The 72,089-nt window shown below is 32.4% G+C and overlaps 4 protein-coding genes, 1 long non-coding RNA gene and 3 pseudogenes across 9 annotated transcripts; 6 read left to right on the forward strand and 2 right to left on the reverse strand.

The window, feature by feature from the left end:
* Nucleotides 1–3,697: 3,697 nt before the first annotated feature.
* On the forward strand, nucleotides 3,698–4,783 carry LOC146952537 (putative lipid-binding protein AIR1 pseudogene; annotated as a pseudogene). The gene has a single exon (XR_015006741.1). The product of XR_015006741.1 is annotated as a putative lipid-binding protein AIR1 pseudogene (transcript).
* Nucleotides 4,784–10,855: 6,072 nt separating this feature from the next.
* On the forward strand, nucleotides 10,856–11,759 carry LOC146952538 (putative lipid-binding protein AIR1 pseudogene; annotated as a pseudogene). The gene has a single exon (XR_015006744.1). The product of XR_015006744.1 is annotated as a putative lipid-binding protein AIR1 pseudogene (transcript).
* Nucleotides 11,760–17,128: 5,369 nt separating this feature from the next.
* LOC146952539 (uncharacterized) lies at nucleotides 17,129–18,083 on the forward strand. The gene has a single exon (XM_085702965.1). It carries the CDS (start codon nucleotides 17,194–17,196, stop codon nucleotides 17,740–17,742), a length of 549 nt encoding a protein of 182 aa, XP_085559091.1. The 5' UTR covers nucleotides 17,129–17,193; the 3' UTR covers nucleotides 17,743–18,083.
* An 8,573-nt stretch (nucleotides 18,084–26,656) lies between these two features.
* LOC146952540 (uncharacterized) lies at nucleotides 26,657–33,224 on the forward strand (annotated as a pseudogene).
* A 4,390-nt stretch (nucleotides 33,225–37,614) lies between these two features.
* On the forward strand, nucleotides 37,615–39,439 carry LOC146952541 (uncharacterized). Its single transcript, XR_015024988.1, has 2 exons — nucleotides 37,615–38,444; nucleotides 39,089–39,439. It is a non-coding gene; the product is annotated as an uncharacterized LOC146952541 (long non-coding RNA).
* Nucleotides 39,440–56,192: 16,753 nt separating this feature from the next.
* On the forward strand, nucleotides 56,193–59,962 carry LOC146952542 (Myosin heavy chain-related protein). The gene is made up of 2 exons (XM_085702987.1): nucleotides 56,193–56,494; nucleotides 57,383–59,962. Exons 1-2 carry the CDS (start codon nucleotides 56,441–56,443, stop codon nucleotides 59,642–59,644), a joined length of 2,316 nt encoding a protein of 771 aa, XP_085559113.1. The 5' UTR covers nucleotides 56,193–56,440; the 3' UTR covers nucleotides 59,645–59,962.
* A 563-nt stretch (nucleotides 59,963–60,525) lies between these two features.
* Nucleotides 60,526–64,674, reverse strand: LOC146952543 (Protein kinase superfamily protein). 3 transcript variants are annotated; one of them, XM_085703008.1, is made up of 5 exons: nucleotides 64,628–64,674; nucleotides 63,017–63,384; nucleotides 62,830–62,921; nucleotides 62,260–62,733; nucleotides 60,526–61,761 (listed from the first exon to the last, which is right to left on the reverse strand). In XM_085703008.1, exons 2-5 carry the CDS (start codon nucleotides 63,380–63,382, stop codon nucleotides 60,804–60,806), a joined length of 1,890 nt encoding a protein of 629 aa, XP_085559134.1. In that variant the 5' UTR covers nucleotides 63,383–63,384; nucleotides 64,628–64,674; the 3' UTR covers nucleotides 60,526–60,803. The 3 variants fall into 3 exon arrangements, with proteins under 3 accessions (XP_085559134.1, XP_085559127.1, XP_085559139.1); XM_085703001.1 differs by having other exon boundaries at nucleotides 63,017–63,390; XM_085703013.1 differs by lacking the exon at nucleotides 64,628–64,674 and having other exon boundaries at nucleotides 63,017–64,169.
* Nucleotides 64,675–67,523: 2,849 nt separating this feature from the next.
* LOC146952544 (uncharacterized) lies at nucleotides 67,524–71,870 on the reverse strand. The gene is made up of 5 exons (XM_085703025.1): nucleotides 71,363–71,870; nucleotides 71,160–71,259; nucleotides 70,432–70,531; nucleotides 69,530–69,618; nucleotides 67,524–68,285 (listed from the first exon to the last, which is right to left on the reverse strand). The coding sequence occupies exons 1-5, from the start codon at nucleotides 71,535–71,537 to the stop codon at nucleotides 67,952–67,954; spliced, it is 798 nt and encodes a 265-aa protein (XP_085559151.1). The 5' UTR covers nucleotides 71,538–71,870; the 3' UTR covers nucleotides 67,524–67,951.
* Between the last annotated feature and the right edge of the window lie 219 nt (nucleotides 71,871–72,089).

Here is a 72,089-nt window from a genome sequence, read left to right on the forward strand (position 1 = left end):
TTGTCAAGTGTCAATGTGTAGTTTTGATTACTATTTGTGAAACTAAAAATTAAAATAAACATTGAGCAGACAATAAATTGTGGTTTGTAAATAACTCCTGACCTTATTCTCCTTCTAAACCTTAGTTGTTATCATTTTTCTTCTTCTTGATCTATTAAAAATGTGTGATTTAAGGTTAGTTTTGATCTGAAATTACCCCTCGTGATTTTTTTCTTTTTCTCTAAGTTAAATAAGTGATCATCACATATTTTCTGTCTTCGTTCGTTTATTTTATAATGTTTGTTTTATTTTTCCGTCTTTGTGTGGTGTGTTTTTTATTTTCCGTCTTAGTAGGGTGTTTATTTGATTAAAGTTGAAAGTTTATCTTTGATCAAGTGCAGATCCGATCAATGACTTTGGCGTCATCAATGTTGCAGATCTGGAGATATAAGTATTCTGGAGACGTGTTGAATATATGCATATATAATCTGTTAGTTATGCTATTAACATGAATGTTGTAAGTTTGTTCACAGATTCATCCTTTTTGTTTTTACTGACTTTGAATTTGTATTGCATCGATGTACTCTATCAATTTAAATAAATGAATGAATATAGTTTGTTTTTGGCAAAAAAATAAAAAAGAATAAATTGTGGTTTGTGAATGTGTAAGGTGTTGGCAATATATAGTCCTTAAATATATTGAAATTGTAAATTATATAGTTCCTCTTTTGTTCGTAATTTTATGAACTACGTTGACTAAAGAAAAATATATTTGATGACTACCTAAAAATATTTTAATGATCAAAATAACGAATAAAGAAGACACTTGTTAATATATTTACTATTTAAAAATATTCATAAACTATAGTGACAACTTTCACACATTATCAAAATGGTTATTTACTCTAAAGATTTTGGATAATGTTTCGAAGCACTCCAAATAAATAAAAATAAAAATATATATAGATATCTATTACTCCTTTCGGATTGAACTATAAGCAAAAATGGTAATTTAAAAGTTAATGTATTTAACTAAAAAAATTAATATATAAGAGAGACTTTCCTTTTTTTTTTTACAAAGTACGAGAGACTTTCCTAAATGCTCTTACTCGTTATTACAAGTTAAAGAAATATATTCAATATAAACAGTTACCATCTCCATCCTAAATTATAAGTTATGTTTGGTTATTTCATTGAAATTAAAAATTGTAGTTAATTATATATGAAAAAGAGATATTATTAATTAGTTTACAAAATTATTCTTCGTTAATGATATAAGAATGATAAATTGAATTTTTTTGAAGAAGAGAGGATAATAACTAAGACACAATATGATAGAAAAAGATGCATATGTGTTTGATTGATATCGAAAAATAGCTTATAATTTGATACAAATTGATTTTTGCAAATTGACTTGTATTGATATTGACTCTTAGATCTTCATCTGTCACCCTCTAAAGGATGCTGACCTTGCCATATAGTCGCTGCAATCGGAACCTTGCCGACGTAAAAATTGTAGGCATGTGTGCTTTTGCAATAATTCATGTTAAAAACCTAGTAATGGTCTCAAAAAACCTAGTAATGGTCTGAAATTGGAAACAACTTGCAAAATGTTCCAATCATAACTTATCAATATGTATTTTGTCAAAATAAACAACTTGTCGATATGTATGTAATTCCTTGTACTTTGTCTAGCTCTGTTTGTATCTCTACTATTATTCTTCATCTTCTTCCAGAAACCTTAACTTTTAACTAGTTAGTATCTTAATTTGACTTTAAGATGGAAAGTATTGAAATTGATTTTGTCTCTCATTAATTAAACATGATTTTGGGCGAATTACGCGTCATCAAAGTTTATAGTCTTTTTTTTTTGTACGTCGAAGGCACTCAACAAGATATAAGCTTAATGTACTACTCAGCCAAATTATCGTGTAGTACATTAAGCTTATATCTGACTTAGTTTAAATATTTACTCTGTGAGATTGTGGTTGTACTGAAGCATTGGGATGAGAGTGATAGAAGTCTATGTGTTGTAAAAAATTTCACATAGTAATAATTCTCTGGTTGTCGGTTTAAACAACGGTCGTGGTTTTTTCTCTGGTTTTGGAGTCTCCACGTATAGTCTTGTATTGTGATTGTGCTGATTTTTCTTCTTCAACCTTGTTATTTTCTAACAAGAAGACTATTTGTTTGTCACTTGTGAGTTTGCAAGTAGAGTTTAATTGGTACAAAATCTTCCACCGGATTGGGGTTTCAATGGTGCAACCGGGAAATGTTTTTTACTCTCTTGAAAAATTGTTGTTTTTTTGTCCATTACAAAAAAATCTCAAAGGGATTGTTATTGATTTGGCACACAATTTTGTGGTCAATTTGGAAGGCACAAATGATCTCATTTTTTTTCTTTCTAAAAGATAAATCAAACACTTATTTAAAGAAGTTAATATGAAATAGGTCTTTAAATAGACTTATAAGTCATCAGACTTTAAAAAAGATCACACTCGAGCATAAAACTTAAGTTCATAACATGTAACAAGTTAGGATTAAGACTTTGAATATTTTTACTAGGCTAGATATGGACCTTGCAAAATTGAACTCAATCCACCCTATTTTAACCTCAACTTACAAGTGCTTTATATATATAGTTAGCTCAAATTTACTTTGGAAAAGATCCTTCAAATGAAGAATATTTTAAAGGCTTAAATGTACTTTGAGTTGTCCTATTTTTTTATTAAAAAATACTTGAAATTTTAATCCTCTATTTCCTCCATTTGAAATGAATCATATAAATGCTAGAGTAAGCAAGTTAATCAACACATCTATTTGCTTCGTGTCAAGTATGGTTGATTTGCACATGCCAATTCATTTTTAGCGACTTTCTGATACGGTCAACTAAATAAGGATATTCCTATTAAACTTGAACTTGTTAGAAATCATGTTGATCAATATCTTAGAGTCATTTTCCATTATAAGATGGTCAAAATGCTCCCTCCAAGCCATGTATATACCCCAAATACAATTCTCACATCTCACCATATAAGGCATACAAGCTTCAATCTTAGTGTAGCCTTTAATCAATCTACCATCTTAATCACAAAAAACACCATCACAACCAAAAATATGACCCCTATCTTTGCACGCACCATCACTATTGACCTTGATCTAACTTTCTTGTGATCACTCTTTGCTTATTACACACGGATATAAATAATATTTAGAAATAAAAAACTAGAATAATAAATAATTTTATCAAATTAGTTTTATCAAGTATCGATAAATTTATCATTATCACAAATAGAAAGTAAAAGATATTAATTTTAGAGTGATGCAAACAAAATTAATTAAAGAATATAAGTCAAAAAATTAATCAATATTGCATTGAAAATTGAAAGTAATATATTTTATATAATTGTTTGTCTTTTTGTAAATATAACATTTATTATGAAACGGTGGAAGTAATATTTTAGTCAGGAGACATTCTAGATCACAACAGAAGTCTAGTAATGATTTAGTAGGAAAAAAAAACAGAGGAGTAGTAATAAAACAAATTAACCTTGACAAAAGAAACAGATTAACACCACTGACAAACAAGGTTAACAAAAAAAATAATTTAGTCAACAAAAAAAGCTACTAAGACAGGAAACCATTTTTACACAAGCTTACAAATATCCAAATGAAAGTGAAACGTTATCAATACCAAACTCTCTTCCACTTCAAACCTCCACAGGGTTGAACCTCACAAAACTTTGCCTATAAAATGGGTCAAGTTCTCATTCTTTCATTCAACATCAAAACATACAAAACATACAAAAACAATATTAGTGTACACATTTCTTAACAATGGCTTCCAACAAGCATAGTGCACTAATTATATTATTTTCTCTCCTTGCTTATTCAACATTTTCAAATGCTTGTGGTTCATGCAAACCAACTCCACCAAGTCCACCCCCACCTTCAAAAACACCAAAGGCTTGTCCTCCACCACCTTCTACAACACCTAAGGCTAGCCCTCCACCTAAGGCTAGTACTCCACCTCCAACTCCAACAACACCCAAGCCTAGTCCTCCTACTCCTTCAACATCACAAAAATGTCCTACTGACACATTAAAGCTAGGTGTTTGTGCTGATGTTTTAGGACTTGTTAATGTTATTGTTGGAAGTCCTGCTTCAAGCAAGTGTTGTACATTGATTCAAGGTTTGGCTGATTTGGATGCAGCAGTTTGTCTTTGTACCGCTATTAAGGCTAATATTCTTGGTATCAACTTGAATGTTCCTATCACACTTAGTCTCCTACTTAGTGCTTGTGAAAAATCTATTCCTAATGGCTTCCAATGTTCATAGAGTTTCATGTGAAGGGTTCAAGCCATACTAGTACTTATGTTACAACTACTTTCATTATCGTTTTGATTTTACTTAAATGTGTATATGCACGATTGACTTTCACGAAATTATAGTATATAATTTTGTTGGATTTTGAACGCGTGGCTTTTGTCAAAATCACGGTGTATCGCTGTGATTCAACTAAATTCACCATCAATTCATATATTTTGGTGTGGGATGTGTGTCATTTTAATAAATGGGGTAAGCATGTTTGCCTCATCTAGCAAGTGTGTTCTTTCAATTTCAATGAATAAATTTGGCGAACTTTCATTTGATGATTGTACTTGTCATTCTTAAATTTGTGTAATGCATGAATTATTTGTTCAAAAAATTGGGTTTATATGAGCTGTGATAATTAGAGCAGGTCAATTTTTTGACAGAATAATTGGAGCAGATAAATTTTCTTGTTGCCATAATATTGGTACTAAGTCTTCTCTGCAGTTTAGTATTAAATAATCTTTGTCAAGAAACATGTGGGATACAAAAAGTGGGTTCTCCCCTTCCAACATAATTTTTTCTATACGCATGAACAAGATTCGAACCCTTGACGGTTTGACCACATGCTTAAGGGAACCAACTCTCTTATCACTTGGATCAATCCATAATTGGTAGAATAGATCAATGTTAATTGCAATATTAGTAGAATTTTTCCCGCCAATAAAAATATATATTAAATGTATTGTTTTTATGGGCGTTATAGCACATCAAAACAAAAAAAAAAAAAAAAAAGGTTATAGTTACTTCACTCCCATTGAATGGTCAATATATAAGAGTCAGGATATAACAATTGTATCTCATTTGAGTGTTTGATGATATTTTATGACATGACTAGTTAATCTTAAATCTTATCCTATATTGCTTCATCAGTTAAAATTCTTATCGTAAGTACGAATTGGGTTAGAAACCAGGATGAAAGGATAATAAAATAATTTACCGATTTACCCCTATACTACATAATTAAAAATAAAAATATAAGATAAAATATAATTTAAAACTAATTTCATATCAAATTTGAAATATTAATAATTAATTTTTAAAATATATATTATTTTGTCACAGTGGTAATTATGTAATTTACATAACCTAAATCTAAAATCTATTAAAATTGCATAAAATCTGAAAATTAATTTTAAATTTTTAACAAATTAAATAAAAAAAAATCAATGGCTTCTATGTAATTTACATATAATATATTGCGTACTGTTGTTTTAGCTTATCTATCATATATCGTTTAATATTTTAATTACTCATGATTTTTTATTAAAAAAATAATAATTATTTAATCGTTACAACAATTTTTTTTATAAATTTTAAATTATTTAATTACTAATTTAATTTTTTTATTAATTTATGAAATTTTAAAATATTACAAAATATTTTTGTAAAAAAATGAAACTATTTTATATAATCTTAAACCTTCATGTTATAATCTTAAACCTTTATTAAGAAGAAAAAAAACACGAGACAATACTTATAATCTTAAACCTTGGTGATGGTTTCACTAATTTGGTCCCCATAATTATACTTGGTGATGGCCTCCAAGTATAGCTTAAATTATGTCCTATATATCAGCTTCTAAGAAACCTCGTTTAAGGAAATATTTGGCTTTAAGAATGTGTGTATGTAAGGAGCTAAGATCTTTGAGGAGTTTTCATCCTTGTTTACCAAATATAGAGAGCTAGGATCTTTGAGAAGTTAGGACATTTTGCCCCGACATATAGACTAACATGAGTATAATTTGTTAATAATAATGGGAACATAAAAAGAAGACAAAATTACAATGGGAAGAAAAAAACTTGGATTACACTATCATCAGCCCTTACCTTAAATGAATCAATCACCACACACACACACTCCATCACTATTTTTTTTTTTACTTTTTTTTTATAAAAGCACAAGGATATAGAAAAGTAATTTTTGCAATAAAATTGTTAATAATATATATTATCTTATCAATATTATCCTTCAATTATTAGGAGATATATAATTTATCTTTTAATTCCGTATTTAATTAGGGGTAGTTTTGTGAAAAGCTAATTAATTCACCTTAAACTTTGAAAAGAGTTTTATAAAATTAGCAACAAAATTTTGTAAATTAGCCTTAATTATATATAACAACGGGTAATAATTTGATATAATAAAGTTTCTTATACACTTTTCCTCTATTTTTGGTTCTCCTTATTGTCAAGTGTCAACGTGTAGTTTTGATTACTATTTCTGAAACTAAAAATTAAAATAAACATTGAGCAGACAATAAATTGTAGTTTGTAAATAACTCCCGACCTTATTCTCCTTCCAAAACCTTAACCGTTATCCTTTTTTTCTCTTCTTGATCTACTAAAGATGGGTGATTTAAGGTCAATTTTGATCTGAAATTGGTCTTCTGGTTGTTTTTCTTTCTCCTTAAATTAAATAAGTGATTATCACATATTTTCCGTCTTCGTTCGTTTATTTTATTTTGTTTGTTTTATTTTTCCGTCTTTGTGCGATGTGTTTTTTATTTCCCGTCTTTGTGGGGTATTTATTTGATTCAAGTTGAAAGTTTATCTTTGATCAAGTGCACATCCAATCAATGACTTTGGCGTCATCAACATTGCAGATCTAAAGATATAAGTATTCCGGAGACTTGTTGAATACATGCATATATAATCTGCTTAGGGATGGCAATGGGTACCCTATGGGTAGGGTACTATAGTGCCCATCCCCATACCCGCATTTGTAAAAAATACCCGTACCCGTGCCCGTACCCTCGTGGGCAACAACTTTAGTGCCCTTCCCCATACCCTATGGGTACCTAAGGGCCCATATCCGCACCCATTACCCGCACTTTAACTATGAACAGACAATAAAAACATCATAATTGAAATAAAACTACGGTCTAAAATTTTTAAAATTTACTCAAAAAATAGTTCGAATCGTAGTATTTAGTGAAATTAAAAATATCCAAAATATCCCTAAAAAATTGTACACCTGCTGCATGATGGAGTTGTTATTATATTAAGTAGTTTTTTTTGTTTAAGTTTAGGTATAGGCTTAAATAGCTAAATAAATTAATTAATTATACACAAAAAATAAATAAATTATTTATGGTATTATATAAATATGTATATGCGGGGTTGCGGGCCTGGGCAGTATAGTACCCTTACCCGTGCCCATACCCATTAAAATTTGTGGGTATTACCCGGACCCGTGCCCATATCCATGAAAGCGGAGGTTTACCCTACCCATCGTGGATATTTTTTGCGGGTATCCATTGGGTCTGGGTCCAATTGCCATCCCTAAATCTGCTGGTTATGCTATTAACATGAATGTTGTGAGTTTATTCACAAATTCATCCTTTTTGTTTTTAGTGACTTTAAATTTATATTGAGTCGATGTACTATATCAATTTAAATGAATGAATGAATATCGTTTGTTTTTATAAAAAACAAAAAAGAATGAATTATGGTTTGTGAATATGTAAGGTGTTGGCAAAATATAGTCCTTAAATATATTGAATTTGTAAAACATATAGTTCCTCTTTTGTTTGTAATTTTATGAACTACACTGACTAAAGAAAAATATATTTGATGACTACCTAAAAATATTTTAATGATCAAAATAACGAATAAAAAAGATATTTGTTAATATATTACTATTTAAAAATATTCATAAATTATAGTGACAACTCTCACACGTTAGCAAAATGGTTATTTACCCTGTCCTCGTGAGCTTAGCTCAGTTGGTTGGGACAATGCATAAAATATACAAGGTTTGGGGTTCAAACCCTGACCAATACCAAAAAAATGGTTATCTGCCCTAAAGATTTTGGATAATGTTTCGAAGCTCTCCAAATATATAGACTACTCCCTTCGGATTGAACTATAAGCAAAAATGGTAATTTAAGAGTTGATGTATTTAGTTAAAAAAAAATTAATATATAAGAGAGACTTTCCTAAATGCTCTTACTTGTTATTACAAGTTAGAGAAATATATTCAATATAAACAATTAACATCTCCATCCTAAATTATAAGTTATATATGTTTGACTATTTCATTGAAATTAAAAAATGTAGTTAATTATGTATGAAAAAGAGATATTATAAATTAGTTTACAAAATTATTCTTATAAAAATGATAATTTGATTTTTTTTTTTTAAGAAGAAAGAATAATAACTAAATAAACAATATGATAGAAAAAGATGCATCTGTGTTTGATTGATAGCGTAAAATAGCTTATAATTTGATACAAATTAATTTTTGCAAATTGACTTCTAATTGGAACCGAGGGAGTATTGTGTTTAATAATAATAATAATGAAATCATATTTACATTATATTGACTCTTAGATCTTCATCTGTCACCTTCTAAAGGATGCTGACCTTGCCATATATAGTCGCTGCAATCGGAACCTTGCCGACACAAAAATTGTAAGCATGTGTGCTTTTGCATGGCTCACTCACAAAATTGCTTACATTGATTTCAATAATTCATGTTATTGAAATTGGAAACAACTTGCAAAATGTTCCAATCATAACTTATCAATATGTATTTTGTCAAAATAAACAACTTGTCGATATGTATGTAATTCCTTGTACTTTGTCTAGTTCTGTTTGTATCTCTACTATTATTCTTCATCTTCTTCCAGAAACCTTAACTTTTAAACTAGTTAGTATCTTAATTTGACTTTAAGATAGAAAGTATTGAAATTGATTTTGTCTCTTATTAATTAAACGTGATTTTGGGAGAATTACGCGTCATCAAGGTTATAGTCTTTTTTTTTAGTACGTCGAAGGCACCCAACAAGAGCAAACTTAGCCAAACGAGTTATGCTCATTGGTGGTGGCAAGTTTGGTTGCCAACGGTGCATAGAAGTGGTGGAGTTGGAAGTGTTGGATTTGATTGTCAAGTTTCTTATATAAAGGAGATTAAAAAGTATTAGCTAATAGCTACTGGAGAAGGCCTACATCACCTAGTGTGGTGAAGCAAGGGGAAGACCAAGACTATATATTGTACCTAGGTTCTTTATTTTTAGAAACACCAGTCAATAGTACTTTAAGCTTATATCTGATTTCGTTTAAATATTAATATTTGCTTTGTGAGAGTGTGGTTGTACTGGAGCATTGGGATGAGAGTGATAGAAGTCTATGTGTTCTAAAAAATTTGACATAGTAACAATTCTCTGGTTGTCGGCTTAAACAACAGTCGTGGTTTTTTCTCTGGTTTTGAAGTTTCCACGTTATAGTCTTGTATTGTGATTGTGCTTATTTTTCTTCTCCAGCCTTGTTATTTTCTAACAAGAAGACTATTTGTTTGTCACTTGTGAGTTTGCAAGTAGAGTTTAATTGGTAAAAAATCTTCCACCGGATAGGTGTTTCAATGGTGCAGCCGGGAAATGTTTTTTAAAAATTGTTGTTTTTTTTCCATTACAAAAAAATCTCAAAGGGATTGTTGTTGATTTAGCACACAATTTTGTGGTCAATTTGGAAGGCAAAAATGATCTCGTTTTTTTCTCTTTCTAAAAGATAAATCAAACACTTATTTAAAGCAGTTAATATGAAATAAGTCATAAGACTTTAAAAAAGATCACGCTCGATCATAAAATTAAGTTCATGACAGGTAACAAGTTAGTCCTAAAACTTTGAATATTTTGACTAGGTTAGACATGAACCTTACAAAATTGAACTCAATCCACCCTATTTTAAACTCAACTTACAAGTGCTTTATATATAGTTAGCTCAAATTTACTTTGAAAGATCCTTCAAATGAAGAATACTTTAAAGACTTAAATGTACTTCTAGTTGTCATATTGTTTTTATTAAAAAAAATATTTGAAATTTTAATCCTCTGTTTCCTCCATTTGAAATGAATCATATAAATGCTAGAGTTAGCAAGTTAATCAACACTTCTATTTGCTCTGTGTCAAGCATGGTTGATTTGCACATGACAATTCATTTTCTGCAACTTTTTGATACGGTCAACTAAAATAAGGATATTCCTATTAAGCTTGAACTTACTTGTTGGAAATCATGTTGATCAATATCTTAAGAGTCATTTTCCACTATAAGATGGTCAAAATGCTCCCTCCAAGCCATGTATATACCCCACGTACAATTCTCACATCTCACCATATAAGGCATCACAAGCTTCAATCTTAGTGTAGCCTTTAATCAATTTACCATCTTAATCATGGAAAAGACCATCACAGCCGAAAATATGACCCCTATCATTGCACGCACCATCACTGTTGACCTTGATCTAACATTCTTGTGGTCACTCTTTGCTTATGACACACGGATATAAATAATATTTAGAAATAAAAAACTAGAATATAATAAATAATTTTATCAAATTAGTTTTATTAAGTATCGATAAATTACTAACACAAGCTTACAAATATCCCAAGTGAAAGTGAAACGTTATCAATACCAAACTCTCTTCCACTTCAGACCTTCACAGGATTGAACCTCAAAACTTTGCCTATAAAATGGGTCAAGTTCTCATTCTTTCATTCAACATCAAAACATACAAAGCATACAAAAACAATATTAGTGTACACATTTCTTAACAATGGCTTCCAACAAGCTTAGTGCAATCATGATATTATTTTCTCTCCTTGCTTATTCAACATTTTCAAATGCTTGTGGTTCATGCAAACCAACTCCACCAAGTCCACCTCCACCTTCAAAAACACCAAAGGCTTGTCCTCCACCACCTTCTACAACACCTAAGGCTAGCCCTCCACCTAAGGCTAGTACTCCACCTCCAACTCCATCAACACCCAAGTCTAGTCCTCCTACTCCTTCAACATCACAAAAATGTCCTACTGACACATTAAAGTTAGGTGTTTGTGCTGATGTTCTAGGACTTGTTAATGTTATTGTTGGAAGTCCTGCTTCAAGCAAATGTTGTACATTGATTCAAGGTTTGGCTGATTTGGACGCAGCAATTTGTCTTTGTACCGCTATTAAGGCTAATGTTCTTGGTATCAACTTGAACGTTCCTGTCACACTTAGTCTCCTACTTAGTGCTTGTGAAAAATCTATTCCTAATGGCTTCCAATGTTCATAGAGTTTCATGTGAAAGGTTCAAGCCATACCAGTACTTATGTTACTACTACTTTCATTGTTGTTTTTATTTTACTTATTGTTTCAGTGCACGATTGAAATTACAGTGACTTGCATGAAAAATATAGTATAGTACTATAATTTTGTTTAAGTTTGGGTGTGTGGCTTTTGTCAAAATCACGGTGGTGTGTCACCGTGTTTCTGCTAAATTCATCAATATGGATTCAAATATGCACTATATCTATTTTGGTGTGGGATATGTGTCATTTCAATAAATGAGGTAAGCATGTTTGCCTCATCTAGCAACTTTGTACTTCTTTTAATTTTAATAAATAAATTTTGCAAACTTTCGTTTGATGATTGTACTTGTCATCATACTTAATTTTATTGCAATGCATGTAGTAGTGGAATTTGGCCCGCCAATCAAAACAAATCTCTTTTTTTTAGATAAGCAAAAATTGATTTCAGAGTACAAGAGGTACTCTAACGCATGTACATATCAAGTCTTTACAAAGACATTGAAATACAACATGGATTACATAACCAATCAAAAAAACAATAGCTATTTATTACCTTCCCTCCAAGCATACCAGCCCTAAGATGTTAGTTTGGTATGTTTGACAATTTTGGGCACCAACACGTCTACTCCTTTGAAGATAATTCCATTTCTATGAAGTCAAATTGACCGAACCACACAGTGCCATATAACATGTAGAAATTTTCTACTCCTTTTGCCAAGAAAAATACGCAGTTAGCAAGAGATTGAGAAATTATACCTCTACGCATCCATAGTTGGTAACCTCAGGGCCGGTCCTTTGAATTTAGATGCTTTGGGCGAATCATGAGATGGTCCCTTTATAAAAAAAAATTAACAAAAAACGCACAAGGATAAAAGAAATGAACCAGAAAATTATTGTACATTTTCATTTGATGGTGCAAAAAGAATACGAGTATAGATCTTTGAAATGTGAAATAATTGTGCAAAAAGAATACGAGTATATATATGATGTAGAACATTTTCATTCTCCTTTAATATGCTACTATAAGTATTAAAGGAATCAAACCAAGTTATTATGTTCGGCGAAGCATTCACCATGCTACTTGGTTGGGTGCTTAAAAAAGGAGGATTGTGGACGATTGGCAAGATAATTGATTGTCGCATAAACATGGTTTTGAGGTTTGGACTAGGAAATCTAATGATTTGGATTTTGACAAAGTATCTAACTTAATGGATCATCACTCTAACTTTGAAAGGTTTCCAACCGTATTTACCAAGCATACGGAGCTAGGGGATCTTTGAGAAGCTAGGACAGAACATATACACTAACATCATGAAGTTAGATACGGATACGGGTGCGGGTACGATACGACACGGATACGCTAAATTTTTTAAATTTAGAATACAATACGGCTAAGCTACGTCAACAAATTTTTTATACTAAAACTTATATATGTGTAAAATAATTGAAAAGAAACATTGATTACCCTTCATCATTATATGTATGTAAATTTTTCTTATAACCATATTATATTTTCATTTGTTGGAATATTAAGCATTCAACACAAATTTTATCCAATGTTGATTAATTGAATCACTTCTCTCTCATTACCTTCATCCATAAGACGTATAATTTTAGACACTGATGCATATCTAAAATTGAATCATATACATCTCTAATGAATTTCTACAACATTGTCTCACTTTTTTCCCTTCATCTTTTCTAGGATACGTATATGTGAAGTATCTTATAAGTATCCTTGTGTATCTATGGAGTATCCAATAAGTATCAGATAAAATATATTTTTTTAAAGGGAAATGTTAACGAGTGCCCCCCGGGCATTCTTTAAGACCCATAAGTAGTAAGTATTTTTAAAAATGCATGTAATCATTGCCTTGCATTTTAATGGACGGTTAAGATTGAAACGTGCTCCCTCTTTTTTCGTATACGACTCCGTCTTCTTCTTGTTCTAACCTTTTCGCTGACTATCATTCTTCCCCTATTCATTTGGCAATAGATTTTCGTGTAATTTTATGGAGAAGAACTCAAAGTAATTGTGAAATAAGTAAAAATAATTGTGAAATTGGAGAAGAATCGCTCCATGCCTCGTTAAAAAAATACTCTCTTCGTCTCTAATTCTAAGCACCCATTGAGAGAAAAAATTTGTCCCTAAATATAATCTCTCTTTCAATTTTCTACATGCATTTATTAGTTTTTTCCGAACATAACCCTAATTAATACTACCAATTTACCTTGGAATAAGAAAAAGTCAAATTTAAATGCACTACAAACAAGGACAATTTAGTAATATCCTCACACAAAATGATCATACTAATTACACTTTCACCTTTTCTTAATCTTTGTGAAATTTGCAATGAGGGCTTAGATTAAGGGACGAAGAGTAAGATATAAGCAGATGTAGCTGCTCATGGGAGAGGTTGGATCCTCTCTTTGGAATAATTAACGAATAAAATATTTCACTTATCAAAATATTTTAATGATCAAAATAATGAATAAAAACGACACTTTTTAATTTATTTACTATTTAAAAATATTCATAAACTGTAGTGACTACTCTCACACATTATCAAAATGGTTATTTACCCCAAAGATTTTGGATAATATTTCAAAGTGCTCCAAATATATAAATATCTATTACTTTCTTCGGATTGACCTATAAGCAAAAATGGTAATTTAAGAGTTACTGAATTTAGTTTAAATTAATCATTAATATATAAGAGAGACTTTATATTTCAAAGTGCTCCAAATATATAAATATCTATTACTTTCTTCGGATTGACCTATAAGCAAAAATGGTAATTTAAGAGTTACTGAATTTAGTTTAAATTAATCATTAATATATAAGAGAGACTTTATATTTCAAAGTGCTCCAAATATATAAATATCTATTACTTTCTTCGGATTGACCTCTAAGCAAAAATGGTAATTTAAGAGTTACTGAATTTAGTTTAAATTAATCATTAATATATAAGAGAGACTTTTCTAGATGCTCTTACTCATTATTACAAGTTAAAGAATGATAAATTGAAAGAATTTGAAGAAGAGTGGATAATAACTAAGAAACAATATGATAGAAAAAGAAGCATATGTGTTTGATTGGTATCGTAAAATAACTTATAATTTGATACAAATTAATTTTTGTACAGTGACTTATAGTTGGAAGTAATTTATGTTAGTTTACGAAGTTCGAGCCCTAAACCTCTTTGGGTGTTGCTCAAGTCACAAACTGAGTTATCTGCCAAAGGAGTATTTATGGTCAATTTGGTTTTAATAATAATGAAATCATATTTACATTATATTGACTATTAGATCTTCATCTGTCACCTTCTAAAGGATGCTGACCTTGCCATATAGTCGCTGCAATCGGAAGCTTGCCGACACAAAAATTGTAAGCATGTGTGCTTTTGCATGGGTCACTCACAAAATTGCTTACTTTGATTTCAATAATTCATGTTAAAAACCTAGTAATGGTATGAAATTGGAAACAACTTGCAAATTATTCCAATTATAACTTGGCAATCTGTATTTTGTCAAAAATAACAACTTGTCAATATGTATGTAATTCCTTATACTTTGTCTAACTCTGTTTGTATCTACTATTTTCTTCATCTTCTTCCAGAAACCTTAACTTTTAACTAGTTAGTATCTTAATTTGACTTTAATATGGAAAGTATTGAAATTGATTTTGTCTCCTATTAATTAAACATGATTTTGGTAGAGCTACGCGTTGTCAAAGGTCATAGTCGTATTTTGGCAATTGCTATGTCGAAGGCTCCCAACGAGAGCAAACGTAGCCAAACGAGGTATGCTCATTGGTGGTGGCAAGTCTGGTTGCCAACGGTGCCTCTAGAAGCGGTGGAGTCAGATTATTTGTTTGTCGGTTGGTAATTAAGGAGTTGACTCACCTCTAAGGTTGTGGGTTAAATTCTCCGTGCTAATATGAGGACCTCCTTGATGAGTGATCTATAAATATCTGTTTAAGCGCTTTTTAAGCCTTGAGGCATACTTTGACATGATGAGCCCACATAACCCAACTCACCGGAACTTTATTGTTATCAAATAATAATATTGAAGTGTTTACCATTATCATAAGTATAAAGTAGTTTTTGTCAAAAAAAAAAGTATAAAGTAGAAGATATTGATTTGTAGTGATGCAAATAAAATTAATTAAAGAATATAAGTGAAAAAATTAATCAAATGTAACATTGAAATTTTTTGCAAAGATAACATGCTAACTAATATCTTTAGAGCACTGGTTAAAGAAGCAAAGAAAAAATATATTGAAAAGAACATTTTTATTTTAATTTTGACCACATAAGTTCCAAGCTATTTTTATATATTTGTTTCCAAAATTTGCTCATGGACACTTGTTAACATTTTCAATAGGACTAATATTTGAGCGACATTCTAGATTATATTGCAGTAGGGTTTAGTAATATAAACAAATTAACATTGAAAAAAAAAAAATTAACACCACCGACAAGCAGGGGTGATTGCTAGTATAGCCAAGGAGTAGCAATGGCTACCCCAAAACAAAAAATATTGAATGGGTAGAATGTATGTTATTATATATTTGGCTACCCTTAATAATATATATTTAGCTACCCCAAGTTTGATTTTAGTTGAAATAATATTGAATGACTTTGATTACTTTTTTTTTTTTTTTACAAAAGCTAAAAGACTTTGATTACTTTTCAGAACTCTAATAATACTATTTTTATTAAACAAATAAAATATTACAAGTGCTACAAATTTTAATCTGTTACTATTAGTCCAAAACATATATCATATAGTCCCAACATCCATTCCATTAGTATTGTTATATTAAAATTATAATATTATTAACTTATTATTAAATATATTTGGACGAATGAAAGGAAACAATGTTTTATTTACATAGAAAAGGACATTGCAAACCACTTAAACTCGTAGGCAGTCATGGATGAATTTAAGTCTTTAAAGGATCTTCAAGTTCGACTTTCATAAATGGCTACTAACAGTTTTAATTTCTTTCATTGTTGCTTTTTATGTACAATCATTTATTTGTTCTGTTGTTGCTTCTTTTTTTTGGTAAAATCCGTTGCTTTTGCATTTTTGGTATACTCCTTTTTTATTGTTATAAGTGTATTTTATGAAGTACATTTTATGTAAGTAATATTTATTGTGAATATTATGTTGTTTATTGGTTAAATTCACCGTTAATGTTTTTTTTTTTTAAATTATATGTGGCCACCTCATAAATATATTGCTAGCTTCGCCGCTGCCGACAAGAGTAGTGCTATCAACACACTTTTTTTAAGAGTTTCGAATATGCCCATTAATATCACAAATATAAGGACTAAATATATACATGGTAGAAATTCCTATTTTTTAACAAACACTAGGATTTTTTTTTCTTTTGTGGTGGCCGGGTTTGAACTCCGGACCTTGCATATATTATGTATTGTCCTTACCATCTGAGCTAAGCTCACAAGGACAAACACTAAGATTGTTTAAAAATAAAAAACAACCACTAAGATTTTTTTTTTTTTAAGGAAACCACTAAGATATTTTAGTCAACCAAAAAAAAACGCTAAGATATGAAACCATTTTTACACAAGCTCACAAAAGTCCAAGTAAAACGTTATCAATACGAAACTCTCTGCCCCTCAATTAGACCTCCACACAACTTAACCTCACAAAACTTTGCCTATAAAATCGGTCGAGTTGTTCATTCTTCATTCAACATCAAACATCAAAACAAACAAAAACAATATATTATTTTCTTAACAATGGCTTCCAACAAGCTTAGTGCAATAATGATATTATTTTCTCTCCTTGCTTATTTAACATTTTCACATGCTTCCGTTTCATACAAACCAACTCCAACAAGCCCTCCTCCACCTTCAACAACACCAAAGGCATGCCCTCCTCCACCACCTTCAACAACACCTATAGCTAGCCCTCCACCTAAGGCTAGTACTCCACCTCCTTCAACACCTATGGCTAGCCCTCCACCGAAGGCTAGTACTCCACCACCTTCAACAACACCTAAGTCTAGTCCTCCTACTCCTTCAACAGCACAAAAATGCCCTAGTGACACATTAAAGCTAGGTGTTTGTGCTGATGTTCTAGGACTTGTTAATGTTATTGTTGGAAGTCCTGCTTCAAGCAAATGCTGTACATTGATTCAAGGTTTGGCTGATTTGGACGCAGCAGTTTGTCTTTGTACTGCTATTAAGGCTAATGTTCTTGGTATCAACTTGAATGTGCCTGTCACACTTAGTCTCCTACTTAGTGCTTGTGAAAAATCTGTTCCTAATGGTTTCCAATGTTCATAGAGTTTCTTGTGAAAGGTTCAAGCCATACCAGTACTTATGTTACAACTACTTTCATTATCGTTTTTATTTTACTTAAAGTTTATGTGCATGAATGAAATTACTGTGACTTGCATGAAATTATACTATAATTTTGTTTAAGTTTGGGTGTGTGGCTTTTGTCAAAATAACGGTGGTGTGTCACTGTGTTTCTGCTAAATTCATCAATATCGATTCAAATATGCACTATATCTATTTTGGTGTGGGATATGTGTCATTTCAATAAATGGGGTAAGCCTGTTTGCCTCATCTAGAAATTTTGTTGTTTTAAGTTTAATCAATAAATTTGGCGAACTTTCATTTGATTATTGTACTTATCATCATACTTAAATTTGTGCAATACATATGTAAAAATGGATTTATTGTAGTTGTGATAATTGGAGCAGGTCAATTTTTTTAACAGAATAATTGTAGCAGATCATGTAAATTGCTAAGTTTGTGGAATTTTGGCCGCCAATAATCAAATAAAATATAAATGTATTGATTTTATGAAGAAAAAAAAATCAAACAATTCAATCGTCAAAAAATTAAAGTATTGTAGAAAATCTAAGTATCAATATTTGTATGTGAAAAATTCAAACATAACATCTAGAAATTGTTTTTTAACATAAAACCCTAATACATCGTCTAAAAATAGAATTTTTCGGATGCAAAAATTCAAATTTAAAATTTAGTACTCCTCAAAAAAAAATGTTTTCGGAGTAATAAGATTTCGAATGTAAAAAAATACAAATATAGCATCGGGATAACAAATAATAGACAATTATTTGTCAAAAAAATAGATAAGTGTATTCCTAAAAAAAAAATAGATAATTATATGTTACTTTAAGGGGTTCCCTCAAAAAAAAAAATGTTAGTTTAAGGGGCAAAACTAGCCTATTATTATTGTTGAGCTTCTTTCAAAAAAAAAAAAAAACTCATCAAATCAACGCTATATACAGCCGATAAAATTCCTAAGTTTATTACCCAAGTGATTGGACTCAATTGTCTAATGAGCTTCACCAATCATGGACGTGTGGAAAAACCCAAGTTCGATTCATGAATTGGAACAATTCTTGACCATACATTATTTACCTCCCAACCGAAGTGCGTTTGTTTGATGGTGTTGTGAGGGATTCAAAGAAAGTGGTGTTTAGGTGCCTTTGGAAGAACCTGGCTCCGGCTAAGGTGGTTGGCTTCTTGCCGACATTGCTCTTAGATCATATTCCAACGCATGTAAACCTCGCGTATAGATGAGTGTTGAATGTGGATACCTCAGCTAATTGTGTTCTTGTGGCGGTGTGGAAGAGACTCTAACTCGTCTTTTTTTGCGTTGTGATTTGATTACAAAGGTGCGGTTGAAGGTGTTAACTTGGCTCCAATTAAAGATATAATCCCTCTGAATTTGTTCTTCCATTTGGAATGTTGGATTACTAAATTGAGGCCTATAAAGCTTAGGTGTGGCTATTGGTTAATTTGGCACGCGGCAATTTAGGTGATTTCGAAGGATTATATCTTTAATGATAATGTCAAGGAGGTTGACGAATTGGTGGAAAAAATAGTCTTATTGTGGCATTGGAGTCTTACTAGGTTGAAAAGTGTGTCATTTATGTATTACCCATGGTGTTGGAATCCAGGGGATTGTTTTTTGAGGTAGTCTAGGGTGTTTAGTGTGGTGGTTTTATGTTGCTTGGGTGGGCAGGCCGATGCTATTTTCGTGTTTTGTTGCCCTGGCGTTTTGATGTTATGTGTTGGTTGTCTATTTTTGTGTGTGCGGGTATGTCGTTTGTGTGACATGTGATCTACCGTTTTGTTTGTTCTGTTTTTGCCGATTGTTTTTATTCTTTCTCCCGTCGCGGCTCATCTTGAGTTGTTCCAACATGGTTATTAATAAAATTTTGCTGTTAAAAAAAATAAAAAAATACCCAATAATAAAGAATGTATGGACAAAATTGTCGCGGTTTACTTTTCTTTGGGATTAAATTGGGTCTTTTGGTTTTTCTTAGGGACTAAAATAAATTTTCACTCTAAAATAAAAATGAAAAATATATATAATAAGGTGTAATTTATATAATAATAAAAAACTCAGAATTAAGTGTAAAATATAAAAACCTTTACTTTTAATAATTAAGAGTAAAATTATAGGAGCCCTCCAAAAAATATATAGCATTTACTAAATTTAATGTGAATATAGACAATTGTTGTATGGATGAATTTGGTGACATATTGAGGATTTTTTTAACACAAATTTTGGGAAATTTGCTACACAAGCCGTAACTCAATTGATAAAAATATATAAATTGTTAAACTAAACATCGTGATAGAGGTTTAAACCGCAACACCTCCCACTTCTGTGTGTGAGTTTTAAATGATTATTGTTATTTTGTTTATCTATCAAAAATAAACTGAAAATGTCAGTATAAAAATAAACTGAAATTATCCCCGTGAGTTTAGCTCAGTTGGTAAGGATATTGCATGTTATATGCAGGGGTCGGGGTTCGATCTCCGGACACCCCATTTCTCCACAATTAACTAATTTGCTTTCCCGTGTCAAGATGTTAGAGACTAATATAGGTTTATTTTTTCCAACAACCTAATTAACCCGGAAGAAAATTGCGAGGAACTAAACTTAGTTTTCACTCAATAATTTAAGATGAAGTGATAACACATTAATCTTTGGATAAGTATGGGAATAAGCTAGAAGACTAGTCAAAAGTCTACAATTTGGCCGGTACATAAGAAATTAGGTTGTTAAGGATAAATTTATCAAAAAAATATTTCATTAAAATTGATTGTTGTGGTAATTATTTTTAGTGTTATCTTTATACAAAGGTACTATATACTATCTAACCCTAAAAATAATAATCTATATTATATAAATTTGTGACCTTCCTCAAGTCTATATATGGAAGTGTTTTTCTCATCATATTCTCATGACATGTGGCACTCTCAATAAACAAATTTTCTTATCATATTTTTATGACATGTGGCACTCTGAACAAACAAAGCATCCTTATGCATTTGGCTTTCAATACTCTTCCATATTAATATTTGTAATCATATATATCATTTTTTTTAAAACATATATATCATGTATATATTTTTTTGGCCAATTCATGATTCTTTTTAGCCAATTCACATTTTTTTGAATTTATGAATTAATGAAATGAACTAACTTTTATTTTTATTTTCATGATGATAATATAATAATAATAATAATAATAATAATAATAATAATAATGTGATACAATTTTATTATAATATATTTTATAATTGATATTAAAGAATGAAATTTTAACGAGATTGTTTTATATAATATCATATTTCAATTGCATGTGTATTTGAATATGCAGAAAATATTGATTTTTTGCCTATGGTGTGGTGGTAAATAGTTTTGATAGCTATTGTAAATGTCGCGGGTTCGAGTCTTGGCTCAGAGCCACTGATTTTATAGGTCCTAAGAGATTGTAGAGAGAGAGGCTCTCGCTTCTCTCTTCTCCTCACTCAACTACCACCTTAAACAAAAGCTTCTCTTCAGTACCTTCTCTCCCTTTTATCCAAACTCCTTGTCACGATGTAGACACTCATGGTGGTGGTGCGATGAGATCTTTTCTCCGCACCACCGGCGAACCTCTTCCTGTCCGGTGGTTCCCTTTTCACGGCCTGTCAGATCTGTTTCTTCGGAGTTGACGGCGTGTGGTGGTGTTCCCGCGTGCTCTTGTTCGTGGGTGTGCATCTCAGAGTTGTGTCTCGCCGGAGGGATGTGGTCCGCTATGGTGGTCGACGGCGGCGCCGTCGTTCTACCTTGTTTCCTTGCTTCCAGTCGGTGGTTGCGGACTTCTCGGTGATGGGTCGGAACAGGATGGTTCTTTTGCAGCTCTGTTTTGGTTTCTTCTTCACCTTGGACAGCCTTGGATCTCTGGTTTGTTTCAGATCTGTTGAGATCTGCAGTGTTCTTGGTTGTTGTTTCGTTGTCATCGCACCGGAATGTTTGGAGGCTGCTTTTGTTTTCATTTTTATGTTTTGTGTTTTGTTTGTTTCTGTTGTTTGTTCTGTTTCGTTGCTGATCATAGACCGGTGGGATTGGATTTGGCTCTTTGCAGTGATCTGAGTTTGTAAACCCGAAAGGGTCTGATGTTGTTCTAAAAACCCGAAAGGGTCTGGTTCGTTTAACCCGTAAGGGTTTGGTTGCTGACGTATTGGACTCATCCCTCGATCTGAGTTCTGACGCGTTGTTTTGCTCGAAAGAGCATTTGAAGCTTGCTGTTGTTGCAGGGAGCTGTTGGCACTTGGATTTTGTTACCGTGTTGGCGGTCAATTCATTCGCCATAATTATACTCTAAATGTCTGATGCGGATGTTCATTTTCATTTTTTTTGTAACTTGGTTTCGTGCCCGTACGCGGGTTCGCTGGGTTGCGCATGTGATTAATGAACTTTTGTTAGGATAGATTAGAGTTGAGTCACTTGGACTGATTTATCATGTTGTATTCCCTTCTGGGTTATTCCTGGGTCAGGTCCTATGTCCCCTCAGTCTTTGTATCATTTTCTTTTTATTTATTTTATTTAAAAAAAAAAAAAAATATGCAGAAAAAATTGCATATATTCTTTAATCTATTAAAAAGATTATCAAATTTATAATTTATCGAAAAGTATAAAATCTAAAAAACTAATAGTAATAAAACAAATATTATTTCATTAAACTGTTCTTTTTTTTTTTTTTAAGAAATATCATTAAGTTGTTCACCCTTCAAAAAAAATCATTAAGTTGTTCAATTTTAATTTTAGGATAGAAAAAAAAAAGCGGAATTGAAGCTGATTGTATTAGTCAAAGAAAATCATAAACATATCGAAACCATTATTTCAATTGATTTGTATTTAACAAACTTTTTTTTTTTGGACAGAAAAAAAAACAACTTAATGAGCTCATTTTATTAAACAAGAAAAAAATATAAAGATTTACCTTTTTTTTTTTATGTTTTTGTTAATATTTTATAACTTATATCGAGCCATATTATTAAACAAAAAAAAAACATTTTTTCTTTTGCTCATAATAATTCTCCATCTTTGGACCTTGCCATTAAAACTTATTTAAGGCTGATTTAAGACTGATTCTCCATCTTTTGCCAGATTGGTGTTTTGGGAGCAAAACTATTTAAGACCTGACCAATAAAACCGATAAATTATTAAACAAATTAAATGCCATTCAACTAATAGTCCTATTTTTGTTCTTTTTCAAATGCAGGTCATTTAACAAAAAAAAAATATTCCTTAAAAAAAATTATATTTTGCTTAATAGCTAAGACATGAGCTTGAATTTGATTGGTCGAGATAAATGTGGTTGTTTTACGTAATTGTCCTCTAAAATCTATTATAAATTAGACTCATTGGCCAACACTTTCTTCACACCACAACTCCTGTTTTGCAGTTGTCTTTCATATTCCTTTCTTTTTCTTTGGGTAATTTTCGTAATTTTTTTATTCATAATTTTATTCTTAATTTTCAGGTATTTTTCTTCCCTTTTATTTCGTTAATTCACATCAAAACTCCAATCAGCTTTCTTTCTATTTCGTTGGATTTTTTATATTTCGTTATATTTTTTTATTGTTTCTTCTTTGTATCTCTTCACAACTAAATTACACCAAAAAATTTGTTCACCGTCAAAGAATAAGGATGTTAAATGTTGGTATCGTGAGAATTTGCTGATTTGTATTTCTATTTGGATCAAGACGTGTGTTGTTTCTATTTAGCTTTGTAGTGAATTTGACACGTTCAATTTTTTGATTTTATTTTAGGTGTGGAAAGAGAGTTTAAAAAGGCGGAGGAGAGCAACTGATTCATTTTATAGAAGGCTAGAGAATTGATGAATAAGGATTGATGGACTTGAAAAGTTGTTCCGATCAAGATTCATTCTACCCTACATGCATATACCACTATTAAATTTTTTAGATTCAACTATAGAAGGAGCACAATACTTTATGGGAAGACCAAGGATACATTTTTTCACTAAGAGCCATAATTGTACATTCTTTTACAAGGATGATCATATATTTTTTTTAATACATTTTTTCAGCCGTAAACATATATTATGTTATTATTTATTCAATTTTTTTTATATATTATGTTATTATTAATGCTAAGTTCTTTTATATATTATGTTATTATTAATGCTAAGTTCCACATTGTAATGATCTTTCTATATGTTATTTATTATTTATTCAAAAAAAAATTATATATATTATGCTATTATTAATGCTATGTTCCACATTGTAATGGTCTTTCTATGTTTGTTTTAGTGTTGTATTATATCTGTTTGAAGGGTAGTATTTGAATGTGTGAATTTTTCTATCACTTTTCATTTAGTCAATTTATCCTACATGTTATTCTCATTTGATTTTATATATTTTAATTTATATATTTTAATTTATATATTTTAATGTTGATGTTAAAGAAGAGATTAAAAAGATTATGTTGATGTTAAAAAAGAGATTAAAATGATTACGAGATTGCTGATTTTTTTTTTGTGGTGTTTTTAATCGCAACTCTTTGACAAGAAGTTCCAAGACTGGAAAACCAGTAACATGATTTGGCAGTCTAGAGCCTACATTTTTGTCAATATTCCCAATTTGTAAATTGAATAAGTGATATGTAGAAAATAAATTAATTGATTAATATTTTTTTTATAGAATAGAGTAGTGAACGTTGATATACATTTACCTTTTGTGATTAGATGACAAAATATAGAGCTAAAAATTAGTTAAAAAATTGTGGTGTGGTAAAGGGTATTTGTGATGCGTTTTAAATCGGTTTTGAGGTATAAATCATCCGGTCCAAAAATAAAATGATATGCGTTTAGGTTTATATTGAAAAAAACAAACTGATCCAATATAATGGTCTACTTGAATATGTTTTTTGATATCCAAATTGAAAAAATATAATTAAAATTATATTCTTTTTATAAAAGAAAATTTCTAATTTAATTTTAACTATAATATAACTATTCCTTAAAAAAAAAACTAATGTGACTATTTTCTATCAATGCACTTAATGAATATTGATTTCATAATGTCACTTTAAATTAATTTCTCTTTAATTCTCTTTTGGTAAAAAAATATGTAACTTTACTTAAACCATCCACAACAGAGCACCATAAATTAGGTGCTTACATTTATTTCATATGTCCACATCACTCATTTTACGGTAATACTTAATAAGCATCATTTTTCTCCAACCCAGCACCTCAAAATAAATTATTAAACAGGTCCCACAAATAATTTTATATCATTACATTTTAACAACATTTATTTATTTTATTAAGATTTATTAAATGAGACTCATGAAAAATGAAGAGAGAGAGGGTGTTTCCATAGCCACAATTTTCCATAGCCACCCATATATTATTCTCCACAATGGGGGTGCTTATTTAATGTGGTGCTAAATAGGTGAAGCACCCACCATTGTGGATGGTCTTAGATGTGATTAAAGAAGAATGATTTCATAAAATCCATTTAGAGTAATTTTTTTTGCCAATAACTATAATAATTTGAAAATTATTAAATAATCACAGCTCTAATTGTCTTCTTTCTATTTCGTTAGTTTTTCAATTGTCTCCTCTTCGTACATTTTTACAATTAAATGATATCAAAAGTCGATTTTGTTTATGATATAAAAACAACTTCTTCATTTTCAAACAAAAATAAATAAAAAATTTCATCAATTTATCGAAAATATTTATACAAAGTCCTATTCTCTTTTGTCTCTATCAGTCGCTAATGATTTTTTTTAGAAAAAGCCAAAACAAAATTAACATAAATAGTTATCATCCTAATACAAGGTGTGGTTGGAGTCGTAACCTACAAAAGTCATACACATATACCACGAAGCCAAATCGGTTGAACAAAAAAAAGCTAAATGGACATTCCAAAATAAACTAAGACCATCCACAACAGAGCACCCTAAATTGGGTGCTTACATTAAATTTGTATGTCCACATCACTCATTTTACCGTAATACTTAATAAGCACCAATTTTCTCCAACCCAGCACCTTAAAAGAAATTATTAAATAGGTCTCACAAATAATTTTATATCATTACATTTCAACAAAATTTATTTATTTCATTAAGATTTATTAAATGGGACCCATGAAAAATGAAGAGAGAGAGGGTGCTTCCATAGCCACCCTTCTCCATAGGCACCCATGTATTATACTCCACAATGGGGGTGCCTATTTAATGTGGTGCTAAATAGGTGAAACACCCACCATTGTGGATGGTCTAAGAGATTTTTCCCCAAGTATGCTAATCAAATAATAAATTACAAGACATGGCTTTGAGCTATAATACTAATATTGGGAAGCATCTTCGAACCAATCATTATTTTGTTAAAGTTTCGAATATTTTCACTCGGTCGTATATGATCATTTTCATAGAAATAAACAGTTAATTAGTCCCTAAACTATCACTCTTTCAATAACTTAATCTCTAAACTATTAAAATCAACTAAAAGATCATTAAATTGATTTTTTTACATGGTCCACTGGTGAGAAACTTCGCAGAGTCTTCGCCTTAGACTCTGCAATTTCTCAGGAGAGTCTTTGCCTTAAAATGCATCTATAACTATGCATTGAATTTTTTTTTATCCTTTCCTTTTTGGACTTAGATATAACTTAAGTAAAGTATTGATTATTTAAACCATTTGGTTTGGAAGAAAAAGATGTAACACATGTATTTTTTTTTTTTTTGTCAGCAGACAAAATGAAAAGTATCACTTGAAATTAACAAACACAATTGTGCGGTTGAAGTTCAAATTACCTGAATGAAAGTGTCCAATCTAACAATATAACGACATTGTCAATCGAGTTAGATCTTACAAACATGACAATATTTTTTTAATATGGCAAAATGAAATATATTAAACCAAGAGAAGATTCCAACTTGGACAAGAAATGCAAGGCTAAGACTCAAAAGAATATCAAGTTATATTACAAACCAAACACCGGCAATAAAAAGCAACAAAACAATACATATGAACCAAAACAAACACTAGCTAGAAAACAAAGTTCAAACACCCGCCGGTAATGAAAATCAAAAGCTAAGTGTTTAGCTTTCAACCACTAAAGATAACACGCATTTTTGTTATAAATGCTTTGTTTATTTTTAATAGATATGTAGATGTTCTCATTTTCATTTTCAATAAATCTAAACCCATTTATTAAATTTAATGGTGTTTTTATATGGTCCATCAGTGAGAGACTTAATAGAGTCTTCATCTTATAATCCACCTATAACTATGCATCACTTTTTTTTTGGTTATTTTCTTTTTTGACTTAGAGACAACTACAACAAAACATTGATTTTTTAAACAAGATGTTTTAGAAGAAAAAAACATGTAACACGTGTATTTATTTTATCAATAGATGAAGTGACAAGTACCATTAAAACACATAAAATGGGAATATCCAATGTGGATGGTCGTAGGAGTCAAGAATGAATTTGTTTAAAAAATTTGAGACAATTTTTAAGAAAATGATATAAAAAAAATCTTACAAAATTATTATATTAGACGGGACAATTTTTCATATCGCGACATGAATGCATGAAAAAAAATTGTACAAAATTTTCTAAATAATATGTATCAAATAATTAAAATTAGAGTTATAAATACATAAATCATAAAGTTATGAACCTTTTTCAATATTTTTTTTCTTTTTTCCCTAAAAAAACATTTTTTTCTTTTTTAAAAATTCACATTAATAAAAAAAATCATTTAGAATGGCAAACTAATTTCGTATTTGTTTTCCACCCGTTGTTTACTCTCTCTATTAATAATATAATTATTGTAATTTATTGATTTAATTGATTATAATTAAATTCACAATTATATGTTTAAATTCAAATATTAAATACCGAAAACAGAACACAAATTTATGATGGAGATTTGGTGTTAACTTTGTCTGCATTCAATAGAAAGTAGCTTCAAATAGTGATAGTCGCGGTGATTTTTGGATGTCAAACTATTAGATTAGTTTGAATCTTAATTCGGTTCCACCACCGATCTTTCATATTCCATTTATTTTTCAGGTATTTTTTTATTCTTAATTTTTTATCAGTAGCTATCTATAATAGACTAATAAAATTAACTTATACTTAATTGTTGCAGTTTTGGTGATTCTGTTAATAAAGTCAACACAGGTATGGTGGAGGAACTTAAGGAAATGGTTGACGTGTTTAATAAATATGCAAATAAATTTCATCAGGTGCGGGATCATGTGGAACAGGGCGGAACACCAAACTTTTCGGTTAGATTGCTTGGAAGACATAAACGGGACGCGAGGATGCACAATCTACTGACATGTGACGAAGTTGTTGCTCTAATTATTGGTGATTCAAATGATATGGAGAATGGCAGAGATGTTGTTGCTAGAAATGCAGCCGGGGAGTATAAGAGGTTGTACGAAACTGAGCCTTATTTCATACATTTACAGTATCCTCTGTTGTTTCCTCGCGAGGAGGATGGTTTTAGTACAAATATTCCAATTAGATCTGTTGACCATGGAAATAAGAAGCGGACACGGATAACAGTTACCATACGCGAATGCATTGCATATAGAATGCAAGACAGGGTCGTTGAGTATGGCAACGTTGTTAACTCGAGGAGATTGTTGCAACAATTTGTTGTTGATTGCTATACTATGATTGAATCGCAACGGTTGTGGTACATTAGGAAAAAAAAATCAAAACACCATAAGGTGCGGCATTCTGAATGGTTTGCACGAGGCAATGGATTGGGGTGAAACTGATGCGTCTAACGTTGGATGAAAGATAGTGTGACCGCCGTCCTTTACGGGTGGCAGGCGTTACATGTTTAATAATTGTCAAGATGCAATGGCAATTTGTAAGAAATATGGATATCCCGATTTGTTTGTAACAATCACGTGCAATTCAAACTGGCGAGAAATTCAAGATTTTCTTAAAGAATGAAACTTAAAGGCATCTCATAGACCTGATATTGTTTGTCGAGTGTTCAAAATGAAGTTGGATAAATTGATGGGCGATTTTAAGAAGGAAGAATTGTTTGGCAAAGTTGACGCAGATATATATTGTAATATTAGTAGTATTTTATTTAAGTATTTTATTTATTTTTTAAGTAGAATTTTATTTATTTTTTAAGTATTATTATGACATCGTCTTGTCTGCATAATAAATTTATGCAGGTATACATTGTAATACTATGCGGTATACATTGTTGATGTTTATTTATTTTTTAAATAAATTATTACACCATTTTCGTCTTAAAATAAATTATGACATCATTTTTGTCTTCGTAATAAACAGGTCATAGTCACGTTATTTTCGAGTGCGAACTATTGTCTTGATATTGCCAACTGTACTAACAGTTATTGTTTTGTTGGCAGGCATGTACACAGTTGAGTTTCGAAAAAGAGGTCTTACGCATGCTCATATCTTGGTGTGGTTGAGTTCAGGGAACAAACTGAAGACGGGTGCTGACATTGATAAGATCATATCATCCGAGCTGCCTGACAATACACTTTATCCAAGACTTTATGATGTTGTTTCTTCTTATATGATGCACGGGCCATGTGGTGGTGCACGTCCCTTCTCGCCTTGCATGGACAGGGGCAGATGTACGAAATATTATCCGAAGGATTTTAAAGGAACTACGACGATAGACGACGAGGGTTATCCGAGGTACAAACGTCGCAATTTTGGGATACATGTTGACAAGCAGGGGGTCCAATTGGATAATCGTTATGTCCTTCCATACAATCCACATCTTCTCATTAGATACGGAGGTCATGTAAATGTGGAATATTGTAACAAATCCAACTCCATCAAGTACCTTTTCAAATACGTTAACAAAGGCCCTGATATGGCATTGATGCATTTGTCTGTTGACGGTGATAATCGTGATAAGTCCAAGCCGGTTGATGAAATAAAGCAGTATTACGATTGTCGTTATGTTTCACCTTGTGAGGCTGTTTAGAGGATATTTGCTTTTGATATACACCATAAATGGCCTCCTGTTCTCAAACTAACGTTTCACTTGCATAATGAACAATCGCTACTATATGATGGTGATCATGACATCGAGGATGTGGTGATGTATAACGAGGAAGCGTCTACCATGTTTCTCGCGTGGTTTGAAGCAAATCGTCGGTATGTAGGCGTGCGATCTAACGTGTGCTGAATTTCCAACAAGATTTACTTATGAGAAGAAAGACAAACAGAGGCAACCACATAAACTAGGATATCAAATTGGAAGGCTTCATTACATGCCGCCTGGTATAGGGGAGTTGTACTACACAAGGATACTATTGACTGTTCAGAAGGGTTGCATGGGATATAGATGCATAAAAACAACTAATGGCCATACCTATGACACGTTCCAGGAAGCATGCTCTGCTTTTGGATTACTTGACGACGACAGAGAGTTTATAGATGGTATCACGGAAAATGGTGAGTTAGGTTCAGGCCATCAATTGCGTTGGTTGTTTGTGCATCTCTTAACCACTAGCACAATGACGAGCCCTGATATAGTATGGGCTGCGACATGGCAGTTACTGTCCAATGGTAGCTTATTTGAACTTAGGAAGCATCTGAATATTCCGGGTAATGTCTATTGTACTTATTACGAAATCTATGCACCATTTTTGTTTTGTTTACGATCTAATTTTTGCATTTTTTTCTCTGGCTAAAAAGGCACAGTTTAGAAAAATGTTTAACATAGTCGTGCTCAAAGTATTTTATGCCTATCTCAATAAATATATTTATCTATTTAAGTAGTGATAATAAACAAATACAATATTCTTTCAAAAAAAATAAACAAATACACTATTAAATATTTTTTTATTTCATGACAACGGGTTTATACAGCAATATATAGAATAGAATGAAAGGATTTAAATACGAGTGTATGCACGTAGGAAAATAATAACTTAAGTAAAACAGAGATAAATTCAAGGCTACCTAACAAAGTAGACACACCAGAGAGCTTTTCACTATTTTTTTTAGACGACAAATATTATTCTTCGTTGAGAGTGCATAGGAAACGCTAAGCACTCGCGGAAATGAACAGAGGATGAATACAAGAACCAACAAAGGCAACACGCCTGCACCCAAAAAATCATGAGGCCGAGGTGTAAACTAGGTTGCCTTAATCAAAGACCAAACCCAGCAAAGTACCACGACAAACCGTGGTGCTACCTACACGAGAGTACCCCTGTCTAACAATCTAATGCCCACAAAGATCCTTTAAAAAATCGCAGTAGCACTACAACAAGCCGAAATACCTGCAACTAAAAAACAAAAAAGCCAAGCGGATGCAGCAACAATTATGCACACACAGAAGCCTCCCAACCAGCGGCTACATCACGTAGTAGCAGCGCAAAACTGACACCAACACACCCATAGATAATGCAAACATCATAAGGTTAATGCAGGACCTACTGTCAACGCCACAAAACTGTCATATATAGCTTTCCACTATGTATATCTTGATTAATTTGATCACATTTTCTGTTCTTTAATTGATTATTTTTTCATGTTATCTAGATTAGCGAGCTATCATGACATCATTTTGTAGCAGTTCCTATATCTATTTATTTTCGCGTTAAATAAATAATGGCTTGGGAAATCCTTTACAAATAAGCTTATTTTTTTAGTTTGAGTTAAGCTGGAGAAGCTTTTTTCGATTAAGAATTGAGTCGTGACTTTAATTTCATTTTTTTCGGTTGCATTGCATATATTCTCTTACTATCATTTTTCTTTAGGTGTTAATATTAATTTCGTGACTTTACATTTAATATGAAAATCTGCATATCGGTGACGATGACATGAAGAACATGTGTTTGATTGAAACTGAAATGTTGCTTCAGGAAAACGGACGGTCGCTTACTGACTTCAAATTTATGCCCATGCCAAACGCAGCAGACATGCCAACTTTCACAAACAAGCTTATCGTTGATGAGCTAAATTACAACAAAGTTGAACTGGAAAAGACACCCGCTGATCTGTTACTGATGCTGACTGATGAACAAAGATGTGTGCATGACAAGATCATGGTTCTAACGACGGTAGTTTCTTTTTCTTATATGGTTACGGTGGTACTGGAAAAACCTTTATATGGAAAACATTGTCGGCTGCTGTTAGATCAAAGGGGTTAATTGTATTGAATGCTGCATCCAGCGGTATAACGGCTCTTCTATTAACAGGTGGAAGAACCACGCACTCGACGCTAACAGTCCCTATTAAGATTAATGAGGCGTCATCGCTTACGATGGAAAAGGATAGTCCTAGGGCAGATCCGGTGCGTGCTACAAAGTTGATAATTTGGGATGAGGCTCCAATGATGCACCAATGGTGTTTTGAGGCAGTTGACCGATCATTGCGTGATATCATGTCCAAGAACGATCCCCTAAATGAGGTTAGACCTTTTGGTTGAATGACAGTAGTTTTAGGTGGTGATTTCAGGCAGATATTGCCTGTTGTCCGAAAAGGAATGAGGCAGAATATTGTTGATACCACAATCAATTCATCAAAGATATGAGCTTATTGTAATGTGTTGAGGCTTACTGTTAATATGAGATTGGGTGCATCTTCGGTACCTGCGGAGCAGGAAGAAATTGCTAATTTTGGCAAGTGGATACTCTCAATTGGAGACGACAACGACATTTCGGATGAGAATGGTGAAATGAAGGTAGAAATTCCTGAAGATTTACTCATGTCGGACACAACAAATCCTTTGATGTCACTTATAGACTTTGTGTATCCCGATTTGAATGATAACCTTGGTGACCCGCTATTTTTCCAAGAAAGGGGAATACTCGCACCAACGCTTGATTCAGTTGAGCATGTTAACGAATATATGATGTCACTGATTCCAGGTGAAGAGAAAGAGTATTTAAGCTCTGATTCTGTTTGTCGATCGGGTGAAAATTCTGATGTCCAAAGCGAGTGGTTCACAACGGAGTTTCTTAATGGTATTAAGAGCTCTGGAATTCCAAATCACTGGTTGAAACTAAAGGTGGGATGTCCAGTTATGCTGATGAGAAACATCGACCAGGCCAATGAATTGTGTAATGGTACGAGGCTGACAGTTACACATCTAGGGAAGAGCACGATAGCTGCTACCGTAATTACTGGAAAAAGGGCAGGTACCAGGGTATTCATTCCCGGGATGAATCTTATTCCGAGTGATTCAGGACTACCCTTCAAATTCAGGCACAAACAAAATTTCCATTGACACTTTGTTTTGCAATGACAGTAAATAAAAGTCAGGATTAATCTTTATCTCGAGTGAGAGTTTATCTTCCTAAGCCCGTGTTCACGCATGGACAACTCTATGTCGTTTTCTCTCGAGTTACTTCTAGAAAAGGTTTGAAGCTGCTCATCTTTGGATGAAAAGGAGACCACAAATGTTGTGTATCACGAAGTTTTTCAAAAAGTATGATCATTGATTATGTTTTAGAATTGTTGTTGCTATAACTTAGGAAACTAAAGTTGTGTATTGTTTGGAAGTCGTTTTTTTTTAATTTCTTTGTATGGCAGACTGGTCATTACAGGACATGCAATTTCTATATAAGCAGATCCTCCTACTATTGACTTTTAATTGATGCACTTTTCAGGTATAACAATACGCGGAACTTTTTCTTTTACATCGTTGTTACCCTAAAATACAATATTTACATTAGACCATTTGTTTTGTAAAAAATAAAAACAAATAACAATTGGCGTTTCTGTAGCCCAAACTATATTTATACACACCCGTAAAAAATTTAACGTTTGCATTCACAGACAAGGTATATAGATCTGACACTGACTATTATATAAAAAAAATACAAATATTTTAGTTTTAATGAATAATAAAATACATTATGTCAACAAATAATAATATACAGTACGTCGGCGTATTTTTGCAAAAATATTGCATATGCTAAGTTTAACAATGAGTACATCTTATACTACAAATAATTAGTATAAGTATAAATCCAAATACTTTAATCGTTATGTGCAATGTTTAGATATTTCAAAATATATACAAAATTAACAAAATTAAGATGATATTTTTTTTCCATATCAAATTTAAATTATAACCACACTTATAACTTTAAGATAACATAATATAAAATCTATACATTTGATAAAAAAAAAAAATTATTTCCCCGTGTTTGGCACGGGTCACTATACTAGTTAATGATTAAGAAAGAAACACAAATGCAGATGAAGAATCAGTCAGGTCATAAAATAAATGACATAATAAAAGATACATATATGCAAAAGATGATTGCGAGGGTTCTTCAAGCAGACGAGAGAGAAAGAGAGAGCAAGAGTAAACGAGAGAGGTGAGACAAAAAAAAAAAACACGAGTGAGGGAAAGTCATTCTTAAGTTCTTAACTAGAAGTTTTATTAGAATGTTATAGAAAAAACTTTTTTTTTTTTTTGACAAGGTTATAGAAAAAACATATTTATTAGAAGTTTTACATGAAACTGATTTTATACAAATTTTACATCATTGAAGTCATTCTTTTTTTTTTACTAACATGAAAGTTATTCTTACCTTTTTTTGTTAAAGGGAAAGTGATTCTTAATGTATTATTAATTTTATTTTATGTAGATTATTTTGACAAATATTTAAGATAAATTTTGCGTTATATTAAGAAGGAAAAAAAATCATAAATTAAGTTTTCCCCTCAAAGAAAAATGATAAATTATGTGTTTATCTTCTTTTATACTCCCTCCGTTTCAAAATGAGTGTCGTTTTAGCCAAAAAAAATTGTTTCAAAATGAATGTCACTTTCAGTTTCCAATGCAATAATAACTTTTTCTTTTCAATTGTACCCTCCAATTAATACTTTGCACACTACTTCCAAAGTAGTATTACTTTTAAAACTAATCAATAGTTAATAAGGATAATTTGGTAAAATAATCATTATCTTTCTTTTAATCATTGTATTTCTTAATATGTGTGTAAACACCTAAAACGACATTCATTTTGAAATGGAGAGAGTATGTTGGTAGTAGCCTCAAAAGTCAGAGAACACGTCACCAAAAAAAATTGAATTCTTTCTTAACAGGTGGCTTTAATCTATGAAATCAGTGAATCATTTATTTGTAAGTTAGGTAACTTATTTATTTCACATAAATGATCCATTTATTCCTAATTGGTTTGTACTTGTCATAACCTAAAATAGTCTAAAAGAATACGTCACGTATAATTAAAACACAGTTACATTTTAAAATAAAATAAAAAATAGTTAAGGATCTCTCAAAAAATATGCTATGTGATAACCTAAAATAGTCAAAAAGAATATGTAATTAAAACACACAGTTACATTTTAAAATAAAATAAAAAATAGCAATGGATCTCTCAAAAAATACGGTGAATGAGGGGCATATTAGAAGATAATATCACTAAATATGTTAAAAAAAGTGTTAATTTTTATTTATATTTCATTTCATATGTTAAAAAAGTGTTAATTTTTATTTATATTTCATTTCATATGTTCAAAAGTGTTAATTTTTATTTATGGTGATATTATTTATGTTCAAAAGTGTTAATTTTTATTTATGGTGATATTATTTATATTTCATTTCATATGTTCAAGATACATGAGTTTTTCTCTCTATAGATCATTCTGAAAGGAATATTATTTATGGTGTATATATACTTACAAAATGGGGGTTTGTTTTTTTCCTTACGATATAGCTAGCTTTTGAGTTGCAATTGAGTGATTGATTATTCAAGATAATATAAAATAAAATACTTCCTCCGGTCCTTTTTATATAAGAAACAAAATCTTCAAAAAATTTGGTCCTTTTTATAAGAAATTTGATCAATTTTCAAATGTATTAGACCATCCACAATGGTGGGTGCTTCACTTATTTAGCAACATACTAAATATGCACCTCCATTGTGGAGTATAATATTTGGGTGTCTATGAAGAAGGGTGGCTTTGGAAACTCTCTCTCTCTCTCTCTCTCTCTCTCTCTCTCTCTCTCTCTCTCTCTACATTTACTAAATCAAAATGACATAAATAAAATTTGGTTGAAATGTAATGATATAGAATTATTTATGGGACCTATTTAGTAATTTCATTTGCGGTGCTGGGTTGGAGAAAAATAGTGTTTATTAAGTGTTATCGTAAAATGAGTGATGTGGACAAAGATGACCCATTTAAGCACTCAAAGTGGCGTGCTCCGTTGTAGATGGTCTTAGAAGTTACACCCTCCGCTCACTAATATAAGCAAAAATCCACTTTCTAGGTTTATTCAATAAATGATGTATATAGCCTATAATAAAGACTACATACATCATTAATTGAATGAACCTAGAAATTGGATTTTTGCTTATATTAGTGACCGGAGGGTGTAGATTTCATTTGTAGCCTTATTTATTATGAAAGAGAATATTAAAAGTAAATATTGTATTGAATATATAAACTTTTAAGCTTTTAAGATTATGAATGCACAATTTCCAAGGTTAAATTTCTTTATTTAGTTTCTTATCTTGTGCCCTTATGGCACAAGTTAACAAGACTCATTTAAATTTATATGAGTATTAAATGAAATAACTAATTTCAAAGTGTTTCCTTAGTCTATATGATTCATTTATGTGTTTTGTTTCTTATACAAAAGACCGGAAAGAGTATTTGGTTGTCCGTAATGATTGTTAAAACTTTTCTAAAAGCTACTATGTACATTTAATGTATGGCACGGTTTAAATAAGATTATCTCTCCACTAAAACTAATATATAGGAAAGAATATATGGGCATTCAAAGATAAATTTAAATATATACGTGTATTAAATGAAAATAACTAATTTCAAAGTGTTTCCTTAGACCATCTACAATGGAGCTCCCCTATTTGGGTGCTTAAGTGGGTCCCACATGTACACATCATTCATGTTATAAATTTTTAATGTCAATACCTAATAAGCACTCAATCCCTCCAACCCAACACCACAACAAAATTTACTAATAGGTCCCACTAATAACTCTATTAAAACATTTCTATAATGCTCATTTATTTTATTAGAAAATATTAAATGAAATTCACACATAAAAATGAAGGGAGATAAGGTCCTTATATAGGCACCCTTCTCTACAAGCACCGATAAATATCACTCCACAATAGGGGTGCCTATTTAGCTCGGTGCTAAATAGGTGAAACACCCATCATTGTGAATGGTCTTAGTATATGTGATTTGTGTTTTGTTTCTTATAAAAAAGACCGACAGGAGCATTTGATTGTCTAATGAACCGTTAAAACTTTTCTAAAAACCACTATGTACATTTAATGTCTGACATGGTTTAAATAAGATTATCTCCACTAAAAATAATCTATAGGAAATAAACATTAAAAACTTTTGTAAAAGCAAATAAACATTTTGGTATTTTACTAGTACAAACACCATAATTTACCTTTATGCAGGTAATGAATATTTCAAAAATGAAAACTTTACGATACAAATATCGTTCGATACCATGTAAATGATATGTTCTTTTTTTTCTTTTTTTAGGAAATGTAAATGATATGTTCTATTAGGTGTATCTTCATACGTTGTCTAATTAAGGTGTTAACACTCTTAATCTTTACCCTACCTTACATCTATCACATGTATATATATATATATATATATATATATATATATATATATATATATATATATATATATATATATATATATATATATATACAAGCTGTCATCAAGAGTTAGGCAAACCATGTACTCCTTCACTCACTCTCTCCCACATCCTCACTTCTCTCTCTCTCTCTCTCTCTCTCTCTCTCTCTCTCTCTCTCTCTCTCTCTCTCTCTCTCTCTCTCTCTCTCTCTCTCTCTCTCTCTCTCTCTCTCTCTCTCTCTCTCTCATTCTAAGAAAACTATTTCACATATAGAAGAGAGTTCATTAATTTATGGATGGTCTTCTTAGTGGTTTTCCACGGCTTTCTTGAACTGTATTGCATGATTTCTCAATGCAACATAATTTCAATTAGCACAATTCAAGAAGGTCGTGGAAAATCACTATGATGGTCTGGATTTTTTTCTATGAATTGCTCTTATTTATATATCATGTCGTTCTATATCGTTCAATTCTACACACATATGAACATGTCAATTTTTTTTAGTTTCAGTTTTTGATACATGAATCACTTCACTTTATCATAATTTATTATTGCACTTGCTCTCTCTCTTTTTACTTTTTATTTAATTTTTTGGGTTTTTTTTTTCAAAGTTTTTTATATTTTAGGTGTATTTTGGAAGCATCCTCGAATTGCGGATCTAGATTCACAGCAAACGTTGAGATCTTAGTCATTAAACAATGATTAGATGACTAGATGATCTCATCCAACGGTTGAGATCTCATTCTATAACGAAGAAGAACTCAAGTCCTTGAATTGAATTTTTTTTCGTAATTATATATATCAACCAGGGACGGATCAACATTGGAGCTTTGTGGGACTATAGCTCCACATGCTTTTCCCTATTATTTTTTTTAATAGATAAAACACAGTTACACAGCACACTCACTCATTCACTTTCACTCACTCACTCCCTCACACCAGCGCCTCTTCTCTTCTCACCCTCTCTCTCAAATTTCAATCTCTCTCAACTAAGCAGCTCTCCATTCTCCTCCATCTCAACTCTCACCTCTCACTCACTTTAAGGTAAGCCATTGATTTTCCAATTTCTCCTTCATTCTCCAATTGCTTGTTTTAGGGTTTCAAAATTGGGAATTTGAAAATGTAATTGATGCTTTTGTTATGATTCTAAAAATGGGATTTATCATGTTTCAACTGATATACATTTAATTATGAAAGATTTTGTTCCAATTAATTTTATATAGTACAGTAATATTTAGTTATAAAAGGTCATGAATTTTTTGTTATTATTGATTTTTTTTATCTTTAATTTTTATCACAGCTCCTTCCTTCATGATTATTATTATTGTTTGTTTGTTATGGATTTTATCTCCAATTCCTTCATTCTCAGATTCTATTGTGTTCTCTGTACTGATTTCTTCTTGTAATTGTGTACAGTTTGTTTAATCAGTTGGTGTATTAATTGAATGAAGTTTGCTTGTTAGAAACTAAAATGTTTTTTGCTGCATTAATCACTTGATATATGCTTTGCTGCATAATTCTTCATTACTAGTTGAAACTCAATTTGTGAGAATTTTCTCTAGCACAATATCAGTCACAATATAAGATAATTGATATGTTGTTTTGTGTCTGTTGTGTGAATATATTGGTGTGCATTGTTTGGTCTGCCTGTAGTGTCTCACAAGCTTTTGTTGTGGTCTATTTGGCAGATGAATGTGGAATACCATTTCCCTGAAAATTCTAGTTTATCCCTCCTCTTCAAAAGCATGATGCTTTTTCTTACCCTCTTGTACATAGTTACATGCTACTGGCGTTTACTTGAGGCCATTGTCCTTGAAAAATAGTATTGACCCTCTTTCTCCTGTAAATACTTCAACAATGTCAATAATTTAATGCGTTAACTATTGTCAATTGCTTCAAAAAATAGTTTGTATTATTATTTATTTAAAATTTTAGCTCCACATATACCTAAAGTCTGGATCCGTCCCTGATATCAACAAGCATCATCAAACATAATAAAAAAATTGTTGAGTAATAACTTGATCTATTTTTCCTTCCTATTTTTCCTTCTATTTTTCCATCTATTTACTATGATGTCAATTGCCAATGTTACAGGGTAACCGGCAGGTACTGTGTGGTGTTAGGCACTTTGGCTCAATTGCAACAGACACATCTTGTGACTCTGACGTTAAGATTGTAATCTTCAGAACCAAACCTTTTATCGACTTTACACTAAAGAACAAATCAGAAAAAGGAAAAATAATTTTGTTATAATAAGCCAAAAATATATATACTCCGTATAATCAAGCCACTGTTTATGCATGTGTGGCTATATATAGCCATTATGGGCTAATGCTATGTACACGTAACTCAATATGTGTGTAACTTTACAATTGCCACCTAAATATGTTAAAGGAAAACCTCTAAAAAAAATTGTTAAAGGAATTAAGCATGAAACGTGTGCGACTGTTGAGCCAATTATGTATACTAAACTAGATTTTGGACCATATTATAACTGTTGCTCAAATATTAAAGTTGATATAAAATTTGGAAATATTTCATTTCTTTTTTATACCCCACTATTTGTTACTAATTTCCGAAAAAAGAAGTGACATATTATCTTTATAGGAAGTTGAGCACTGAGATAATGCAGAAGTTTCAGATCACTCTAAGTGGGTGGTGACTCTTGTGAGAGCTACTCCCTCCGATCTTAAATGTAAGAAACAAAAAAATAATGCACATATATTAAGAAAGTGAATTGACCACATTTAAGCCATTATAAAAAAGTGATATTTTTCTAATTTTACTCTTGTCTTGGAGTAGTAAAGACATTAATGAGGTGGGTTTAATGAGGGTAAATTTAGAATTGTGGCATTTAATAGGTTCGTTTTACTATACTTTTTCTTATATTTAAAACTACCAATTTTTTTTTCTCTTACATTTGAGACCGGAGGGAGTATGTATGAATATGATAACTGAATTTCAGATGCCATTGATCCCAATGCAAACTCAGCAATAACAAACCAATCACTTTTCACGTTGTTGGAGTTGGACCACTAGAGCCGTTATAATGAGACTTATTGTTCTGACTTCTGTATTGTTCGCAGTACTATGTTCTGCAAATAGGGAATTGCGTCTAGTTACATGTACCAACAATATTGCAATTCAAAAAAACAAAAAATTAGGTAGTAGGAGTAATACTTTATTCATGAAATTTAGGAAACCTTTCATTTGGACAAGAGCAAATAGTAGTACTTTTACTGTTTGTCCATTCAATAATAACACCATTATGTAAATATACAATTTTGAGAGGTTATTTTAGTGTCAAGGACTATTTTGACTAACAGAATGTACAATCAGAGACTATTTTGAAATTTTGATACAATGAAGGACTAAAATGACTAATCATTACATATTCAGGGACTAAAATGACTATTACCCCATACAATTTGTTGTTTTTGATCCATGTTGTTTTTTTAGTCATGTAACATTTTTTTGGTGCATAGTCATGAATCATTTGTTCTGGTTGTAATTAGTTCTTGTAATATGTGTGTAATACTCCCTCCGGTCCTATTTACAAGAGAAAGTTTACTTTTTAGATACATTGAATAATGTATGTATCTAGTCAAGAATCTAAATCAAATACATAAATTATTTAATATATCTAAAAAGTAAATTGTCTCTTGTAAATAGAACCGGAGGGAGGATTTGTTTTAGTTCTAACGTAGTAAGCATTGGTGGGACTAAATAAATAGTTCAACATATTACCATCGGTGTAATATGCACCAAAATTAACTAGGTTCGTAGGCCTAGGGCTCTTAATCGTGCCAAGGAGTGAATACAGGGCCGTCCCTGAGTAATTGGAGGCTCGGCTCTCATATAAAAATAGGCCCCTAATAAAATAAAAACATAATTTTTTTTTGAAAGATAAAAAAAAAGTCATTATTGTAACTAACACAAAAAAATTGATATTCTAATCAATAATATAAAAATACAACTTCAAACGAATATCATTATCAATCATTATCAATTTTCTAGGGTGTTATTTTCCTTAATTTGTACAAAAGAAAAAAAATAAAAGATTTATAATGTTTTTTTAGAGAATAAATAATGTTTTTTCTTTCAAATGAAAAATTATAATATTTGTTGTTAGTGCTTTATAATTTTATACGATAAGTATGAGGCAAAAATTATAAGAAGTGCTCTAACAAAAATAAGAAGAAAACAATGATATTGTGCTTTTATTTTTAAATATATAATCCAATATGTTAAGGAGAATTTGGTTGAATTGGAGAGAAGATTTAGGAGCCTCAAATCCACAATAAATTATGTCCAAACCAAAAAGGAATAATTAATTAAAAAAGAAAAAATATTTATAGAAAAACGGATCCTTCCTGGTTTGATTAAAGAGTAAAAAAGGAAAAAAAGTACCAAAAGGAAAAAAAGTACCAATTTTTAAAAAAACCAATGAACAAGGAGTCGAACCAAGGACTTTGCTACTACAAGCTCGCGCTGCTACCGCTAGGCTGATTCAATTTTACTGATTTAATTATCACGCCATTCATATATATTAAATAATTACATGTATTATATTTATAAAAAAAAATAATTGGCCCCCAAATTTTGGAGGCTCGGCTCGGTAGAGCTGTTTGCGCTCCCTCGAGGCCGGCCCTGAGTGAATACACACCAAAATTGTCGCTATCTATAATAACTATTTCCTATTAATAACCCTAGAATAATTAAAACCAAAGCAAACAATTGAGCAACCGGCTGTGTCGGTGGTTTAATCGTACATTACCCTCTCTTGTTTAGAGGGTATTTATCCCTTCAAGATATCAACCAATCAAAATGTAACATTAAATGTCAAATAAATGAGTCAATTTTTTTAGGCAAAATTACACTAAATGTCTTTTATCTTATTTATTTATTTGTAACACATTAGTCCTTTATCTTTTTTTTGTCTCATTTAGGTCCTTTATCTATTAAAATGTGCACAAGTTAATCATTTTCTTCATTTTTCTATTAAAAAAAATTAAAATATTAATTTTATTTTTTTTTTTGAAGAAAGAAAATATTAATTTTATTAATAACTTTGTTTTATAAAATATTTTTTAATAAATAAATTCATAAACCCTATAAACATTTCATCCTTATATTCATCATCTTCATCTTCTTCCTTAAATCAAAAAAATTGTCCATCCAAATAAACCTTCAAATTCCTTAAATATTTTCACTTCCATCTTCTTCTAAACACAAAATTCAGAATCCCAAATTTCATAAACCTTAATTTTACCAAACCCATAAATTTGGACTTTGGATTTAAAGAAAAAAGCTCACAATTTGGATAGTGAACCTCTCATGTTTGAGTGCTCAAGCATAGTTTTAGTAAAGATCATCACAACTTAGATCTTGTAATTTTCTCATCGAATACAATCATCACTTTCCCTATAGCTTTCCTATCTCTCACTACAAAAAAAACAGAAGATTACCGGCAGTTTTATTATGGTGGTTGACCAAAACCGCCAGAATGCGAGGTTGGCCTGCAACAATAAGAAATTGTTTATACCATTGTATAGCACTAGTCCAAAAGAGGTTAAGAATCTAAAAAGCTAAACAGCTAGCTCATATGCACAATCCTCGTCAAGTTCACATCAAACACCATTATAATCAAATTTCATAGAAAACAAGAAACCCGATACTTTGAATTCTCGGTTTCTTTCTTTAAATCCAAAATTCAGATTTATGGGTTTGGCAAACTTAGGGTTTATAAAATTTGAGTATTTTGAATTTTGTGTTTAGAAGAAGATGGAAGTGGAAATATTTAGGGTGTGTTTGGGAAGAGGGTTTGGGAGGGGAAGGGAGGGGAGGGCTTACATTCCTTTTTTAATTTAAAGACATTATAAAATGATTTTTAAAAAATTGAATTAACAACATGATAAATGATCATATAATACTTCAAAAATACTTAATTTATCTTAAAAAGACATTTTACATTGTTCGTAATTTAAAAAATAAAAGTGAGCCCTCCCCTCCCTTCCCCTCCTAAACCCTCTTCCCAAACACACCCTTAAGGAATTTGAAGGTTTATTTGGATGGACAATTTTTTTGATTTAAGGAAGAAGATGAAGATGGTGAATATGAGGATGAAATGTTCATAGGGTTTATGAATTTATTTATTTTTATTAAAAATTATTTTATAAAACAAAGTTATTAATAAAATTAATATTTTCATGTTTTTTTAATAGAAAAATTAAGAAAAGGATTAACTTGTGCATATTTTAATAGATAAAGGACCTAAATGGGACAAAAATAAAATAAAGGACTAATGTGTTACAAATAAATAAGATAAAGGGCCTTTAGTGTTATATGATGGGTTGAATTTGATGTAAAATTTTAATTGTTACAAGACCTGTAAATTAATTAAGATTGAATACCTAAATATATAATTAAATTAAATGCTACCTTAGGATTAAGATTGACTATTTTTTTATAGAAAAAATTGACTCATTTATTTGACATTTAATGTCACATTTGTATATTACATTTTGATTGGTTGATATCTTGAAAGGATAAATACCCCTAAACAAGATAGGGTAATCTAAGCCTCACCCAAGTATTGCTATATAAAGTGAATGAAAGTATCCCGAATGCATAGCGAAATATAAACTACCCAATCAAAACTTTGAATTGAGCGGAATTCACGTCAAGACATTGGAGAAAGTGGAATTCAATAAAAAGAGGATATGGGTGGAATACATGTCGGGATGATTTTGTGAGAGAGAAATGCTACCATCACACTCTCTAACACACTCCTATAACACACTCCAATAACATAAAGCCACGTCATCCATTTTTTTAACTCCTTTACCTGATGACCGGTTCTACAGGTGGAAGGAAAATAACATTATTTGTTTTTTACTTTCTTTTTTATAAATTCAATTCAACTGCTGGTTCGTCATCTCCAAGGGGTCATGAGCTGCAACCACAACCCATTCCTCTGGCCAACATATTTCTTTGTCGTGAGTTTTCCTGTTAACAGGGGTTAAATCAATTTTTATATATGGATTCCGTCCTTTTTTATATAATATGGGTTCCATTCCTCTCACAAAATAGATATAGGTTATGGGTTATGATTACATGAGTTTAATTCATCTCATAAAATAGAATTGTGAAGGATCCATATCAAAACATAGGTTTAATTTCTTTTGCAAGCTTTCCTGCAAATGAATCGATTCCATATTCAAGCCAATTAGTTGCAAATTTATTTAATTTATTTTCTTTTGGTCTAAGGGCAAAGATTAAATTGGCTAGTCGTGTGTTTTGGGTTTTTTGTTTTTTCATGTCTTGTGGTTGAACACTTTGATTTGCTGTGCCAAGGGAGTTAAGCAGAAGAATAAGCCTAAAACTGCAGAGATGATTTTGTTGAAGGTGAGTGTGGAGAAGATGAGTGGTTTAAGTCCAGATAAATAAAAAAAGAAAAAAGAAAATAATGTCTCTCAAATTCTATCCGGTAACCAAGTTAATGAATTAAAGAAAAGGGTGAGTTGGCTTGATGTCATTAGAGTGTGTTATAGGAGTGTGTTTGAGAGTGTGTCCCTAACATTTCTCTTTTGTGAGATTGCAATTCACTATATCTAGCGATTTTCTTAATCATCAGATCATATTAAGTCATGGACTTTTGTAAACCCATGACTACTTCATGAAGAGGTTTAATTGGAGGAAATTAAATAGGAATAATTACTGCAGTTATAACAAATAATAACTAGTGCAAATTTCAATAGTCGGGGTTAGCGGTCAATGGAAATTGGCTACTTTCATGGACATTTGTAGACGCACAAAAATCATCAAGAACAACTTATAAGCGAATGAAAACATAAATAGAGTGATTGTATTCAAATAGACCAATAGATTACATATTCAAACAAAGAGGGTCATCTTTATGACCTAACCCTAGGAATTTGACTACTCATGTTATTCTAAACATAAACAAAAGTATATGGAAAAGAATTAATGAATTGTAATCATTATTAGTCGGTTCCAAGCCTCAGTACGCCTCCGAACAATGGTAACCTTCCTAAATCGCAATTTCACCTTTATCTGGTCGTTCAAGCGTGTTTTTTAAGTGAGGCATGCCCTTTATATTTATAGGCCTGTAAACCCTAAATTTTTGTAACAGTCTGTGTGTGACGCACGCCAGCTGCTGCACATCGCGTCCAAGGAAGCAGCGATCCATTTCACAATTCTTCAAGATGGGGTGATGTGTGGCTCAAAGCAAGCGTTGCGTAATGGACACTAGTTGTACATCATGATTTTCCTTCTTACCGTGTGACGTGGGGCTCATAGCACACACCGCGCTTCTTCTAGTAACTAGATCCCCTGCAATTCTTCAATCCTTATCCCATTTCGCCTCACTATAACGTCTGTAGTGATTATACCCCAAGAAATCATTTTGATATCCTTGTAAAAAGTTTATAACATGACCACAAAGTTGTCTAGTTAGGGTGATTTGGCATGTTTCGACGTCTTGTTCTTCATTTTGCTCACCCATTTATTTATTTACAAAAACGCAACTAAAACAATTGGAAACTTCCTAAAAAGACTCAAAGCTAGCTCCTATACGACGCTAAAACTACCATATGACAGACTGTTGTTTTTGGATTTCCAAATTGTAAGTATTTGAATTTCCAAATTCTATTATCTACCGAAGTTGTTACTAGGTTGAGTCACGACCAAGTCGCCCTCTTTAAGACGTTTCGTGGCACTGCCCAAAATTGTGCAAGGCAGACTATCAACCACGCCACCTCCAGGATAAAACAAGTCCAGCTACAACTGTTCGATTAACTACTGCACTGTAGAAAACCGTTCGAGAATTACACCCTCAAATATGGTACTAAGACCACTCTTTAATACTGAAACCACTTTAATATGGTACTGTTACCACTCTATTATGGTGCTGAGACCACTTAAATATGGTGTTACCACCATTCTAATTATTAACTTCTCCAACTATGATACTATGATCACTCAAATATGGTTTTACACCATTCTAACGTCTAACTTCTTCAAGAATCGAAGAAGAATATATTTTAAGATCATTCATAATTTTGAAGGGACATTATACCGAAAAAGGGACTATGATCTTAAATTATTATTTATTCCGAAGGACATAAAATTATCGAAGGGACTATGAACTTAAGACCATTCTTAATTTCGAAGGGACATTAAACCTAAAAGGGACTATGGTCTTAAGAACACTCTTAATTCCGAAGGGACGGAAAAAGGAGATGAAGAGAAGAAAGACTCGTCAACACAAGTCAAGAAAGGGAGAAGAGAGAAAGAGTTCCCGACAACTCAATGAAACTCTTTGGTGTGATTTTTGAACTAGGTGAGCTCTCCTTTTATAAGGAGAGTTTGTAACTAATTTGGAGAAACTTAAGAATTAAGTAAACTTAAAAATTAAGCAACTCACAGATTAGCTCAAGTAACAAACTAATCGGATAAGTTCAAAAAAGAAACAAATCCACTAACGAAGGAAAGATAGGAAATTCAGTTGGATTCTCAATCTTATCACAACCAACATAAGCTAAAATTATGGGAAGTGATATCCATGAATAAAAAATAATAATAATTATTATATTCATCATTATCAGGTATTTAAAATTAAATACCACTATTTAAACACTACTAATGTGTGTGTTCTATTTTATGTGGGGACCCCCACACTCTATTTTTTTAATTCACACAACACTAGATCAAAGTTTAATAACTTGGTGTTTAATCTTCCAAGCTTCCAATTTCTTTCCATCTTCACACCAATATTCCAACAATCCCCCACTTGAATTTAAAAAATGGTTTCAATAATAACGTCAAAACGTTTCTATAAGGTTGTTAATAAACAAAGGTGTCGCCTACAACTTGAACCTTTGCATAGCGGATAATATTCCGATTTACAAGAGTTGCTTACAGCATTGAACTCTATCTCAGACATAAACCCGCACACAAACCTTTTCCTAAGGTGTATTCTAAAAGCTCGTGCGTTTATGGCCATGCACGTCTATCCCGGTTTTAACGAACGCTCTAGGTATTCTGCCCCGAATCCCATAGGAACTGGCCCTTAGTTCCACATTCGTATAGGTGAGTCTATCAAGAGTACTCTTGTAGCTATGTACTCCACTCAAAATAGAGTATAGATCTCATTAAGAATTTCTATTATCTCATCCTCATGTTGCTGCAGGATTCATGCTGTCTTAATTTTTCTCATAGCATGTCCTATCACTCATGACTTGTTATTACCCATTGAACCTATTTCTTGGGATCTCCAGTCATGTAGGTCGGGTTACCATCACTTGTGACCTTTGGGCATTAGTCCCATCATATTGGATGTGTTTATGACTTTCTTTCTAGTAATTTCTTTCGTCAAAGGAATGACTAATTCTTTATTAGTACGTGCACGATATACTTTAACCGTTCCTTTTAGAGCTCTCTAATTATTCTGTGTTCGTGCCTTAATTATCGTCTCTCACCATTGTGGTAACGATTCTCAATTTTTGTAATAGCTGCAGACTATCACAATAAATTAACACTTCGGACAACGGTTTCACCCACTAAAGGTTCTTAGCTAGCAAGCATCTTATCAACTTGCTTCTTCACTAGTTTTCTCTAGTGTTCTCATCCCAGATACATTCCATAGTGGACTGAGTCAATATCATTTGTTTCAACAAACAACTTCTACTATGATGCTCAATGTGCAGTCACTGGTCACTTTAAGACTCATCTGAAGGATGTTCTATTTTGTATCTTGTACCATTCAAGTACAATAGGTTACTCCTCATAATTTAATCTTAGAGTCATAGTCTTCTTAAGGCACCTCATGACTCTTTAAATAGCATGGCAATGCTTCTCATTTGTCTACTAGTAAACTTGCACAAAATTTTCACGACATTAGCAATGTCGGGTCTAATACATTCAGTGGCTTACCTAAGGACTGCCAATGATGCTCACATATTCTGTTTGTTTAACTCCATCTCTAGTGTTATTACACTTGGATCATAATATATGCTTGCAAGTTTACGCCAAAATAATAACATTTCCTTAAGATCTTCTCAACTTTGTGAGTTTCATAAAAAAAGGTTCTTTTTTTTTTATCTAGTAATCTTGAAACCAAGAATTACTTCACCTTTGTCTAGGTTTTTCTTATCAATGTTGTTGATAAACAATGATTTCACATAATTCATAACATGAATCTTTAAATCAAATATGAGCAAGTCGTCTTTATAGAGACTGTTATTCTGGCTGGCTAGCAACAGAATGTTCTACAAGATGTTCCAACACTCGGCACAGATTATGAATGTTGAATGAGATGTTTAGAACACCGTGCTAGCAGTGGACATAAATAAACAACAAAATAAAAGACAAGAAAGTAAATGGCACAGTGAGTTGTTAACCCAGTTCGGTGCAACGTCACCTACATCTGGGGGCTACCAAGCCAGGAGGAAATCCACTAGTGTAGTCCTTATTCTCTAGCTCTCAGCAAACTCCTCGTTTACACTAAAGACCTAGGACCTACCCGTATTGACTTCAACCTAGGAACTCCTAGATCTGAGATCCCATCTCACTCCCTTACAACAGATCACAGCCCCTGTGATTATCAGTTTACAGACTCAATCAAATCAGATGAAGTTACCTTCTAACAGACTACCTATCTCCTTGCTTAAAAGCTTTGGAGTAGTGCACAAATTACAACTCAATGTAACACAGTCCTTAACATGTATCAGGATGATACAAGAAAGGCTCACAACATAATCAGACCTAAACTTGCATCGACAGATACAAGAGTAGATACACAAAAGACTCAAAACCCTAAATAAACTATATTTTGTAAAATGATGGCTTGAATAATTCTTCAGGTCTTGCAGCCTCCTTTATATACTGAAGCAAAGTGTGTCATCCCTTCAATCATGCTTCAGATCGGATCAGTGACTTATTGATTAAGCAACATGGCCGGATTAGGAAACTCCTATAAAGTAGGCACATTAAAAGTCACATTATTATCACCTTAAAAAACTTTCCTAAGTCATTACCATTCTCTTAGGAAATCACATCTGTTCTGATCTTCTCATAAAAACATGCAGCTTGACCAACAAGAATAAAGGATTCCTTAAATAGAAAACGCGTGCGTAAATCAAGGCATAGGAACAGAACGTACAGACCAGGTCTGGATGTTGGAACATTGTGTTCCACATCTGAAGTGAATATTTGTTTTAGGCAAAAGTGAAGCCAACATACAAATATCCAACAGAGACATATGACCGTGCAAATATTATTTGTCACTTTCATTCACTTTATATTCATTCGATAGCATTAGAATGTCAAATTTTTCATGTCATTCCTTAGGAGATTATTTTAGACCTCACAAAGAATTCTCTAACTTACAGACCTTGTTTCATTGTTCATGAATCACAAAACTTTCAGGTTGTTCCATAGATTTCTTCTTCCAGTTCACCATTTAAAAAGACAACTTTCATATTCATTTGGAGTACTATCGAGTTATGAACGGCGGCTAAAGGGACTAGTACTCTTATGGATATGATTCTAGTGACTGGTGAATGAGTATCGAAGAAGTCTACATATATATATATATATATATATATATATATATATTTTCTCTGTCTAAAACATTTGACTACAAGGAGAGCCTTGTATTCATCAACCGTACCATCAGGTTTTAGTTTCTTTTTCCAAAATCCAAATACAACCGATTGGTTTTGCAACAATGAGACAAGTCAACCAAGTGTCATGTTTTGTTAGACTCTAGAAAATCCATTTCATCGTTTATTGCTTCTTGCCATAATTCAGCATCCATTAAGGATATATCTTTTTTAAGGCTTAATGAATCTTCTTCCAATATATAAACCAAGTTCATACTCTTTAGCTATTCTAACTTTCTTACCTCCTCGAGGTTCTATAACATCTCGTACGATGTTTTCATAACTATTTTTGATTACATAAATGTGATCAGATATAGTGCCACCACTAGTTCATACTTTTTTTTAAAAAAAGGGAATTATTTTGCCCCCACTAATATCGTGCTCCCACGAGAGCCCCCACTATTCTTTATTTAAAGGGGTAAATATTTACATAGAAATCGACATCTTTTAATTCTATGATCACTTTAGCATTTAGGTCATAAACCTATATGTTTCGCTGTTTATAGCATACCTAATGAATACACATTGATAGTCTCTACTAGTGAGTTCAACTCTCTTAGGGTCCAGAATTCAAATATAGTCCAGACAATCCCAAGTTCGAAAAATAAGACAAGTTGAATTGTCTTTTCTTCAAAAATTCCTTAATTAGAATTTTTGTTCTTAGACTTGAGTACTCTTTCCAATATAAATTTCAATTTTTTTTTTATAGAAATTGAACATATCAATTTTATTTTCCAAAATTCACAGTCATCAATATGATAAAATATCATTTTATCATTTATAGTTTATGTGTCATCAAATTCACACATATCATAATTTATTATGTTTAGAGATTTATATTCTCTAAATTCTGATTTATATGAACTTTTGGTTCATATATCTTGACTGCAATAAATAAAATTGTCTAATCAGTTGGAATTAAGTCCAATTTACTCAAGTTTAAAATTAAACACTTGTTCACATGATAAATTTTGACATGTCGATTATTAAAATCACACAACTAATAAAATAGAAGGAGAATTTAATTTTCATCATATCATCAAAGACGCAGTCTTTTCCCACAAGAATGCATGGAGTACAAGTCACTAGACCAGTTCTTATAGGATTAACATCCTAAAATAATTGAGTTCTCAAGTGTATATCCTTCTACCAAAAATTGGTGCTCCAGCTTATAGTTAAATCACTAACGTAAATAGATACTTCATGCGCTGAACCAAAAGAACACTGTGTTTATAGTTATATCAATTTTAGGTAGCGCAGGCACACTGTGCTTCAAACATGGTACACTCAATCTTCAAATTTAGAACCTAGCATCATTTTTTCCAACGCACTGTACAAAAAATTGCAATACTTGACCACCGTTTTTAGGGGTGTAAGCGGTTCGGACTAAACCAACAAAACCGAAAGTCCAAACCGAACCAAACCGAAAAAATATCCAACCTTATTTGGTACGGTTTGAAACCGATCTAGTTTGGTTTGGTTCATGGTTTTTCATTTCGAGATCCGTGAAACCGATGAACCAATCTGATGATAGCCCCACTCCTTATTTTACTAATATTATCTTACCTCACACACCAAAATTAAAGTCCAACATAAAATACTTTTTAATCCATTCACTTTCTCTCATCATTATCTTCATCTCATCTCATCAGTCAGACTCTTTCATTTATACTAAAAAATAAACCATAGCCATCAACCACACCAAACCAATTGTTCATCACCACCGGCCACCGCTCCGATCGTTTATCTCTTGGTTAGTTTTATCTTGTTTATGTCATTGATTTGTTATTTTGACAATGTTTTAATTTTAGGATGCGCTTTTTGGAATTTTTGTGTTTGTTGATGAATGATGCATGTATGTATCATGGATGATTGAAATATTTATGTTTGATGAAGTTGTTTTTGAAGAATGATGGATGAATGAATTTTGGATCATATGTATGAAATATTGAGTAAGGTTAGTTATGAAAAGTTGTTTGAAAAATAGAGAACATGAAAAAACAAAATATGGAATACAGTTATACAAAGTTCTATGAAATATTTTTGCGAGAATATGAATTTTTTTTAATTGTATTATTAAACAAACCGATCAACCGAACCAATCCAAACCGAACCAAACCGATTAGTTTGGTTCGGTTTCTTTTTTGAAAAACAGTGAAAACCGAACCAATCCGAACCGATGAAGATTTCATCGGTTCGGACATTTTTTTGACTGAAAACCAATCCAAACCGAACCGTTACACCCCTAACCGTTTTACCGAGTTTGCCGTTTCCACTAGTTTGGTATATATGTCATATATTTCTATTTGTCAATTGTCAAGTAGTAAATTAAGTACGATGCGTCAATCAAAGAAACACTTTGGTTTCTATTCTCTAAATAAATTTATTCACAATGCGATTCTGATTTTGAAAATAAATTTCAAACAGATTCTGAGTCACATATGTAAATTTTTTAGTGTTGTTGTTATAACAACAATTAGGCATGGCAATGGGGCGGGGTGGGGACGGGTTTTACATTCTCCGTCCCCATACCCGATTGTCATATACTTACCTGTTACCCTACCCATACCCAACGGGGATGAGAAATTGAACCCCAACCCCGCCCCCAACGGGTTCGGGTATCCCCGCCCTGTCACCACATTGAATAATTTTTTTAATAAAAAATAGAAGTTTTTTTGCAACCCCTAGAGAAATGTTGTAATGCATTATCCAACAATATGTTCACTTTAACATTTGTTAGATCGATTGATTTAGTTGCCCCTTTAAATATCAATTGTAGTTTTTATAACACGACAATTATTAAACAAAATAACATGACATATCAACATAAAATAGTTTTCTGCATTCGGGACGGGTTTGGGTATGAGTTTGGGGTGGGTACCTATATATCCGTTACCCGTCCCATACCCGTGTTTTGGAATCGGGAAAAACCCAAACTCATACCCATACCCAGTCAAAAAGGGGAAAACCCGTCAAATTGAGTTTGGTTCGGGTGGATAACCACAGGTATGGATTTTGTTGTCATACCTAACAACAATCACTTCATCATTTCAGTCAAAAGATGTATTTCTATAGCTTGATTTATCCTTTTTATATTTAGGGACAACTTAATCTCAATAAGTAACTTCTTCGGTAGACATAACATAAAGAAACGTCTTAAAATTGTTGTTTTAGGATTTCCAAATTGTAAGTATTTGAATTTCCAAATTTTTTTATCTACCGAAGTTGTTACTAGGTTGAGTCACGACCAGGTCACTCTCTTTAAGACGTTTCGTGGCACTGCCCAAAATTGTGCAAGGCAGACTATCAACCACACCGCCTCCAGGATAAAACAAGTCCAGCTACAACTGTTCGATTAACTACTGCACTGTAGAAAACCGTTCGAGAATTACACCCTCAAATATGGTACTAAGACCAATCTTTAATGATTTAACCGACTTATATAAAGACAATGACATGGTATTTCAGAATATTTCTAATGGCTTTTGCTGGAAAATCCTTACCCGCAAAATTGAACATGGACAACAAGGTGGCATAGGGTCCAAGTCCAAGAACCCTGGCCTCTTTTTCTTTCTTTTCTCGTCCTATGAATATGATAGCTCCACACAAGATAATTACAATATTAATAAATGCAATATTACACATGCTTATTCATATCCATATATCCACAAACAATCCATATCCACAGTGTTACAATTACAACCACTAGAACACAAGGGAAAGTGTAGAGCAAGCCAAACCAACGTCAACGGATTGGTGGAATTACAACTACACGTGTTAGGACTATGGTTTTTCTTAACGTCGACCAATTTCCACATTCAAATTGGTCACCATATATTTTGTAAACTCAATTGGGTTCACATAATTTACTTCTTCCTCATTAAACTAGTTTATGGTCGAAATTTGTTAACTGCCGTATATGTGGATGGGTTAGGTTTTAAGTTCAGACAAGAAAAAGCAATAATTTAAGTGGTCATGTAATTTATAAAACAAAAAACCCTACTCTTGGTTTATCTGATATTTTGTAGTTATAAAAATTACATTTTATTAACTTAAATATCATTAAAAAAGGTTTGAGATCATTACATTTCAAAGAAAATATATGAATATTTATTTTGTCACTTTATTGTAAAGATAATTTTATTAGAAGAAATATATCTCCTATACCAAGTTTTTTTTTTTTTTAGTTAGATCTCCTATACCAAGTTATTAGTGTTATACATCAACTTAAATCATCTAAATATATTTAGTAAATCACTCCTTTCGACCACATATTTTTGACCCTCTTAATTTAAATCCATGATCTTGTTTAAAAGACAAGTTCAATTTCACTTAGATTAATGTAATGTTGGTGGAAGTATTAGATTCCACATGACATTAGTGTGGTAAGCTGTGAAGCCCAGATACGAGATACGATACAGATACGATACTGCACCGATACGCCGATACGGAAAAATTTCAAAAATCAAGATACGATACGGCTGAGATACGTTAATAAAAAAAATTATATAGTTAAATGTACAATATAATTATAACCATTTTTTTAATATGCAAATATATTAACAAACACAAGAAACCAGGCTCGTAGCACATTAACATAAATATAAATAATATTGACGATTAAGAGTGTGGTCATTAGTCAATTACATATGCAATATATACAAAAAAGAGCACCATCAGTGCTATACATCAATGCTACACTATATCCAAAAGGAACATTGTTAGTGTTATACTATATCGATCCAAAAAAGAAGCACTATATCCAAAAAAGAATGCTAAGAGTTAACACTAACATGTAACTAACTTTTACATCTCCTCTCCTCCATTCCCATCATCAAGATACAAATCAGCTTCCAAATCCGGTTCATCCAAAGACAACTCTGCTAACTTAATTCCAACATCATCAAGCGGTTCATGCGCATCTCTACTAATGTCCCACATTCTTGATTGTCCTTTCTTATATCCATCTTCTTTCCTTGACAAGAAAATGGTCGAGTAGTTCAACAGTGGCCAAAGTGGACGGCGACCACTTTGGAAGAAAAAGTTGAAACCCTAATTTTTTAGAAAGGGGGAGATGCAATTGTTTGTGTGGTGTGGTGTGGGTCGTACTGACACCAAAGAAAGATAAATGAAATGTATATATATTATAGTAATATAATGTTTTTATTCTTATTTTTTAAAAAAAAACAGAAATCAAAATAATATAAAAAAAACACAAGTATCCGTGCGTATCGGGATGTATCGGGAAGTATCGGATAATTATTTTTTTAAAAAATAAAATTTAATATTTGGATACTCTCCGGATACGTATCGGGAAGTATCGGGCAGGTATCGGTGCAGGATACGCAGGAGATACGGTACGTCATCCATTTTGAAGTATCGGGGCTTCACAGGTGGTAAGTTAAACACATGTCACGTTCTTTTCTCTCTCTTCCCCATCTTTTTGGTGAGTTGTCGCCAAAACTCTAGTTTCGTCTCCGTCAACTACTAAAGAGGTATGATTTATGGTCAATTTTTTACCCGAAATCATCCTAACTCGTTTTTCTCTTTCCCTTTTATTGAAATAAGTTATTTTCATATCTATCTCGTTTTTCTTTCGTGATTTCGTCGTCTTAGTGCGACGTTGTTTTGTACGTCGTCTTTGTGTGACATTGTTTATCTTTCTTGTTTCGTTCATGTATTTATTCGGTTTAGATTGTGACTTTGATCCAGTATAGATTTGGAGACATGGATATTCCGGAGATTTGAATACAGTTGTATGGGTAGACTTTTATACTTTATCGTTTTATGTTAATAACATGGATGTTATGAGTTTGTTTGCCGATTCATCATTTTTGTTTTTAACAAATTTGCATTGTATCGACGTGCTCTACCAATTTGAATAAATGAATATCATTTATTTTTAATCAAAAAATTAACGTGGTAAGTGAGATTAAAATATAAATAAAATATGCATGTGTTAATTATTTGAGGTGAGAAAGGGATAACGTAAATATGACAAATTATTTGTTTGTACAAAGTGATGAATGGCTTTTTGGTGAGCAGGAGGGACACGTCAGGTTTTACTCATTTCTATCCAAGACCGTCACCTGAGAATTCTTCTTCTACCTCTCAAACAAAACTTTTTCTTCTTAATTACTACTACTATTAAACTTTTGTGGCTCTTCTTTTTTCTTTTTCTGTAATAATCGTTCACCATAACTTTTCCCTCCCTCCATCGACATCTTTTTTTCTCTTTATTATTATTATTCAACGTTTCTTTTTCTTCTTCTCTAACCAACGCTAGCGTGCTATTGTTTCTGGAATCTTCTTCTTCCTTCTGTAAATGCATTTTGCACCTTATTCGCTATTGCTATGACTTTCTCTGCATCTTCTCTTCGTCCTACCTCTTCTCCTTCCTACTCTCAGGTTTGTTACTTCGTTCCTCTTTTTCTATATTATATACCTTTTGTTTTTTCTGTTTCCTTCGTTATTTTTTATGCACGCTGTTTATAATCGTAGATTTAACGCTTTTCTTAAGATTTTTGTGCAAAAATTTATGATTTTTTTTTCTTCATATTAATACTGTTTCTGTTACGGACTGTGATTTACGGCTACTTTATTTGTATAATCTATTTGAATCTCAACTGAATTAGTTATTAATTAATGAATACTTGCTGTAAATTTTATAACAAAATTTGATTCTCTATTTTGCTTCATTGTATTTATTGATGTTGTAGATTCATTCAATAGTCTTGTTAAGATTTGTGCAAAAATTCAACTAAAAAAATTGGAAAAATAAAATGTAAAATTAATACTATTGCTGTTACTTCAGTTGGTGTTTTGGATCTCCCGTGACAAAAATTGATTTTGACTGAATTGATTTTGTAAAATTTGATTCTGTAAAAAATTGAAGGTAAAGTGGTGTTTTTGTTTGGATATATTCACCTAAAAAATGAGTTCAAGTGTAAAAATTAATTCTAGAATCAATTCTTGCAGCAAATTAAAGTATGCTCGAGAGCAACCAAACATGTCAAAATCAATTCAGTCATTCCACATCTCACTGTTCGAAGGGATTAATGAGTGTATAATCAATATTTTAAAGCAAAATTGGTGAATTGTGAGATGTGGAATGGCTGTGTTTTTTCTGTGAATTTATTGTGCTTTTAGGTTCTATATTATGTATAACTTATGGAAATTTGACGAGATTAGTGACTAATCAAAGTTTTTTAATGCAAGTTTGATGAGTAGGGTTGGAATATGAATGATGAATATTGATCGGATCATGATTTGGAATGGTTTTGTTTGTGTGTGCAGTTGTTGTGCTCTCTTAGGTACAATAGGAAGCTTCGTAGCCAAATCAATTTTGTTGTGACTCAAGGAAGAAAAGGTCGTTGGTTAAGGAATGGTGTTAGTGTTAAATCAGTGTTGAATGACAATAGACCTAGTTTTAACAATTATGGAGCGCCAGAATCTGCTAGGCTTCTCGAGAGATTGTTTGAGCAGACACAAAAGTTGGACAACCGGATGATAGGAGAGGAACCAGATCTTCGTGATTTTGAGTCGGATCTTTTGTCTGCGCTCATGGAATTGAAGGAGAAGGAGGATCATTTACAGGAAGTGGAGAGAACTGTTTTGTTGGAGAATGGAAAGCTGAAGGATGCGAAAGAGGAATTAGAGCGCCAAGAGAGTGAAATTAAAGCTGCTCGCGAGAAGTATGAGAGGCTTGAAGATGAGATGAAGGAGGCGACGGCTAGTTTGGTTTCTCAAGCTGGACAGATAGAGGAAATGAAGCTCCGGCTTAGGGATCGTGATAGTGAGATTGATGGTTTACGGGATGCGCTGTCTTTGAAGGAAGAAGAGATGGAGAAAATGAAGATTGGTTTGGCTAAGAAGAGTGAAGAAGCTGCTTATGTTGATTCTGAGCTTAGACAAAAGGTTCAGCTTCTGAGTGAAGCAAATGAGATCGTGAAGAAACAAGAAATTGAGCTTCTAGAATTACGGAGTGTTGTACGACAAAGAGAAGAAGAACTACGTCTATCCGTGGCTGCGAGGGATGTTGAAGGAGAAAAACTCAAGGTTGCAGAGGCCTCTTTGGAAAAGCACACGATGGAGTGGTTGTTAACACAAGAGGAACTCAAGAGACTGGAAGAGGAGGCTTCAAGGCATGCACAGGAGAGTAGTGAAACGCTAGAGAATTTCAGAAGGGTGAAGAAGCTTCTCAGTGATGTCAGGTCTGAATTAGTTTCGTCTCAGCAATCGCTTGCATCTTCTAGGTACAAAATGCAAGTACAAGAAGGGTTGTTGGAACAGCAGCTGGCTGAACTTGCAGACCAAAGGGAAAGTGTCATGTTGTACATGGAAAATTTGAAAGATGCCCAAATAGAAGTGGAGAACGAAAGAACAAAACTTAGGGTCGCAGAAGCTTTGAATAAAGAACTCGAACAGGATTTGTCCGTAGAGAAGGAGCTTATGAAGAAGTTACAGGAGGAGCTGAAGAAAGAAAGAGCTTCTTTGGAGCAGGCTGTCCAAGAAATGGCTTCGCTTCAAGAGGAATTAGATATAAAAAGTGCTGAATTTAAGGAAAAAAGTGCCCTTCTTGATGTCAAAGAGTCAGAGCTTGTTGATGCTAAGCTACAAATCCAGGAATTGAAAACTGAAAAGGCTTCTCTTCAGTCTCTCTTGGAGGAGAAAGACTTGGAACTTTCAAGTGCTAGGAAGATGCTGGTGGAACTAAACCAGGAAATCTCTGATCTTAAGATGCTTATGAATGATAAAGAAACACAGCTTATTGAAGCAACCAATATGTTAAGGGAGAAAGATGACCATGTGAAGGTAATCCAAAATAAGTTGAATAATACAAGCCTGAAGGCTTTCGAGGCCGAAACTGTGGTTGAACGAGTTTTAGATCTCACAAACAAACTTGTTGCTTCCATTAAGAATGAAGACATCAATTCATCAATACCACTAAATGAATTGGGTGATCAATTAATGATGCCACTTTCGGAGGACCCTACTAGTGAATTGAGTTGGCAACAAAAACGGCTGGAGAATGTGCTTGAGTTGACCAAGGAAAACTTGAAAACAAAGGAGATGGAAGTTCTTGCTGCACAGAGAGCTCTAACAATAAAAGATGAGGAGCTTAAAATGACTCTTGCAAGATTGGATGCAAAAGAGGAAGAGTTGAGAAAAGCAAAGGACATGGCTACAGAAGATGCTAATGATCATAAAATGGTGTATGCTATGACGCAGGAGAGAATCGGCGAGAAAACTATGGATGACTTGGCAATTGAGAAGCTTCAGCTTGAGGCAGCTCAGCTTGAAGATGAAGTTGAAGCTGCAACTAGCACTCTACAGAAACTTGCAGAAATGAGTCAACAACTTTTGAACAAGGCCATGCCGAGCGTTGAAGCTGATAGCTATATCAGTCTCATGCAAAACAACAATGATATTAACCTCAATTTAATCACAAATATCAATTGCATTGACTGTTTGGCTGTGGTAAAAGCAGGAGTTGCTCGACTCTCGGCATTGACAGAGCAGCTTGTGATGGATGCAGGTCTTGCTGCTGCAAGCTAAAAGACATGTTAAAGGACGCCACGTCACAGAGGAACGTTGTATTTGTATGTTGTAATCTATTTGGCTAAAAGGCATTGCAAGGTTAACCACAAAAAGTAGGTTATAAGATATTCACTTTGTTTGCGGAGATATGTATAGTGATTGTATCTGTCATGTATTTGTGCAGGTGGAAACTTACTCTGTTGTACTAGTTACATTCAGAGTGTATTTGTTTTTGACAACAAATATTTTCTCAGTTTTAGATAGTTTTTCTCCATTCCACTAGTGTATATGACAAAATAAATGATGAAAAAATACGCTCTATTTTTCTGCATTCAACTACTCTGGTTTCTATCCAAAGCAATGACTTCTGCTGCTCTATAATTGCGTACAATTTGCACAATGGTATGTGTAAGCTTTTTACAGGGTGAACTTGCTCTGATCAGTTACTTGGCAGAACACATGCACGGTATCATTGAAAATAGACCAATCACGTTTTGTCACATGTTCGCAGAGTAATAGTAAATAACATCATTATTCTTAGTTCAACAGATTATTAACTGGCGAGAGCTTTGTTCTCGTATTCATTGATTCACGTGTTAACTTCGTTCTCATGGTGCCACTGGTGAGATGGTGGAGGATGGGCCTTGGCTGGTTTGTAAATGGTTCAGTTTGGACAACGTGTAGGTCTCAAGTTTGAAGGCATTTCATGGCCACGAACACGATGGACAACATACACAGCTCACCATAGAATATTGAGTGCTATATTATTATACTTTGTAAAAATTATAACGCTTTTATGCTAAATTGTATATTCTTGTCAAAAAAACATTAATCTGTTCATTGAGTTTCAATAGATAAACAATGTAAAAGAATTGAGAAATGATATGTTGACACTATAATTTTGATGACAAATACGGCGTCATGAAATCATCAATAAAGACATTGTAAAGCATATGTTGAAACTATATATACAGAGCTAATCCTTTAAAGGATATTTACAACTTCTAGATTCATTCAGAGTCAGAACTTACATCATTTATGTATAATTACCATTTTCAACTAATGTTATTCAACTTCAAACTAGTGTGAAAGTACAGCTGATAGAATTGGTTCACCAGTTCAAACACTAGCTAATGATTAGAAGAAGATGAACGCATTAGTCACTTAATATGAAGTGTTAAGCACCATCTTTAAAAAGGATATTAGCAACTGAAGGAACCCCCCATGTTGTGTTGCCATGGGTTATAATCCTTGTAGGACTGTTGTTTTGACCTTCAACATATTGGTTTTTGCTTTCTTTTGCATTGAACCTCTTGCACCTTTTCACTTTGTTTCCAACTAATATGCCTAGTTTCAAAGCTGTAAATATGCCTAGTACAACTAGAACAGGTCTTACAGCCCAGTGATGATCCTCAACATGTTGATACTTTTCTACCATCCCAGGACAAGTGTTAAAATCAACAACTTCAACCTCGGAAGGATCGGCCAAGGTGTTTGATTCATTCCCAAAACTCACCATCCCTGGAAACTTGACAACCAAACACCCATTTGGTAGTATCCATGAAATCCTACCAGTAGCAGAGGCCCCTCCCCTTTTACGACGCCATTCGAATCGAGGGCTTAACACATTCTCTTTTGGCCTAACAAACTGGCCCACGCAGAATGATTCTGCCATTTCGAGTTCTGAAGGATTTCCATTCCAGAGAGTTTGCAGCCCAATAAATCCAACAGAAGCTCTACCGTCATTGCGATTGATGGAATGTAGAATCCCCACCGGTGAGTGCTTTTCCTTTTCATCTTTCAAGCGTACCCAATCACCAGCTGCCAGGCCATTCGTGACGCGTTCAAGAGTCGATGTATGAATTCTTATAGGGTCATGAATACCGTGGACCCTCACTAGAACAAATCCATAATCTGCAGTACGTTCTAAGCCAACGACAGTTCCGTCTGGGACATTCATGTTTTGAGATTTGCATGAGTTGGGAGGCTTTCTGGATCGGACCATGTCACCCACCTGAAGTTGATCCTTTGAGAGGAACCACTCGGTGTAGTCAGTGCTGCCTGATTTTGGAATTACTTTCATGTTTCCTTGATATCTCCATCCTCCTCCATCATTAGCCAGTTCATTCAGTGACCTGCAACATAGGCAGAATGAATAAGAATAAAGTAATATTCAACATAAATTATTTCTTATCTGCATGAAGATAAATAGATATTAACTAAAAAGATAACCATGCTCGTGCACAAACAGCTTCATGCTTATTGATTTAGTTCTTTCAGGTACAGACATTATCCTGGATCAGAGGAAGCCAAAATGTAAACACTTCCCAAGATAATACATCACAGGAATACAGCTAATCTAGAAGGCTTTCATTTAACCTTGAGCTCTAGTCCTACAACAGACCTACCCAATCTTGGAATATTCACAGGACAGGTACAGGTTCACCAATAATCGGTCATGATCATAACTCATTACTACAGAAATTTCTTTTAAAGAATCTAAGAAGTTTTCATGTGAAGTATTTTTCTCCAATGTGAAGTGATAATTGAAAATTGAAACTACATGCTAAATTAAACAAGAATCGGCATCAGGAAAAAAAAATGGCTTCAGATTGATACATCTGCATACAAACCTTTTAAAGACGCGCAGAATATCTACCATTGAAGGTCGATTCCTCAAATCATACTCAAAACATGCACCAAGGATATTCTCAATGGGAGAAGGAAGGCCACTTGGGATATGCAGCTTTTCATGCTTTTCGACAACTGATCCGTATATTTCACCAACAGGACATCCATACCAAGGTTGACTACCAGTCAACATTTCAACAACGGTGCATCCGAATCCCCATGAATCCGTTTCAAATGACATAGGGCCTCTGACCTCTGGTTTCCATTGTTCTGGAGCCATGTAATTAGGACTTCCAAGCCTCTGAGCAATATCTGAGCTAACGAATGAAGAGCCAAGCAAAAGATTGGGAATACCAACGTCTCCCAAAATCGCTTGATCGTTGTCATTGAGAAGAACATTACATGGTTTAAGGTTGAGAACAAGGATCCCTTTAGCGTGAAGCTCTAGAATGCCTTGAGCCAGATCGATCCCATACCTGCCATTAACGACCAACACATCCTTAGTATTGACCAGTAATTTTCCCTATGCTATATAAGTTAAAGATAAGCATGTTTTTCTGAAAACACATCACCTCAAAACATCAGGTAATGAGATCCATCCATCTCTTAGTCTAGCCAACTTGTCACCAATTGAACCGTCATACAATTTCATAATGATGCAGATCTGTGAATACAAACAAATGTGTTAGCTTGATAGAAGTCAAAAGGGTAGCAAACAATATCCTATACATTGAAATAAATGCACAGTCCAAATCTAACCCTTCCATTTAACATTGAAATTCCATGTAACCAGCAAACACTAGAAACTCCTTGGCACTTCAAGCATAATTCATTGAATTTCTTCAATACAATCTTCACATGATCCTCTTTGATTGGATGTAACATCTTAGCAGCAACTTCATGGTGCTCATCATAATCTTCAGTTGACTGATGAAGAGTTGCAAGCCAAACATCACCAAAGGGTCCTCGACCAATTCGGTGCTGAAGTTTCAAAGGTTCAGGTTCAATCCATGGACTTGCGCGATTGGTCGGAACAGCAGCAGTTTTAGGGACGTCGGTATCTTTATCCAAAATCTCATAATCAAAAGAAGCAGCTGATGAAGAAGCCATGACTTCTCTAGACATTCCTGAATCTAAGGTTGTAATACTCATTATATAGTTCAGAAAATTTCAAAGATCACAGGACAATTATTCAAACGTTATTAACATTGAGCTTAGGAACATGCATGCACATGCATACAGCAGTTCACTTCTAGTTGAAGTAACCACAAAAATACATAATAAAGAAAAGGTGTTTACAAGTAACAATTTTGCAAGCCTTGTTGTCTGAGCAACAACAAACCAAATACATCTTCATTGACTTATTTCTACAAGCAGACATCTCGACGAATTTGCATTATTCTCTTAACAAATATAACATTTTTCTTGCCTCGGAATAAATATGTAAATACAAAATAAATTGAGAAGTCAACAAATTACTATCTTCAAACATGCCACCCCAAATAAACTTAACACTCAACCATATATCAAAACTACAATAGCAAAACCTATGAAGTGATATCAAGTAAAGATACAAAAGCATAACAAATCAAATATGAATGTAATAAAAAAATAAAATGCAAACAAAGGACCGCCATTGATACCCATGTTTACAATCCCGAAAGACATTTCCCCCTTCTTTAAATAAAAAGATAGTGTAGAAACATCACATGGCAAAAAATGGAGGGATGAAGTGCAACACAAGGACTTCCCAGGAGGTCACCCATCCCTCGGCCAAACACGCTTAACTGCAGATTCTGATGGATCTAGTGCATTACTACTTCTATGATCGTTAAACTAAACTGAGCTTAAAAAAACTATCTTTTCCACTCTAAGAAGTAACAAATACAAGATTTCAAACAATCATGTCAAGCATGTCTAGCACCTGAACTCAAATCCTATATGATGCTACCCTTTAATGCCTAAATAAACACCCCTCAAAAAAAGAATTTTTTAAGCAATTGAGAGAGGCCCATCATTCATTTTTATCAAAGAAACAAAAACCAATCACTTGTTCCCTCATCAACCACCAACAAGAAAGTCAACAGATACATGCATAACATTACAGTAAATTAAGCTATCATCAGCACAATCAAACTCTACTCAATCTTCACATAATCATAGATATATTACAAAAACATGCAAAATTAATCATTTTCAATCAACAATTTTACAAAATCAAAGTTCAAAATAATGAAAAACATTGGAAAAAAATTCACATCAACTGAACACTAATCAGAACTTAACAGAAAACGAAAAGAAAATTATGCGAGAATAAAAAACATGAAGAAGATAGAAGAAAGTTGATAGAAAGAGTGTTAAAGAAACAACCTTTGTTTTGGAACAATCGAAATGGAATCTTGGAGAAACAAAGAACTAGGAATCCAATTTTAAGAAAGGAGAGTTTTATTTCATTTTTCATTCAAGGAAAATTGAAAGGGTAATCTGGTAATTTAATTGGATGAGTCTCACTGTTGATGTGACGAGGCTATTCAATTGAGTTGACACGGATGACTTGATGTATGTACAGTTGGACTATTTATTGCAATTTTCCTAAAAAATTTGTGTTAAAAAAAGAGGTTAATTAATTTTCTTAAAAGGTTGATGGATGTTCATTGCAATGAGTGATATTGACACATATATTAAAAAATATAATTAATATTATATTAAAAGAAGAGAGTAGGAGTGATTTTATCTTTTATTAATGATATGAAAAAAGAGATCAAAAGAATAGAAAAAAGAGAAAGTAATGGCGGACGATATATAGAAAAAAAAATCGGTAATTATTGGTATTGTAAAGTGGTATATAATAAAATATAAATATTATTTTTTTCAAAATGACATAATAAAATACTAAAAAAGTAAAATATAAATAGATACATGGCTTGACCAAAAAAAATAAAATAAATGGATACATGTGAAAAAAGATCATCAATATCCTTATAATTTTAGTTCAGTTGAACATTTTTTTTTTAAATCACACGTATTCACCTTACAATGTAAGGGAAATTTCTGATCACTAAACTACACGTGACAAGAAAAATCAACACTTGAAAATATATAGATTTGATTCAAATATTCAAACAGGTGCTCAAAGAAATTGACTTTTATGATACAAAAATTTAATTTGATTGTACCAAAAAAAAAAAAAATAATAATAATAATAATAATAATAATAATAAAATGTAATGTTATAATTTATTTTATAAAATTAGAGGGAGAAGCATCTTTAAAAAAAATAAAAAATAGAGTGAGAAGCAAGTAAACCGAAAACTTTCCGTTCCGTATCAAACTGCGAATGTTCTCTCAAGTCCCTATGCATTTTGTCATGCTACTTAACGTATCTTAATTTACAAGCTTCATCCTAAGTTCTTGTGTTTGAATAGAAAATGATGAATAGAAAATTATGTTTGGTTCAGTTTTAATAAGAATTGATTTTGAATTAACTAATTCTGTAAAATTGATTCTAACTTAAAATGAATTGCGTTTAGATATATTCATGTAAAAATGAATTGAATTATAAATATGTATGTTAGAATCAAATCTAGAATTAAAAGTTATAAATAGTAGCTTCAAGTAGAATTGTTTTTAATTCTCAAAATTGATTTCTAATAAGAAAAATGTCAAACATAACTTTATAGAGTTAAAATTGTTTTTGACACTTGAAAAACACTTCTAGGGCATCTAAAAGTCAAACCAAACACCCTCTAAATTAAATTTTTGAGGGAGTGTAGATATTTGTCAGGTAATATTTCTTTGTAGGTTAATATCAAAATTGCACGGTCGTGGAACAATAATCATATGACAGACACAAATAAATTATAAGAAAATACATAAAAAAAAATCATAAATGTTAAAATAAACTACTATTTTGCACCATTTTGCATAACGTTGGACCAAGAATTATTGTGGTTGGGGTTCATTAACAAATGAAATGTGTGGAAGAAAAAAATTACAAAGATATAACATAAATAGTTCAAATTTAGACTAGATGTGAATTAAACATTTAGTTCAAAATGTTTGATATTTAAATTGTTGGATGGTGTAATAAGAAAAATAGATGAATGTACTCGTGAGCTTAGCTCGGTTGGTAAGGACAATGCATAAAATATGCAAGGTCCGGGGTTCGAACCTCGGCCACCACCAAAAAAAAGAAAAATAGTTGAATGGTAAAAAATAATAGAGCAGTTGGTTTGTTAATTCTAGCCGTTAGAAATATATTTAAAAATTAGAAAAATAAGGAATGTCTATGTTGAACCGTCATATTTTAATTTTACAAATATTTAAATGAAAAATTTCAGAAGAAGGGTGTGGTTGTGCAAAGGAACCAAAAAACATATTTTTTTTTTTTAATCGGCAAATATTATTAAACGCCATCCTCGCAAGATGCAAGGTATGGACGAAACAAGATACAAATGGTGCCGCATATAGACGGTACACCATAACCACCTAAAAACACCCCTGAAGATAAAACCCACCAAAACACGTCACCACCTAAAAACATATTGCTACATATCTTAAACTCAAATTATCCATGTCACTCTGATATGATGTGGATGCTCTAAAGTGTGTCCTGAGGACATTCATTAACATTTCTCTAATATTAAATATAATTGCTATTAGAATTTGTTTATATTTGAATGTAGTAAATATAATTACTTTTTGGTTATATTTAAATCTAGAGGAATACTTTGATTTATGATAACAAATGCATATGCATGTTTTTTGATGGTATGGTTAGTTGTAACTTGCAAACCAAGGAGTCATTTGTAATTGTACCGTTGAGAAGTCAGCAGGTGGAGAGAAAATAATTGATATGCAAGAATATTCATTTCTCCCTTCCACTTTCCCACCATTCCATTCTTTTTTTGGTCGAAAATACACGATACACCATTCTATTCATTTCATTGGCTCTAGACAAGTACTCACCATTTTGAAGACTATTGTAGCATAAGAGATTGCTTGGTAGAGTAGAAGAGAATAGACTCTCACTTTCAAATATGGACTCGTTTTCCATAGCTTTGCATTACGTGCACTTCAAGAATCACATAATTATTGTAGTCAAGAAATTGGTACCAATGAGTCATAAGATCATTCGGCTTACATTATTGAATAGATATGATATAAAATACAAAATCAGATGTATTAAACTATTTTTTTAGAGGTTTGTATTAAACAATTTTATTAGTCAACAACAGTAACATTATCTAGAAACTTGAAAACACAGTTGCAAAAATGCCCAAAGAGTTTATTATAGAACAAGAGCCATAGTAATATCGGTTCAAACGTAGCTTTCCAACATAGCAGCAAAAAATAATCCAACACAATAAAGTATGGTGTATTGATATTCATTTGATGTCACTAGATTCAATTACATCTAGACTCCAAAAGGTATATTTCAACCAACAAAACATCCAACCATACTTCTTTGTACAGATTATCGTGGGACTATTTGAAATGTTGGAAAGCTTAAGTAAATACTTCGTCGAGAAATCCAACTCCAAACCCGTCTGTGTATTGACTAGAATCACTGGATTGAGAATATGCAATATCCACAATAATCCCAATCCAGTATCAATCCAGCCATACAACTTCACATGCACACTTGATTGCATGAGTCAACATCAAGGGGTCACAGAGCCATACCCAATATTATTAATACTGTCTCCATGTAGGATACTGCTGCCTCCTGCCAAAACATACAATCCTTTTGATCTTTCTAAGACCACCAATCAAACACCTAGAAATTGTAGACGGGGAGATCCGGTTTTGAGCTCTAGTTTTTCTCACAACTGCCAGTGGTGTGTATGATAACAGCTCTCCCACAAAGCCAGTGATCTTGTTCTTTCTAACATGCATTTCTTCAATGTGGTGCTTGGTCTCTGCATTCTCCAAGGCTTCCTCATCAGAACAAATGTCATTATCATCATCGTCGTCGTCATCAGCATCACGGTTTTCTTTCTGTTTGCAGTAATTTGCTTGCGATGACCTGCACTTAAAATAATTATACCACCTGACTAGTGATCGGACTTTTTGGCAGAACAATATCATATGCAGGGCATGAGATATTTATCTAAACCGTGTGCATATCAATATTTCTCCTCACCCTTTGAAAGAAAATATTCATTAGTAGTATGATTAGTTACTTGTAGAAAATTAAAAGCTCCAGTTCAGCTTTTAATTTCAAATACATTTAAATTTTGGTCAAAATCGTCTCAACTCTCCATTCATTTTGAATTTAATTCCTATAGAATTTATTTCCAAATTAATCTTAGGAGTTGCAAATATTTTCAGAATAGCCTTTATGGCCATAAACCTGTCCGTTCAGTTTAAGTCTATGTTTGGATTCACGGTGGGGTTGGCAAAATTACGGTGAGCCACCATGATTTTGCAAAAGTTTTCAGAATACCTGCCACTATTTCAAACACGTCTTGTCATGGTGCTTCACATGCAGCCTTTTCTGTGAAACATCTTGAAAGTGCTCCTGGAAGCACTCATTTTTTTATCTGCTATTTTGTTCAGTAGGTTCTCAAATTAACTTTACAAATGTCTAATACGGACTAAAATGGATATATGCATATCAAGAGCATCTGCTGCACCTTACTAAATGATAATTGAAGGAAAGGTAATAATTTGCAATCTATGTTATGATTGTGTTAGAAAATTCTCTATTGTTACAATGACAATTAGGGTTCTAAGATTAAGAAGGAGGAAGATAAGAGAAACTGGTTACTACAAATAAAGATACTTTTTCTTCATTAATTGATTTCTCGCAATTCGCAAAAGAGAAGCTACAACAAATATAGTATGCCTACAACTAATGAAAGGTAACCATCCACGTGTCAGCGTCTTAAGAGTCCTAAGAAAACTCTAAAAACATAAGAATTTAAAATAGCATTAGCAACTAATGGATCAACTATAAAGACTCTGTCAGATTGTACTAAAAGGATGAGGAAAAAATAAATAGTCAAGGAGCAAACTCATACATCCATTTGTATTGAAATCCTATCAAAAATTTTAAATGCTTAAACGAAGATTTGTGAAGATACATCTTTTTTATATCTCTCATCAGTTATATTTGACAAATTTTCTGACATACAAGAACTTCATGAACCAAGGCACAGGAATGACTCTACTAGTGCAACCTGACAAATAGCAAATGGGCTTTCTAAGTCATGCACGCAACAGCTTGATATTTATAATTAACGAAAGAGATCATTCGAAAACTTGTACCTCCTGTGTTGTTTCAAATGGAAAACTCTTTTCTTTGACCGCTTTCTTCGTGCACCACAATTATTTGATGCATGTCGAATGAAATGAAGCTATGCATAACAAAGATAAAAAAAAAATTATAGTGATCATGCTAAAGGTGAAGTAGTTCTAACAATGATGAGATATTACTGAAACCATAAAATGCTAGAAAAGAAAACTTCAAATCTCAAAGGTTATATACCCAAGCCACCAACTAGTTTAGACTTGTGATTTATAAGTACGTTTGCAATGCTAGGAAGATTATCCTCTACCCTGATTAAAGTCAAGTGATTCACAAATTACAACCGGTCTTTGTTTTTCAAAAACATTGATTGCATACAATACAAATGTGCTTTCTTCTCCTATCTACGTGTATTCAGATCATCTTTTGGATAATTAAATACAAATAAATGCAGAGAACTTTCCAAAAGCACTACAAATCATAGTTCTAAAGTGTCGTTCGCGACCGTAATTGAGGCCGCAATATAACTGTGATTATGGTCTCCACAATGGCATTGCAATCGCAATTGCGGTCGCATCAGCAGCAGTTGTCTGTATTTTATTGCAATACACGGGTTCACAGCTTAACCATAACCAACACAACAGTAATTTAAAATCATGCTACAGAAGACTTCTACTTGGGGTATTTCATCCTCACATACTAGTTTCTCCCAATTCCGAAATATACATAAGAACAAATTATAAACCAGAATGTCAGATGTCAAAAAAAACATGTAGGGACTCCAAATTATGAGTTTGAGATTGGATGGTTACAGAAGCACATGGCTTGAGTTCAAATGCAGTAATTTATTTAGCAAAGTATTTAAAAACATAGGGAAGGCTTAAGACCAAACTGGATGTTACAATAGGTTAAAGTTTCAAACCTGGTCACCGTCCTTGACGCCATAATTTTTAAGGTAATCATCCTCTGTAACTAGCTTCTGTCCATCATAACATAAGCAAAACTGCCCCCAAACATGTGGCCTTCACAATCCAAAATTAACTTTTAATTATATATTTACACAAAATTACAAATATATAATCACACAACAGAGTGTGGAAAATTAAACAACTTTTGCTAAAGAAATTTGTCTATAAAATGATGAATTTCACTATTTTAAATAAAGACAAAACTTAGGTCAGTTAGGTGGTATCCTGTTCTCTGTCAAAAAAACATAATACAATATATGGACAAAAAGACTGTCTTATAATGGAATTATTTTTAGTGGAGAACAACACCTACACCCATGTCACCAAAACTTAAGGTAATCTTTGTCCTTTAAATGGTCTAAAAAATGGAACATTGTAATTCCATTATGTTCAATCCCATCAATGGAACACCAAACACATACACAAAATATATTAATCATGACACGTAGACACCGATAATAATTTAAAAAAATTGAAGTGGTCGAATGCAAATTACATATGTCGCTTTACTACGGTATCGGTGTCAAAAACGCCTTCAATGTGAAATGTCAATACTACATAACATAGATCTCCATCCACAAATCTAACCATACCCAATAAAATATCTATGCATTTAAAATTTAATAAAATTCCCTTAAAAAAGCAACAAAAAAAAAAAAAGACATAGTGAGTGAAGAAATACCATGAAATTTTGGCAGGACCATGCTGAGGCATGTAACTAAAAACACCTTCCACAGCATCCTTAAGCTCCGCAATAGTCGCATTCTTCGAAACATGAACATCTGAAAAACACAAAAAACAATTCCATTTTCAACAACATCAACAATAATAACAACAACAAAAAAACATAAACTGCGAAAATGATGATTATATAAAAAAAATTACCAAAAGAAGTTCCGTCTAATTTAAGAACAGAAAGCCTTAACGGTTCGGAAGGAAGCTTCTCGTAGAGCAAACTCTTGGTAGAAAAAATGGGGAGTGGAGAAGAAGAAGATGATGAAAATAGCGTTGCTTTCTTCTTCATGTCCGGCACTATCAATGATAAACTAGTTTCCGCCATAGAAGCTTAGTGGAATGGTGATAAATAAGTGAGAGCGTGATTTAAGAGCGTAACTGAATACGATGATTAAGGGTGACCAAATTAATTTAATTTTAATTAATAAATAATAATAATAAGTTTTTGTTTAAAATAAAAAAGGAATAATTAGAGGACAAAGATACTTGGAAGAAAACAACACGCATGGTTAAAATAAACACATTTTAGGAAGTGTTCTGTTCTGTTCTGTTCTGTTATGTTTGTTTTAGGGAGATTCTCTAGCATAGTTCATAGATATTGCTTGCTTAAGCTGAAAGAAGAGAAAAAGTTTTTTTTGGGAAAGAAAGAATGATTAGACTAAACCGTCAACGGTTACTTTTTGCTTTTTCTGGACTGGGCTTGGTCCTTTCCTTGGGCCTAGCCACTATCAGATTTCAGAAAGGATTTTCTTTTCTCACCTTCAAAGCTTCTCGCGCTCATTTTACTCGTTCGAAATATATATTATGAATCGTATAAACAAGCTTCAGAATATAGTGTAACCTAAAAACACTTAGAACAACGACATCGTGAGAACAT

Source organism: Medicago sativa, chromosome 1, assembly GCF_051527215.1.
Source record: "Medicago sativa cultivar Bolivia chromosome 1, Bolivia_mono, whole genome shotgun sequence".
NCBI lineage: Eukaryota > Viridiplantae > Streptophyta > Magnoliopsida > Fabales > Fabaceae > Medicago > Medicago sativa.

Coding starts and splice junctions, on each gene's coding strand:
- LOC146952543 (XM_085703013.1), bottom strand. CDS start 63,409: ATGAGTATTACAACCTTAGATTCAGGAATGTCTAGAGAAGTCATGGCT. Junction 62,734..62,829: donor TCATTACCTGATGTTTTGAG/GTGATGTGTTTT, acceptor CGTTAATGGCAG/GTATGGGATCGATCTGGCTC. Junction 61,762..62,259: donor ATTCTGCGCGTCTTTAAAAG/GTTTGTATGCAG, acceptor CCTATGTTGCAG/GTCACTGAATGAACTGGCTA.
- LOC146952544 (XM_085703025.1), bottom strand. CDS start 71,537: ATGGCGGAAACTAGTTTATCATTGATAGTGCCGGACATGAAGAAGAAA. Junction 69,619..70,431: donor GCGTCAAGGACGGTGACCAG/GTTTGAAACTTT, acceptor TGTTATGCATAG/CTTCATTTCATTCGACATGC. Junction 68,286..69,529: donor CATTTGAAACAACACAGGAG/GTACAAGTTTTC, acceptor TTTTAAGTGCAG/GTCATCGCAAGCAAATTACT.
- LOC146952539 (XM_085702965.1), top strand. CDS start 17,194: ATGGCTTCCAACAAGCTTAGTGCAATAATGATATTATTTTCTCTCCTT.
- LOC146952542 (XM_085702987.1), top strand. CDS start 56,441: ATGACTTTCTCTGCATCTTCTCTTCGTCCTACCTCTTCTCCTTCCTAC. Junction 56,495..57,382: donor CTTCTCCTTCCTACTCTCAG/GTTTGTTACTTC, acceptor TTGTGTGTGCAG/TTGTTGTGCTCTCTTAGGTA.